At 35.3% G+C, this 72,089-nt stretch overlaps 3 protein-coding genes and 1 long non-coding RNA gene across 7 annotated transcripts; 2 read left to right on the plus strand and 2 right to left on the minus strand.

The window, feature by feature from the left end:
• Positions 1–3,030: 3,030 nt before the first annotated feature.
• LOC104232089 (uncharacterized) lies at positions 3,031–6,656 on the minus strand. 3 transcript variants are annotated; one of them, XR_712247.2, is made up of 5 exons: positions 6,572–6,656; positions 6,019–6,077; positions 5,624–5,731; positions 3,621–3,729; positions 3,031–3,499 (listed from the first exon to the last, which is right to left on the minus strand). It is a non-coding gene; the product is annotated as an uncharacterized lncRNA (long non-coding RNA). The 3 variants fall into 3 exon arrangements; XR_712248.2 differs by having other exon boundaries at positions 6,324–6,578; XR_712249.2 differs by lacking the exon at positions 6,572–6,656 and adding an exon at positions 6,236–6,339.
• A 14,172-nt stretch (positions 6,657–20,828) lies between these two features.
• On the plus strand, positions 20,829–25,227 carry LOC104232088 (uncharacterized). The gene is made up of 2 exons (XM_009785188.2): positions 20,829–21,441; positions 24,505–25,227. The coding sequence occupies exons 1-2, from the start codon at positions 21,006–21,008 to the stop codon at positions 25,047–25,049; spliced, it is 981 nt and encodes a 326-aa protein (XP_009783490.1). The 5' UTR covers positions 20,829–21,005; the 3' UTR covers positions 25,050–25,227.
• A 6,922-nt stretch (positions 25,228–32,149) lies between these two features.
• LOC104232087 (protein trichome birefringence-like 6) lies at positions 32,150–35,009 on the plus strand. Its single transcript, XM_009785186.2, has 5 exons — positions 32,150–32,930; positions 33,093–33,285; positions 33,399–33,589; positions 34,304–34,462; positions 34,541–35,009. Exons 1-5 carry the CDS (start codon positions 32,206–32,208, stop codon positions 34,860–34,862), a joined length of 1,590 nt encoding a protein of 529 aa, XP_009783488.1. The 5' UTR covers positions 32,150–32,205; the 3' UTR covers positions 34,863–35,009.
• A 501-nt stretch (positions 35,010–35,510) lies between these two features.
• LOC104232085 (histone-lysine N-methyltransferase EZA1) lies at positions 35,511–48,714 on the minus strand. 2 transcript variants are annotated; one of them, XM_009785183.2, is made up of 19 exons: positions 48,630–48,714; positions 48,468–48,528; positions 47,756–47,857; positions 46,728–46,999; positions 45,901–46,062; positions 44,783–44,867; positions 44,447–44,602; positions 44,320–44,367; positions 44,173–44,244; positions 43,518–43,635; positions 42,994–43,393; positions 41,327–41,471; positions 39,957–40,177; positions 39,354–39,485; positions 38,616–38,703; positions 38,475–38,522; positions 38,249–38,377; positions 36,053–36,130; positions 35,511–35,983 (listed from the first exon to the last, which is right to left on the minus strand). In XM_009785183.2, exons 1-19 carry the CDS (start codon positions 48,650–48,652, stop codon positions 35,792–35,794), a joined length of 2,532 nt encoding a protein of 843 aa, XP_009783485.1. In that variant the 5' UTR covers positions 48,653–48,714; the 3' UTR covers positions 35,511–35,791. The 2 variants fall into 2 exon arrangements, with proteins under 2 accessions (XP_009783485.1, XP_009783487.1); XM_009785185.2 differs by lacking the exons at positions 47,756–47,857; positions 48,468–48,528; positions 48,630–48,714 and having other exon boundaries at positions 45,901–46,081; positions 46,728–46,861.
• Between the last annotated feature and the right edge of the window lie 23,375 nt (positions 48,715–72,089).

A 72,089-nucleotide genomic window follows, 5' to 3' on the forward strand; every position in this document is an offset into this window, starting at 1 on the left:
TTGGCATATTTTTTCAATAACTTGCATAAGGGATTCACTACCTTCGAAAAGTCTTTGATAAATCTCCGGTAGAACCCCGCATGCCCAAGAAAACTTCTAACTCCCTTGACAGAAGTAGGGGGAGGGAGCCTTGAAATCCCATCAATTTTTGCTTTATCTACCTCTATTCCATGCTTTGAAATTTTATGCCCAAGAACTATGCCCTCCTCAACCTTGAAGTGGCATTTCTCCCAATTAACAACAAGATTGGTTTCTTCACAACGGGCCAACACTCTATCAAGATTTTTCAAACATTTATCAAACGAGTCCCCCACAACACTAAAGTCATCCATGAACACCTCCAAAATATCTTCTACCATATCGGTGAAAATGGCCATCATACACCGTTGAAATGTAGCCGGTGTGTTACACAACCCAAAAGGCATCCTAGAAAAGGCAAAAGTGTCATATGGGCAAGTGAAGGTGGTCTTCTACTGATCTTCTGGAGCAATCAAGATTTGGTTGTACCCAGAATACCCATCCAAAAAATAGTAGAAGGCACGCCCAGCAAGTCGATCTAACATCTGATCAAGAAAAGGTAATGGAAAGTGATCCTTGCAGGTCACTTTATTAAACTTGCGGTAATCCATGCACACCCTCCACCCAGTGACAGTCCTTGTTGGAATCAACTCTTTCTGCAAATTTGTAACCACTGTCATACCACCCTTCTTTGACACATATTGCACCGGCGAAGTCCAAGAGCTATCAGAGATGGGGTACACAACCCCGGCATCCAACCACTTGATCACCTCCTTTTTCACAACTTCTTACATTGCCTCGTTCAACCTCCTTTTGTGTTCCAAGGAGGGCTTTGCATCATCTTCCAGAATAATCTTTTGCATATAGGATGCGGGGCTTATCCCCTGAATATCAGCTAAGGTCCATCCAATTGCCTTCTTCCGCTTTTGAAGCACCTCCAATGTGGTATCAACCTGCATGTTAGTAAGACAAAAGGAAAGAATAACTCGAAAAGTTGAACTAGGACCTAAGAACTCATACCTGAGGTGTGGAGGCAACGACTTCAACTCCAACACCGGAAGTTCCTCGATTGAAGCTTTTGTTGGTGGAGTATTCCTATTCTCAAGGTCCAAAGAGATTTTCCTAGGCTCATACGAGTAAGAGCCCATTCCATGTAAAGCATTCACGCACTCCACTCGGCCTTCATCCTCATTTACATCAAGATTCAATAAAACTGCCTCTAGAGGGTCCTCCACATTGATCATTGCATATCATCAACTATCACTGTCGTAACAAGGTCCACAAAAGAGCACACTTCAGAACTGTTAGGCTGCTTCATTGACTTGCACACATGAAAGACCACTTTCTCATCACCCACACGGAAGGTGATTTTCCCTGCTTCCACATCAACTAAGGCCTTCCTAGTAGCAAGGAAAGGTCTTCCTAATATGATTGGAACCTCATAATCTACCTCACAATCCAAGATCACAAAATCAACTGGCAAGATAAATTTTTCCACCCGGATAAGGACATCATTAATAATACCCAATGGTCTCTTTATAGTTGTATCTGCCATTTGCAATCTCATGGATGTCGGCCTCGGTTACCCAATACCCAAAGTCTTGAAAACTGGGTAGGGCATCAAGTTGATACTCGCCCCCAAATCACATAGAGCTTTAGCAAAGTCTGCACTCCCAATGGTGCAAGGAATTGTGAAAGCACCGGGATCTTCTAGCTTCGGGGCCATTGAGTGCACTATTGCACTAACTTGGTGGGTCATCTTGATAGTTTCACAACCCATGGATCTTTTCTTTGTCACCAAGTCCTTCATGAATTTAGCATAACCCAGCATTTGCTCTAGAGCCTCCACCATAGGCACATTAATGGATAAGCTCTTCATCATGTCAATAAACTTCTTAAACTGATTTTTATTTCTCTGCTTCGTGAGCCTTTGAGGATAAGGTGGAGGTGGCTTTGGAAAAGGAGCCTTGGCTTTAGGCACAACCATTTCCGGCATGTTTATTACGTGTTCCCTAGACAGGTTTACGTCATTCTGAGTCTCCACCTCGGCATCTTGAATATCAATCCTCACTTCCTCATTCACATTCTCATCAATCACATTTTCAACCACCAAAGGAATCTCATCTTCTTGCAACTCAACTTCATCACTCAAAATTTCTTTTTGCTTGGAGGCATTCACATCACTGCCTCGTCCACTTATTGTAGTTACCGCCATAACATGATTTTTCCCACCCTTCGTGTTAACTACCGTATCACTTGGTAGAGCCCCCTTAGGATGAGTATTCAATGATTGTGAGATTTGACCTAATTGAACCTCCAAGTTTCTGATTGAAGTATTGTGGAAAGCCAACTAAGCATTAGAGTTCGCATTCTTTTTCATCATCTATTCAAACATCATTTCAATTCTCCGCATTTCATTGTTGGAAGAACTAGGACCTTGGGATGGAAATGGGGGTGGATTGTTCGGTTGTTGATACGTTGGGGCACTACAAAAAAACAGTGTTTAGCAACGGCTCCAATCCGTCGCTGAATCAATGTTTTCCGTTGCTAGAGTTGTTTAGCCACGGATTCACGACGGATTCAAGTTGGTCCCTAAAATGCTCGTAGCTAGGCTTATAGCGCTAAAAAATAACAAACCGTCGCAGAATTAGCGACAACATATATCCGTAGCAAAGTTTAGTGACGGAAATAACCGTCGCTATATTGCTTGTTTCTGTCGCTGTTTTGACGGCTTTCGTCGCTGCAATACATAACAAAATTCGTCGTTTGTTTTTATAGTGACGAAATCATCCGTCGCTAGTCATGTTATAGCTAATTCTCCCTTCTCTTTGCAACAAAACCTTTTGTCGCCAATTCATTGCAAGATTTAATTTTACACGATAATTTTAGCTACGAAAAGTATCCGTCGCTAATTTATTTTTAATATATTGCTGATTTTTTTTAAAATTATTTTTATTTATTACTTTAAATGTACTCTGTTCAAGCATATTACATAAAAGCTATTAAATACACTTAATAAAAAGTCATTAATATAAATTAACAATATATTCAACAAGGTCCAAAATATATAGCATAATGTATTTAATAGTATCATTAAGTACAAAAAATCTACAAGGACCAACAATAAAGTCCAAACAAAGTAGGCTAACTATGAGAAGCTGGAGAGTTACGGTCATCATCAGAACCAAATGCATGAACCTCATCAGTGTTAGCAGCAGTAGAAGATATAGGAACTGTAGGTGTCACATCTAATGGGCGGTTGGTAAGACCAGTATTTGGCTGCTGCGAGGGTAAGGAAACTAATTTGTGTACCCGATCAACGATTACATGAACTATATGGCCCGTAGTAGCATTTTTCTTGAGATCCAAGATCATATACTCTTCTTTTCTTTTCTCCTCCCGCGGCTTCATAATATGCTTTACACTGATCAATATCAGATTGAGTTTGTGTTTGTTGTTGTACTATCTCCTGATATTTTTCCTGCAGAAGAGCTAATAATTAGCGAAATAAAAAGACTAAATAAAATATAGCATTCAATTTACAAAATGAAAAAAAATATATGAAAGTAAAGTCAATAAAATTATTTAAAAAGTTATCTTACATGTATGATTCAGGATTTCTCATCAACAAAAGATTTTCCATCATTACCATGTGTATGGACGTGCAAATGCAACTCACTTGGTGTTGGATCTCGATCCCTTTTTAACCGCCTATACAAAAGTTATTCAATTAAGAAGATAGGGCAACAAAAGCAAATGCTCAAAACTGATATGCATACTATTGAAACACCAAGAAAGAGCTTGTGGTCTGTAACTTTAGTATCATATTGTGACTAGTTAGAGTAGTATTCTCATTTTGAGAAAAATTTCCAAGTAAATCAGAGGTTCACACATAGGTTAAATCCTCACTTCTATTCGATGTATGAATTGACAACCTTATTCAGGATTTCTAAAGACTATAAACAGAGATACTTATGAAGGTAGCAGGTCAATCTTAATCCTAATCCAAACTCATAACATGATCACTCACCCTTTTAAGTTCACATCTCAGATTCACACTAAGCTTATTAAGAGTTGAGAAGTTCATATAAGCACATTGTAGTACTTAAACAGGGCAAGCAAACATCAATGAGTTTCCCTCAAGTTCATAGGTAATCACATGCACAACACCACCACCAAATTAGCAAGATCAAATCCAAAACACATCCTCATCAAAATAATTCATAATAGATATCAAAGAAAAATAACAGGAGTTAACAAGCAGCTACATATTTCCCACTCTCACAAAGAACTTGAATTATGCTTTGCATAATAAAGAATCACAAGAATGTCTTTTTATCTTGACTCCTAAAATCCTTACATAATCATCAAAATTATCAGCAGCAGATAGCATAAACATATAACAAAAAAACTAAGATTTTTAACTCCACCCCCAACACCAAAATGGAAAATAGCAAAAAGGTAGGAAAAGACAAGAACACCACAAGCAATCTTTTTTAATAAATAACAAGAAAATTACCAAGCACTTAAAAGTCGAAACATGTTAATTAAAATAAACAATTATGTGTGAACACTTACAGTAAGGCCAGAGAAAAGATCTGAAAACAGTGAAGTATAGATATGCAAGAGAAGGTTTATAATCTGGATGAAGTTTCAGTTTTTTGCTTTTTTTTTACTTCTTACTTTTATGTTCAGAGGACACGATTTTCACTCATCTTTGGTCAGAGACAAGAGACCCACCACACAGGGCAAGCACAACATTAATGATGAAGCACATTTTAGGTATATTAATAGCATTATTAATCCAAGAGACAGATAGCACAAATGCAACAAGTACAATTTTTAACCAAACATTAAAGAGGAGTTAATAACATAACTTAAATTAGGCTTATGAGCAAGGTAGCAACTGACAGAAACATATGGAATCACTACAGCCATAGAAACTCACTAAGACTTAGGTTAATCATTTTTTAGAAGGCACTTATCCAGTAGAGTCTATAAGTGTAGCTAAGCAGGCATATGAACATGAAAATTAACAGGAGACTTTATGGTGTTTTAAGGATCCATGGAATTGCAAGACATACTTAAATAGCAAAGAAACTAACAACCAAACTGATAGTCATGATAGCAGACTTGTACAAGAACCTCTAAGTATACAGAACTACCATAGTTCTAACTCCATCAAAGCAAATAGATCAAGTGCATGGTATACATTTACTAAGCAGAAAAATTTCCAAGTAAATAAATGAATTACGCAGCCAATATTTTTACACAGTAAATATTTTATACAATTCTTACATAGGTGGACGAAAATTCTTACACAAAACATCACGAGTTCCAGACACACAAAATTATATGAATTCTTATACAAATATTTTATACAATTACAGCTCGATTCTAACAAAAAGATAAACTCAAATCCAAACTATGCACAAAATTCATATGTTATCTAAGCACCCCCACAATAAAATTCACACAAAGCTCAAAACGTTTTACATAATTACTGCTAAAAAAACAGAAAAAGTAATTTTTTAAACAATTACAACTCCATTTCCAACAAAAAATAAACTCAAATTCAATTTATGCACAAAAATAATAGGGTTACCTCAACTTGTTTTCTGGTAGTTCTTGAATGAATCTGAAGCCTTCACTATAACAAAATTGCTTCTTCGAAATTAAGAATTCTTGTGAAAAATAAGATGAACCATTTGGCCTGTTTGACCAAGATTGAGAAAAAGAATTCTTTTTAAAGGAACCACTGTGTGAGTTTTTAACATTATAACAAGTTTAAAGATGGTAACTACCAAGAAAATTACATGAAGACATGGCTATTTTTGAAGAATTTTTCCGAGGGGGAAAAACAATAACAAAGAGTAGAGAAAATCTGGAATAAAGATGGAGAAACTTTGACAAGAAAACACAAAAATAAAGCACAAGACAGGATGAACATGATTCTCGCCCAGATCTACAATGCATGAATGAAATTACAAAGAAGTTTACCTTATCAAGGACATACAATCCCTAAAATCAACGCACAACTTTGAATTTCAGCTTCATGTCTGTGAGAAAAGACAAACGCGTGAGGAATTAATTGAAGCATCTAATAGAACAAAGGAGAAAGACATTATAGAAAAAGATGGAGAAACTTTGAAAAGAAGTTTTCGAGCTTAAAATAGAAAACTCAGATCTAAAACACGAAACTTTTGGGGAAAATTACTATTCAAAATTTAATTGTAGTGTCAGTTTTTGAGCTTAAAATCGCTACTCAAACACATAATCGATGATTTCTTAAAGAAAAAGCCGACCGCCATTGTCAGACGATGTTTGGGTTGAAACAATCATTGGAGATCTGAAATTATTGGTTAGACTCAATTGAGTGTTGAAACTATTTTTACAAGCTTGATTCCGAAGTTTTGAAATGATTGGAATTGAAATGTGAGGAAACAGGCACGCCAAGATCAAGCAAGCATTTCTAATTTCAACCCAAGAAAAATGACAATGAATAGTTGTAAGATTCACGCCCAATTTTTGGTATTTGAAGAATAAAACTCACATTTGTTGAAAAAAAGTGAAAGTGGGAGTCTGATAGAGAGGAGACGAATTGGGGTATTTGTGCCCTAATGGTTGGAGTCTTTTAACTAGGGTAATTTTATTTTTTGGACAGAAATTTAGCAACGAAAATAGCGACAAACCAAAATTCTATCGCTAAAATAATTAATGAAATTTTATTTTAGAAAATTTACGACAGAATATTTTGTCGCAGTAACTTTCGAATGTATTGATAAGTAAAATAAATTCAATGACGGATTTTTTGTCGTTAAATTCGTCGCTAAGTTTTAATAAATTTTGTTGCCCAACTTTCGTCGCTAATTTTGTAGGTAAAATAAAGGCGCTAATATTTAGCACCAATTTTAGCGACAAATATAAGTTTTTGTCGCTAATCCATCGCTATATTTGATACGAATTATTTTGTAGCTTATTTGGCGACAAACTATAAAATTTGTCGCTAAACCGTCGTTATTTAGCTATGGAATATCTCTTGTCGCTAAATTCCGTCGCTAAACGCTGTTTTTTTTGTAGTGGGGGCCTTTGAAAGCCTTGCCCCCGATTTCCTTGATTGCCATTGTTCCAACCACCCTGATTGTTGTTACCACCCCAGTTGTTGTTGTTGCCATTCCAATAACCTGATTGTTCTGATTGCCCCAATTGGAATTTTGGTTGTTGTTTCCCCAATTATTATTTTCTTGTTGTTGTTGATTGCCCCAATTGCCTTGGGGTCTCCATTATTGTTGGTTGGAAGAATTGCCTTTTTGGCCCTGATAATTGTTCGCATATTGCACTTCTTCATTCTGCCCATCATAACCATCATCTTGGAATCCACCACAATCATTGTCATATTGATCCGAACTCCCTTGGTTCTATTGACCTCTTTGTCTTCTTTTGTTCACAAGCATGTTGACACCCTCCGTAGCATTTACTTGGCGCAGATTTTGAACATGTTGTAACTATGCCTTTGCTAGCTGATTCATTGTTGTTGTCAGCTCTGTTATAGCTTGCCCATGATCATGTAGGTCTTTGTGCAAGTGAGTGACCGTGGGGTTACCCTGTGGCACATTGGCTCTACTTTGCCAAGTGGAAGACGTGTCAGCCATCTCGTCAAGAATGTCACAAGCCTCATCATAAAACAGCTTCATGAAATTACCCCAGCAAGTTGGTTCACTATGCACTGATTTGTTGTGTTAATGCCCCGGTAAAATGTCTGTTGTATCATTTCCTCAGTCATATCATTGTTGGGACATTCCTTTACAATGGTTCTATATCGCTCTCATATCTTATGTAATGGTTCGGTGGGCTCCTGCTTGAAAGCTAAGATCTCATCTCTCAATGCTGCCATGTGCCCCAGCGAGAAAAATTTTGCAATGAATTTATCCGCCAACTCATCCCAAGTAGTGATGGAATGGTTGGGAAGCCGTTCAAGCCAATCCAATACCTTCCCTCTAAGTGAGAAAGGGAATAGTCTCAACCGAAGTGCATCCTTTGACACATTAGTTTGCTTGCTGCCCAACAGGTATCCACGAAACCCTTGAGATGTTTGTAAGCATTCTAATTGGCAGCGCCCGTAAAATACCCTCACTGCTCCAACAATGTCAGCATCACATTTGTAATTTGAAAATTGCCCGCCCTGATCCGGGGTGGGACAATTGCACTTGCATATCCTTGGTTGGGAAGCACTCGAGGAGCCACTCTTGGAGGTGGTGGGGGAGGGTCTTGAATATTATTATTGGTCTGGTGGCCTCTCCTTTGTCCTTGAGGTACAATAGGAACCTCATCACCAACATTGTCATCTACCTCCTCCCCCAACGGAAGATCTCCAAGAGGTGCATTGTTTGCTGACATTTTTGTACCTGAAGTTGTGACACACACAAATTAGTAACACAGAAGGAAAGAAGAACAATACGCAAATCTATTTAGATATATAGCCCAAACCGTTAGCTCCCCGGCAACGGCGCCAAAAAGTGATCGGAGCCAACCCTACACCACTACGAAGTGGTGAGAGCGATCGAAGCAGCTTTTATCCGAGATGGTCGGGATCGAATCCACAAAGAGCTAGAAGTGGGTAGATTCCTATCTAAACTAGAGATGCGTATTGCTCTTAATTACTCTTCCAATCATCTTTTGTTTAGATATTAATTCTAATGTTTATGTTAATGATAAGCTAAATTAAACTAAGAATGATTGCTTGTAGGATTTTCTAATCAGTTAAAAAGGCACTAGGGAAGTGACTTTCTCCTAGGTGAATACTTGACGGGATCTAAAGCCTAAGGCAAAGACGTTATGTTGGGAATTGTGATATAGCCAATGCACAGAATTACTCACTCTATACATCTCGGTAGCTTGAGTGACTTTGCCCTAATTGACTTTCTTAAGACCAATTGGGTGTCAAAATTGTGCTAGCAATATAAGCTCAAGTCGGGTATTACTATCTCTAGGTTTAACCCTTTAATTGAGGCTATCAATCTCTTGATTACGCCCCAATTCCTTATTGGACTGATTTTCCTAGGCTAAAGTTCTCTTTCTCAAGAAGAACCCAAGTCAAATAGGCACAAATTAGTGTTTGCAACCACTAATTCAACATAAAAAATACAAATCAATCCAAATATCAACTACCCATAAACATGTAAGCCTCAAATCAAAAGACCCATCAAATATCCACACTAGGGTTGAGCCACAACCCTAGCTAATGGGTTTAGCTACTCATCATAATGGAAGAAAACAAAGAAATAGATGAAGAAAAACCCATAAGATTTAATTACAAGCTAAGATAAAGAAACTTCAGTGTTAAAGTAGCTACAAATTGCTCAAAATAGTCAAAAACCTCTGTTCACGAGCTCAGCTGAAAGTCAGATTACAAAAGATGACCTAAAATGGGAAAAGAAAGTATTTATACTAGGCCGAATTTTCTGAATAAAAATACCCCTGCGAAGGTAGTGCGGTCCGCATAAAATGCACCGCGGACCGCAATGAGGCTTTTGGATTCCAGTCTTTGCTCTCTGAACTTGGCCACCGTGGGTCGCATAAAATGCACCTTGGCCGGGGTGGCTTCAACTGCGGTCCGCACAAAAAGGACTGCGAACCGCATTGGCATTGATCTCAAAATTCCAAACTCTCTGAACCCCATCTTTGCGGACCGTACAATCTTGATTGCGGCCGCGTTGAGGCCATTGCGGTCCGCACAAAATGCTTTGCGGCCGCATTGCTTGAGTTTCCAAAATATGCTCCTCTCTAAATCTCCTCACTGTGGACTGCACCAAATAGAGTGCGGCCGCAGTGGATCTGTTGCACTGTGCTTGGACTTGTTCTTGGTACTTGTGCATGTTTCACTCTTTTTTGAGCTGGTTTTGACTGATTTTCACCTTTTTTACCAAACCCTGCAAACAAGTACAACATGTAAGCCTTTGGGACTATTTTGTACACATTTTTAATCAAAACTCAAGTAAGAAGGAGTGTAAAATGAACCATAATCCCTAGTTATCATATAGTAATGTTACTTTTGAGAAGGAATCTGGTCAAGATTTAGGGGGCTGTGAGGGTTTGAGAAGTGCCAATAACAGTGTGCCTACAGCTGTTACTACTGATGATAGTTCAAACTCCTCATCTGAATCAAACTCATCTGAATTTAGTAGCAGCACTAATAATATCTCAGATTCAGAGCATGAGGAGCTGTTTGAAACAGAAGAAGCTTATTATGGCAGTGATACACATGAGTATTACAGGGAATTTAGGGCAGAAAAAAGGATTGTAGAGAGAAGGAAGAGGAAAGAACATGTTAAACTAGGTAAGAGAGGGCCAGATATAGGGTATAATGAATATGAATATAGGTAAGAGAGGGCCATTTTGTCACGCCCCAAACACGGGGAGGCGTGGCTGGCACCCGGTGCCGAACTGGCTCGAGCGAACTACTCTATAACTCATTTTTTCCTTCTGCGACTATCATGGGCCAACTTGGCCACAACCCGCAATGTATAACTATAAGTGGGCAACACTATATTACTGAACTATTTTTCTTAAAATATGAATACTATGGGCCATCAAGGCCTCTGACATCCTGTACAAAATGAACCTCTGTCTACAAAGCCTCTAAGATTATTTGACATCAAATGGGACAGGGTACCGGCCTACCCATAAGTATGTAGCAAAACTCTAACATGATGACTCATAGACTCGCCTGCACTCCGAATGAGGTGGAGTCTTACCGATCCTTTGCTGAATGCCAATCTTGTCTACTATGAGGGCTCGTCATACTGATTATCTATACATGTTGATACTGACTCAACTCTCTTAATATAGTAAGTAAAATAGTTGTACGTCCCTATAAGGCTTGGTATATATATAACTGCTCTGTCGTAGTAGGCTCGCTCATAGGCGCTCGGCCATATGAGGCTCTGTATCTCGATCAACTGGGCTCGCTCATAAGCGCTCAGCCACGATAGGCTCGGTATGTATATAATTGCTCTGCCGTAGTAGGCTCGCTCATAGGCGCTCGGCCATACTAGGCTCTGTATCTCGACCAACTGGGCTCGCTCATAAGCGCTCGGCCACAGTAGGCTCGGTAAATATATAACTACTCTACCGTAGTAGGCTCGGTCATAGGCGCTCGACAATACTAGGCTCTGTATCTCGACCAACTGGGCTTGCTCATAAGTGCTCGACCACAGTAGGCTCGATATATATATATATAACTGCTCTGCCATTGTAGGCTCGTTCATAGGCGTTCGGCCATACTAGGCTCTGTATCTCGACCAACTGGGTTCGCTCATAAGCACTCGGCCACGGTAAGCTCGGTCTATATATAACTGCTCTACCATAGTAGGCTCGTTCATAGGCGCTCGACCATACTAGGATCTATATCTCGACCAACTGGGCTCGCTCATAAGTGCTCAGGCACAGTAGGCTCAGTATATAACTTACCATCTTATCAGAGGTTGCCCAATAGGGGCCTGCCCATCGATTATAGCTTGATGGTAATAAAAATACTTTAATACTGTATATATAAACTCTCTGCTCTCTTGACTGAAAGAGGGAAATACCCAATTGAATATGAAGTCCCGATAAGAAGAATATTGTAACTTACAAAACTAGAAAAATATAAGTAACTTGCGAGACAACAAAATATACGTAAATTCCAGGATATGAATTTTTCTTTATGCCTCGTTATCAAACTTGTGTAATGACGAGATCATGCCAAAATGAAGGAAAAGCTTAGCCTTAACATCCCTGAGCCGATTCTCTTGACAATCCCTCTAGCACACATCTTTTGCCAAGAACACATAATACCGGATCGAAATAGGGAAAAATCCTTATATTTCATTCAGCGGCTACATCTAAGATTAGAAGCCTCCATGAGCTCTTTAAATATATTGCTTTTGTTATACTTAAACAACCATATTTAAAAATCATGTAACTTTGCATGTAAAGATGAGATGTTTTACCAATCACAGATTGATCTTCTTCATTTATAATTCAAGATCTTTAAGCTACAACTAAAACCTATTCTTCCTAGCACTATCATGATTTTGTTGACTACGAACAAGTTTTTCCATCTCCAAATTATCGATCCTTAAATCCCATACATAGCAAAGTCCAAGTTCAAGGGAAGTATTCTGTTAAGCATAATGGATAAATCCACTATGTGCAATCTTTTGTCTCTGCGGTGGCGTATCTAACAAGAAAAACACAAATGAAAAGATGTTGGATTCCATCTCCAAATAAATTCTATGTCCCTTCCCTTTCTTTGACATATTGAGTGAACATACAAGAAGATACATATTCTTATTGCTTTGGGATTACTAGTTGAAAAGTCATAGGTTGATGAGTTCTTACCAGTATGAGCTTCTATGGAATACAGTGCATTACGCAATCAGAATATGGTTTTCATAGATAGGACATTGGATTATTCATGCTATAATAATAGCCTCGCTTTTACATTTACTGTCTATGAAATTTGGAACTCTCGAGATTGAAATAAGGCATGAAAGTTTAAAAATTGTATAGATAATACAGCAACAACTTGCCGTTATACCAAACTTGTTGAAGAAAGAATTTGAATCCTGAAAATCCATTCAATTCCGTAAAGATTTTCTTTTGAAGTTGGTATATAAGCAAAAAGTATAGGAAATAACATGAACAGAATGACATATATGACACAAACATGTGTTTGTTACTAATTAAAATAGTAACGTAAGTGTTATGTGTGTAGAAAAGCCAAACATGTGTTTGTTACTTAATATGGTCACCTTTCCATCAAAGTAATGAGTCACTTTAATTAGCATGGGGCTGCCACGTTTTTGGGATTTAATCTTATCCCATTAATTAATTAGGTAATATCCCGCTACCCGGTAATTAACCAATTACCCGCATAATTAAGAGTTGTCTCAAATTACTTAAAATACTATTCAGTTTTAATATACTTTATATAACTTACTATCATGGTCATGTTGTACCATATAAAATTAATACATACATTATTATTTTTATTAAAGCATCCATGTAAAAAAATGCACATATTTTCTCAACTTTTAATTTTCTTGATCCCATATAAAGAGTAAAAATTTTCGTACGCTTAATTCTTAAAATAATAAAAATATAACCTTCTTTTCTTGTGAAAAATCTATCTTTACAATAAAGAAAATCTCATAAACCTTCTCATATTATGCGTATAATTTAAAACATATTCGAAAGTAGTAATATTAATAACTATATAAAATCATATTTTTCAAACCATTTTTTTCTTTACAAAAATACTATATATATATATATATATATATATATATATATATATATATATATGTGTGTGTGTGTGTGTGTGTGTGTGTGTAACGGTATCAAGGTTGTTAAACTTACAGGGTGTAACAATATGTTGTTCAACAAAAAGTTTCTATAGAAAAGTATGTAAATGAACCTACAATGGTGAGAGTTAAGTGCAAAAAAGCATCATATCCTTGGCTTTTAGTTCCTAGTTATGATTCTAGGACTAAGGATTTTGTAGTCAAGAACTACAATCTATTTCACAAATGTGACCCTACTAACAAAAACAAGATATGTAATTCAAAGTTATTGGCCAAAAGGTTCAATGAGAGAATAAAATAACAACCTAACATTAGAAATTCAAGTTTCAGGAGTTGATTAGAAAGAAATTGGGATTGTATATTGGGAGGACAGTTTGTAGGAGGGCAAAAAATATTGTGTTGAATGAGATAATAGGTGATCATAAACTGGAGTATGCCAGAGTATTAGATTATAGGGATGAGTTACTTAGATCTAATCTAGGGAGTATATGTGTAGTGAAGCTTAGTGAAGAAACTTTTGAAGGTGGGAAGAAAATGTTTGTTGGGTTCTATATTTGTTTTGATGCAATGAAAAAGTCATACTTGGCTGGTTGTAGGCCATGCATTGGGTTAGATGGATGTTTTTTAAAAGGGGTATGTAGAGGCCAACTACTTGTAGTAGTTTTCAAATATGGAAATAATCAGATGCTTCCACTTGCTTGGGCTGTTGTTGAGATTGAAAATATGCGCACTTGAAGGTGGTTTGTCAACCTGTTAAAGGATAATCTTCAGCTTGGAGATGGTACAAATCTGACCATTATAACAGACATGTAAAAGGTAAGCACTTATAGTTTATTGTTATTTCCTACTGCTATTTAACTTAAAAATAACTATCATTGTTCATTTTGTAGGGGCTTGAGAATGCTATAACAGATCTATTTCCAAATTTTGAGCATAAGATGTGTGAAAGGCACATCCTAGCTAACTGGTCTAAGAAATGGAGGGGCATAGAGAGAAGGAGCTGCTTCTGGAGGTGTGCAAGGTCTAGCTATGAGTGGGAGTTGAAGAAAATCCGTATGAAATAAAGAAATTGGGTAATAAGATAGTTGATGAACTGTTGTACTACCACATTGAAAGATGGAGCAAGGTGTATTTCAACACATTCTGCAAGTGTGACAATGTTGACAATAATATGGCAGAATGTTTCAATGCTTGAATTTTGGCAGCAAGGCAGAAGACCATAGTGACAATGCTTGAAGAAATAAGGGTGAAGATGATGAACAGAATAGGTCAGCTCAGGCAGTTTGGAAACACTTGAATTACTGATTTTTCACCAATGACCATGAAAGTCTTGGAAGAGAACACAAAAAGGTCAATGAAATTTAACATTTTTTGGAATGGTGAGTTTAGATTTGAAGTGAAGCAAGGATCAGGTGCAAGTGAAGTGAAGCATCTGGTGGACATCAACAGACAAACATGCACCTGCAGAGCTTGGATGTTAAAAGGCATACCATGTGCTCATGCAGTTGTTGCCCTGCATTATAACAATCTGGAGCTTTTGAACTATATTTCTCACTGATATAGTAATGCCACTTACATGAAAACATACAGTTACTTTCTTCAGCCTGTCTTGGGTGTGAATATGTGGCCAGAGTCACAAAACCCAATTGTTATACCACCTCATGTCAAAAAGATGCCAGGCAGGCCAAAGAAGGTTAGAAGAAAAGATCCAGGCGAAAATAAGACAGGAAAATTGCCCAAAAGTAGAGTGAAAATGACATGTAGCAATTGTCATAACAAGGGTCATAACAAGAGGGGGTGTCATAAAGCTGCTAGAAGTAATACTGCTGCTACTTCAGCAAGCTCTGTGCCTACAAGTGTTGGTAGTTCAAAGCCACCAAAGGAAAGTACTAGAAGAGGAAGTAGTAGGCCAAAAGGTTCTAAAGAAAAGGTAAGTTCTTCCTTTTAATGTCTTCTTTCTCTTTTTTAAATAATTACCAAATTCTTACTTTTAATTGGTTTATGTAGGATGTTGGTACTAGCAGTGATGTATGAACACAATGTAACAGGCCAATAATGGTTGGGATGGAAGTTTTCACACTCAAAGTGGATTCAAAATTCAAAGTGTAAGTTCTAACACAACCTCTCATATTTAGGTGAATAACTGGTCTGATTTTCTGTTGGATTTTGGCAGCCTGGAATGTCCTCTACAAACTTTGAGAATGTGAGGTCTTCAACAGAAGTAACTGGAGATATATGCCATCAACCAACATGAGGTGTTAAATAGAAAGGCAAAGCAGCTATGACATCAAGACAACTTCAATAATTGAGAGGCAAGAAACTCATTCAAACAAGGTCTAGGGCTGCTAAGTTGAACCAGGAAAGCACCACTGCAAAACAACCTAATTGATCAAAATACTATTTTGTTGATGACTGTATTGCAATAGACTGCATTATGCTAAAATTTTAAACAGCTAGACTGCAATTCTGTATTATGATAAGGATTTTTAGGTAGCTATAGACTGCATTTCGTATTTTGTTATCTTATGGTGTCTGTTTTGCTGCTGCGACAATGAGAATAAATAGATGTTTTGTTATCTCATTTTGTGACTGTTTATTATGTCTGTTTCTTTTAGGTCAATGAGACCAAATATGTGTTTTAATACAATTTATGCAGCTGCCATATTAAGTCTTTTGTGTGTCTATTGTTTATTGCCAAGTTCTGGGCATACAAAAAAACAAGCAGAGCACACCTACAACACTTCACAATGTAGAAACAACACTTCATTAGAAACAACACTTGATTACATTCCGTTGAAAGGTTCATTATATTCAAATGAAAGGTCCATTGCAAATATACAAAATAAAACCTATAAGCAACAATAGATACATATTGAGATGACAAAATTAGATTCAAAATGGCAACCTCATTACATCTTCTTTCAATAACAAAGGCAGCACATAGCCATGGTTGTATCGAATTTCTCCACTTGACTCATTTCTTCCTCTTCCATGCAAAGCCTTGTCAAATTCAAGCCTTTTGAAGGCATTGCAACAACTACAACAAACAATATCAAAGTCAGATAATTTGTCTTTGCTTTCAAAGATCAGATAATTGGATTTTAGGAGAAATATATAACAATAATAAAAGAAAGAAATTAGGGTTCTTAAGAAGGAGAAAGATTAAACTTTGCTTTCACAGATCAAAACTTCAAAGGGCAATTTGATGCAATTTCGGCAGAATTTAGAAGAAGAAGAAATTATGGTTCTTCAATTGGGTTTGGTAAAATATTGGGGAAGAAGAGATTTTACCGTTGGTTGGGGGTTATATTGCCGTTAAAAATTTAACTTTTTTCTTCTTTTTTTGGGGTGTTTTTAACGATTAAAAGAGAGCAAGGACGCGCTCAATTCGGTTGCCTAAGACGCGCGACTGGCCAGGGCTTAGGAGGGAGTAAATAAGTACAATTGTTTTAACTAGGGGTGTACAAACCAAACCGAAAACCCGCACCAACCCGAAAACCCGAGTCAACCCGGAAAAAAAACCCGACTAGTGGTTTGGTTTGACTTGGTTTGGTATTGAAAAATAAAACTCGACCACAATAGGGTTGGTTTGGTATTAACTAAAAAAAGTCAAACCGAAACCAAACCAACCCAATATTATATGTATACATATTTTATATATTAGATAGATAAAAATATTTATAGAATGTAAGTTATAAATATTTCTTAATTTTTATTATAATGTATGTATATAGCATAATATTTTAAGTTGGTATTATAGCCCATGTAAATGTTTGTTTTTGTTTGGCCCATAAAAGAATAATTGAGCCCAAACCAAAACCTAATCCTAAAGCAGCAATACATTGTCCTAAAGTTGTTCTGAAATACGTAAAGGTAAACAATGGAAATCATCTTTCCTCATCTCCAAAGGCAAAAAACCTACGCTCTTCCTTTGCTCAATCCCTATCATTGGTAAAGCTCTTTTGCTCTCATTTTACAGGTTTTCTTTTAGCTGCATACATATACCTTGCTTTTCCCCAATTAACTAAGATTTTTCTTTTTCCGATTAGCAAGTTTTTTTTTTGTAAATATGTTGTATTCCTCCCTATTGTTGAATTCATTTGTTTATTTTGTTTCCCTTAGATGCTTAACATGAGTAATTGGTTGTTACTTAAAAAGATATTGAAACTTGTTTACTTATATTTTGAATCATTTGGTTAAATAATATGAACTGTGTAAAATTAAGAGAGATGTATTTCTTACATTGTTATGCGATTTTGTCTTATTTTGTTTCTCTTAACAGATTTTTGGCAAATCTGGTGTATTCCTCCCTACTGTTGAATTCATTTGTTTATTTTGTTTCTCTTAGATGATTAACATGAGTAATTGGTTGTTAGTTAAAAAGATATTGAAACTTGTTTACTTATATTTTGAATCATTTGGTTAAATGATATAAACTGTGTAAAATTAAGAGAGATGTATTTCTTACATTGTTATGCGATTTTGTCTTATTCCTCAACGTATGAGCTAGTGTATTTCTTTGCATATGTCATTTGCTGTCACAATGTGAAGGTAAATTCCATGAGTTAAATAGTAACTGGATATGTTCTATTTGTAGGAACTCTTTCTAAGAATGGAAACTACAACTTCTGGAGCAGATGCGGAGGTGGTTGTCAATAATCCTTCGCCAGTGGCAGCTCAAAAACAAAGTGAAGACACTCCTCATCGACGCACTCCTCCTAAGAAGCAAAAAAGAACAACTCCATCAGAAAAATCTAAATCTGGGAATAGTGCCAGAGAGACGTCCGGGATTTGGAATCATTTCTCCAAATTTATTGCTAAAGGAGGTAAATGTAAGGCAAAATGCAATTATTGTCCTAAAACATTTGATGTTGGTAGCAAGAATGGGACTACTACATTATGGTCGCATTTAAATTCTACATGTCACAAATCTCCCTTTAGAGTCATTGATAAAAGACAATCAACATTAAAAACTATCAAGGAAGGGTGGCTAGAAGGTGGTTCGGGTGCTACTGAAAGGATAGTGTATAATGTGGATGACATTAGGAGGGCGATTGCCGAATTTGTAATTCTTGATGAGCAACCTTTTAGAGTTGTTGAAGGAGAAGGATTTAAGAAATTAATGGCTAAAGCCTTACCTAATTTCGAATTACCTTCTCGTGTAACTGTTGCTAGACATTGTTTGAGGATTTATCATGAAGATAAGGAAAAACTTAAAAATCTTATTAAGAACCAACGTGTATGTCTCACTAGTGATACATGGACATCACTACAAAACTTAACTTATATGGTTGTTACTGCACATTGGATAGATGATCAATGGAATCTACAAAAGAAAATTTTGAACTTTTTTCCAACACCGGATCACAAAGGTGAGACTATTGCAAAGGGAATTGAAGCATGTTTATTTGGTTGGGGCATTGAGAACTTGTTTACAGTGACCTTGGATAATGCAAGTGCTAATGATGCTGCCATTAAGTATTTGAAGTTGCGTATTGATGATTGGAAAGGGGCAATACTTGAAAATGAGTTTTTGCATGTTAGATGCAATGCTCATATTTTGAACTTGATTGTAAAAGATGGGTTAGATGAACAAATTGAGCCTATTACTCGTGTAAGAAATGCGGTGAAATATGTTAGGTCTTCTCCTTCGAGGTTTACTTCTTTCAAGTCATTTGTTGAGAAAGCTAAGATAGATACTCATGGTCTTGTAAGTCTTGATGTTGAAACAAGATGGAATTCCACATATACAATGTTAGATACAGCTCTAAAATTTGAAAAAGCCTTTACAAAAATGTATGTGGATGACCATAAGTATCAAAAGTATTGTCGAGAAATAAGTTCTTTAAGAGGAAATCCATCCGCAGACGACTGGAAGAATGTGAAAGCTTTTATCAAGTTTCTTAACATTTTCTATGAGACAACTTTAAAATTTTCAGGCAGTTTATATGTTACTTCCAACTCTTTCTTCCATGAATTTTTCAATCTTCGAAATGCTATTATAAAGTATACCAAAAGCGATGATCTTACTTTGAATGATATGGCATGAAAAATGAAAAGTAAGCTTGAGAAATATTGGGGTAAGTTTGAGGATATGAATATGTTATTGATTGTTGCTGTTGTGTTGGATCCTAGATACAAGATGAAGTATGTGAACTTCATTCTTACTGATGCATTTGGTTGTTTGTTGGGAAGATTGAAGTCTGAAGATGTGGTAAGCATTTTAACTCGCTTGTATAATAACTACAATGATTCTTTTTTTAGGCTTCTAGTGACAATATTGGAGGCGATACTAGTATGAGTGAAGTTGGTGATTTGTTGCAATCAAAGTGGGAGAAACTTTTGAAAGAGGAGGGAAATATTAAAAAAAAAATCTGATCTTGAGATATATTTGATGGATGATGTGGTGAAGATCAAGGATTTTAATATCTTGGCATGGTGAAAAATTTCATCTAGTAAATATCCAATTGTTTCAAAGATTGCAAGGGATGTTCTTTCTATTCCTATTTCTACTGTTGCATCGGAGTCGGCTTTTAGTACAGGTGGTCGAATTCTGGATTCTTATAGGAGTTCTTTATCACCAAAAATAGTGGAAGCACTTATTTGTACTCAACAATGGATACGATCACCTTCCAAGGAATATAAGTTTGAAGACATGTTAGAGGAAGTCCAGAAAATTGAGCAAATTGAAGAAGGTAATAATTTATATTCAATTGTTAATGAGTATAGTTATTTTTTATATTAATTAATATTTAAATATGTTAATTGTTTCTTCTTTTTTTTCCAGAATATGTAGACTCTCCTTTGAGGATTGATTAGAGAGATGACTAACTACAATTTGCTTCATGACTATTTTTGGAAGTGAGGTCATTATGCCTTTACAAGTATTTTGGAAACATGCTCCTCTGGTTGTAATGTCTACTAAGATGCCCAACTTCTTAGAGTTTAATATATTCTCTTTTTGTTTATTTTTTAGGACTCTTGGGTGTAATATCTACTCTTAAAAAGTTGGTGATAATTCTTATGTAGAGTGCAATATAATATGCAGTTTATATTTTTGGTGATAATTTTCTTTCTGCCTACTTCCTAATGGGTGGGAGGTCAATGCTAATAGTTGAGGTCAATGCTAAAAAATAAGAAATTGTTGTTATTGGTAAAATTGTATTTAGGACTATAGAAATATTTGGAGCACAAGTTTATCGGAACGAAAAACCCGAGAAACCCGAGAAAACCCGATATTGAAAAACCCGACTTTTGTTGGTTTGGTTTGATCTATAGATTTAAAAACCCGATACAATTGGTTTGGTTTGGTAATTGCAAAATCCGAACCAACCCGACCTGTGTACACCCCTAGTTTTAACAATAATGGAGTGTTAGGACACCCATAAAATTTAGATAAGTTGAATGGGTATTGAAACAAACACCGCCTATTATGTTGAATTTGGGCATTTAACCCAAAGGCCAAATCACAAGAAGTCCAACCGGCCCCATGTTGAATCTTGGCCTTTCTCTCGTCCCATTTCTCATCAGTATCTCTTTATATTCTTTCCAATAGTCACCTACCTTTGTACGCACACTCACCTTATAAACAACACTCAAAATACCATCTTTTTCTCTTCTCCACAAAAAAACACTCTTAACATGGCTTCTTTCTTCTGTTCAACCAAATTCTTTCTGCTCCTCTTTTTCGTATCAGCAATTCCTACTGCTTTCATAATCCACCTCGAAACTTCCGCCCCCGCAACCCACGTCTATCATTACCACAGCACAGGGTGGTTACGTGAGTGTGCCAAATGGGACGATGTAAACCGCCGGTTTATCGTCAGTTTCTTTGGAGGCGGTTTAGGTGTGATTCCGGTCTATGAGAATTACTCCCCAGGTAATGTGCTGCAGGAAATTCCGGTCGTTAGGGATGTTGACTTGACCGGCAATGCGTCGCTCGGTTTAACTATAGACCGGGAAAGGAACCGGGTTCTGGTTGCTATAGCTGATGTGTTTGGCAATCGCTATAGCGCTTTGGCTGCCTATGATTTGACTTCGTGGAACCGGATTTTTCTCACCAAACTTAGCGGTTCAGGTAGTCCCCCTAATACATTAATTATTTATAGTATTCTATGTCCTTTTCCTAATGAATTACCGCACGCCAAATATAGTCAGATTGAATACTCTGTCCTGTTGTAATTTGGGGCAAATAATGATTTCACCATATTAAGCTCTCTCTTAATATGATAAACCTAATCATTTTGATTAAAGTTGTGATAATAAATATTTTGGAAGTGTCATATATTAGAAAGGAACGAAGAAGTGATCTGTTCAGATGGGACGGCGACTTTTTGTCTGGCAAACATAACGAAGTTTAAAACCTCAAATAAAAATAGAGCTTATGAGAATTAATTAGTATTTAGTATAGTAAAAAAACTTTGTAAGTAATCCATATTTTTGTTTTGACTTGTATCTTTTCTACAATCATTAAGCTCTGTTGGCGACCATTTTGCCTCGAGATTCTTGAGGTAGTTTTTATCCTATGCTTTTGTCACTATTATAAAAGGAAAAGGAATAATGCAATGACCCATCACACGAGGGCGCGAATCTATATATATCACAATTTTTTTTGTTATATTATTCTCCTTGTGTAACGAAGTGTAGATTGGAGAAATACTTTTTATAAAATATTTATATATTAGAAATATTTTAAAAAGTACTACACTATACATTTGAATATAATTAAAACATATTATAGTGGAAGAAATATACCCCTCCGTTTCAATTTATGTGAACTCATTTGACTGCGTACAGAGTTTAAGAAAATAGAGAAGACTTTTAAACTTGTGTTGTAAAATAAGGCACATATATTTTGTGTGGCTATAAATCATTGCATAAAGGTAAATTGTTTCCAAATAAGGAAATGGGTCATTCTTTTTGACACAGACTAAAAATGAAATAGGTTCACATAAATTAAAACGGAGGGAGTATTTGACTTCTTAAATACTTTCTCTGTTTCAATTTAGATGAGGTAGTTTGACTTGACATGAAATTTAAAAAAGAAAAGAAGACTTTTGAAACATGTGGTCCTAAAAGCTTAAGGGGTTAAAGCTTTGTGTGACCTTGATATTTGTGTGGTTATGAAAGGTTCTCATTAAGAGTAAAATGGATAAAATGAATAGTTTAAAGTTGAATTATTTCCATTTGTAGAAATGTGTTATTATTTTTTGAACAGACTAATAAGAAAAGTGTGTCATTTAAACTGAAACAGATAGAGTAATAATTATACATTTATACTATAAAAAATTAGCTCAAATTTAGTAGTTTTGTATTGTTGGAAATAAAATTATTGTCGAAAATCCTTTTTGGAAATTGGTTATTAGCCCAATTGTTGTACTATCCGGTGAATAATAAGCAGCAAACATTTGAAAATATTGATGTGTATTTGGGTTATGTAAAGACCATTTTCTTTGCTAATTAAGACACAATAAACCACTTTTATTTCTTCCTTTACCAATATTTTCTTCTAAATGTGGGTAAGAAAGCACTTGTGGCCTAATTCATTGATGTGTTTTCAGTTGTTACTCCACTTTGTTCGGCTAAGAAAGGCACAAGAGTTATTCGTTAATTATATCTTAAATTTTCGGTGCTTATTATTCACATCAATATTTTCAAATGTTTGCTGCTTATTATTCACCGCATAGTACAACAATTGGGCTAATAACCAATTTCCAAATAGGATTTTCGACAAATAATTTTATTTCCAACAATACAAAACTACTAAGAAAGCACTTGTGGCCTAATTCATTGATGTGTTTTCAGTTGTTACTCCACTTTGTTCGGCTAAGAAAGGCACAAGAGTTATTCGTTAATTATATCTTAAATTTTCGGTGGGCAGGAAAGCACTTTAAGACTTGGTACTTCTATTTCCAAAAGTTATTTTACCACAAGTCAAGCCTGCCCATGTGGGACGGTATTTTTTACCGTAAATTATTTCTCTTGTTCGAAATATTAGTCGTTTAGGAAAAATAATACTATATATTTGTTCCGATATTTGATTTTTAGAATAATAAGTAACATTTGTTGCTATTTTTTTCTCCAAATTCACTCTTAATATTTTAATCTTTGCTCTAAAAGCTTAAAAAGTGGGCCTTTCTTTACATAAAGTAAAGGAACAAGTAGTCAGTACCATTCATTCTTCATGGCATGAAATCTCTTGTAAGATTTCTTTCTTCAATTGCATTGTGGAACTTCTTTCTAGTTGTACGGCTGATGGCCCCTCATTATTTGAAAGTTCAATTGTTAAAGAAACATTTAGTATATTTTTTGGGATGTCCTCGAAGGTACAAAAACAAGAAGCTTATTTAACAATATGTTTTGTATTCGAGAGCTTTGATTGTGTTATATTATGCCCTTGAAAGTCCACCTTATTAAAATTCTAGTAATATCATTTCAGGAAAAAATATCTTCAAACGTACTGCAGCTTTGTGTTTGCATGTGACAAACCAGAGAATATGCCCTGTTGAGACAGCGAGTAGTGTTGGAGTTCTAACATAGTTTGTATCACTCAATGACCTGTAGTGATTTGTGTATTCTTATCTGTTTTTGTATAGCTCTGCGAGTTTCATTTTGGCCAACTATTCAGCCTCAAACATAAGCAGATGTTTTAGATTTTAAAATCGTAAGATGACTAGATATCACTTGGAAGTGAGCTAGGACAATAATAAATGGTTGACAAAAAACTAACTAGGCACTGAAAGCTGGGATATCTGTGCAATTGTTAGTCAAAATGATTGTTTCCACATGTCCAGTTGTTAGTGTTCTAGCACTTCATTTAGTTTCAAGATATGCTCATGGAACATGATTTCTTATAGAGGTAAATTTAAGATTTAGTCTGTGTACACACTAGCCTTCCCAGACTTCACATGTGAGAATTCACTGGGTTTGTTGTTGTTGTACTGTCACCAAGTACAACATGAGTGTACTTTATTATATGTGTATGTCTATTTTAATTTTTTGCATATGTATACATAGTTCGAGCCGAAAGCAGTTGGTTCAGTTGAACTCACAATACTCATCCTAGGTCCGCCTTTAATTTGAGTTTTCTTTTATACTTGCTTGATTATAACTGTACTAATGCTATACTAAAAACCTGCAGAGGATGAGAAAGCATTTGCGGATGATGTGGTGGTCGATACTGAGGGAAATGCATACATTACAGATGCCAAAGCAAATAAGATATGGAAGGTGGGCGTGAATGGAGAACTTAAATATACGATCAAGAACCCAATATTTACTCCTAAAGAGTGGTACAATAAGCTAGTTGGACTAAACGGAATAGTTTATCATCCAAATGGATACTTACTGGTGGCTCATACATTTTCGGGCAATTTGTACAAGATTGAAATAGCAAAGGGTGATGAAGTAAAGCTAGTGAAGATAAATGGTGGATCATTGAAATTTGGTGATGGCATGGAACTGTTGTCTTTGACCAAGCTAGTCGTTGCTGGAAATCCGACGAGGTTAGTTGAGAGTTCTGATGATTGGGAGAGTTGTAGTATTATAGGGAAGGCCAAAGGTGCTATTCATCGTTTAACTACAGCAGCTACTGTGAAGGAAGGGACTGTTTATCTTAACCATATGATTGGTTTGGGATATCCTAGGAAAAAACATGTTCTTGTTGAGGCTGTTTTTTCTGCTTAATTTTACCACCCACAAACTTAAGAGACAGGGTTCCATCTTTCCTTTCTAGTTTTCGTGTGAGAGTAAATTTTATACTAGGTAATTTCCAGCTACTGATTTATGTACCTCAGGCAAGAAATATCAATCTTATTTTGTAGAATACACCGTATTTATTTTATTACGCATCACTTAGTTGCAACGTTCAAATGTCTCACATGAAATCTTCCTATTCTTTATTAGATGTCTTATTATTCCGCAAGTGTTGTTGCTTTAATACCTAAAGCAAAACAAGAAAAGGGTGTCTCACTCTTTTTCCTATCCTTTTCTTCATTGAATAACGCGCCTTTTCTTTTTAAATCTGTTTCATAAGTTGTTTGGTCATAAATTCCAATTTTAAGTGTGTGATTTTGCAACGGCTTATATTCTGTTTGTGCCCGCAGGATATGGTAGATGATATGCAAAAACAAAATAAGATATAGTAAAAGTAAAGTGACACCACTTAATAAATTGGTTCTTAGTAGTATTTGTGTTAATTTTTGCCAATACATTGAACAAACTAGTAGAAAAGACACTCCTATGATGGTTAAGTAATAAGAATTATTGTATCTATATGTAAACTCCGTTACTCAATTTTTGAATGCGTTGGCTTGCTGCTACTATCACCGTCTACGTATAAATTGTGACACCGCTTATGAAAATTTTTGCGTACGCCCCTGATTGCTCCTATTCACAGTAAATAATCAATATTTCATCTTATAAAAAAAATAAACCAGCTACTCAATTTCTCTTTCTTTATTACCCCTCTATCTCCATCTAATAATACACATAACGTTAATAAAAATGAAATTAATCTATTTTCACAACTTTTTTTTTAGTACTAATAGGATTTTTATATTACTTACTAAGTAGGAAAAAAAAATCCCATTAGTACTAAAAAAAAGGTTGTGAAAATAACGGCTATCATTCCATGCAATGCTAAACCTTACAAATGTTTGGGGCACAATAGTCAATCTTTTCTTCATCACGAAGATAACCATAACTCAATTCTTTACTACTTCTTTTAAAGAAGAAAAAATATATGAAACATTTTCACTAACATTTATACTTTATAGTAACTAGTATTAGTACCTGCGCGATGCGCGGATACACATCATGTTAAATTGTGATGTTAGTTATTTGAATCATGTGCAAATAATCTTAAAATATAAACCTCTCAGATAAAAATTATATAACATTAGATATTAATTATGAAGTAGGATATGAAATTATTGTTCAAATCTCGTAGTGCACAACCTATTTTGTTTTTTTATTTGTAGCAACCTAACTACTTGATTTTAGTACTTGCACTTCGTTTTGTTGTCAATATCAAAGAATACTAAACTTATCATGTTGCGATCTGTCTTGTTTAAGCAAATTAGATCATATTATTTTAACAGACTTCTCTTACTATCACTTTGTTTTTATTTAAAAGTTAAATATGTCTTATTCATCACATAATTTTTACGCAAATTCTTTTTTATTTTATTTTTTTCTTATAGTTATTATATTATTTATTATTTAATATTATTTTACTATCATATAATTTTTTATTAAAGTCTTTTAATTAATATCTTGCTTATTATTCTTTTAATAGTCTTTAATAAATATAAATGTTTAATTCTTGAAATTTGGTATATTTTTATGCATTCAAATTTTTTTAAATCATTTAAATTTATTGTAATATTTTTAAATATAATTTAATTTTTTAATTTATTTATTTTTAAATTAATTTAATGTATAAGTAACCTCACACTATCTCTATTTTTTTAATACATTTTCTTCCCTACTATAAATTTTAATTATTTTTATATTAATATTTTACTTTTAACCAGAATAACATCATATTTTATTTTAAATTGTAAAATTGAATTAGTCTAAAATATTAATACATATATTTGATGATTATGTTACAAATATATTGAGTTCTCTTATAATTATTTTTGTATTAGATGCAGTTAAATTTTCTTTTTTTTTTTTAGCTTTAAGATACAAATTTAATTTTTAATTTCATTAGTAAAATTACCTATATTATAAAGTTATTTATATTTTTAAAATTTATTTTAATCATAGAAAAATAATTTCTTAATTGTTTGAACATATTATATATATGTATTAATATGTTTATTGTCATTTTATTTCTTTACATAATATTTTAAAAAATAAAAACTTATGAAATAAAAAAAATCTCATCTCAAATTCAAATAATTCTTATCATTCTATTTTCTAAATTGGACCGCATTTTTAAAATATTATACTATATATTCAAACTTAAACTAACTGCACTCAATTCAGATATTAATCATAGAAAAATATTTTCTTTGTTGTTTGAACACATTATATGTTAATGTTGTAGTAATATTTTCATTATCATTTTATTTCTTACGTAAATTTTCTTTCTTTTTTAGATTTAATACAAATTTAATCTTTAATTTTTATTAGTAAAATTACCTATATTAGAAATTTATTTTCTATTTTAATATTTTTTTCATAAATAAGACTTCAATTTCGTGATATTATCCATAGTTTGGACATTCTAATCGTAGTTTTAACAAATTTCAAATTTCAAATTCAAATAGCCTTTCCCTTTCTTTTCTAATAGTAATTTTTAATAATTTTGCTAATTTTTAATCTAATATATAGTCTTAATACGTTTTATGTGGCTTTTCATTAACTTGTAACTTTTTTTAATATCATTATAAACTATTATTCTTTAATATAATATAGATAAATATATAATTTTCTAATCATAAAATAAATATTTATTTTGTTTTAAAAATATTGCTCGAAAATTTTAAATTATTTAAATTTTAATAAGAATTTAAGCATTGTATATTTAATTTATTTTATTTTCTAAACTTATGATTTATAAATATCTCATATTATCTCTAATTTATTTCTATTATTCAATATTTTTAGGTGTTGATTTTATCTATTAAACTTGAGTTACATGGACTTATCCATATTATAAATTTTCTTATCATAATATAAAAAACTTTCTCATCTCAAATTTAAATAAGTTTTACCCTTCTTCTCTATGATAAAAAATCTGAATTTTTATTTTTTCTCTATTTATTATTTATTTTGATATTATATTATTCAATACCTGATATTATTACACTGTCATGTGGATTTTTATTAGCTTGTTTGAATTTAATATCTATTTCTACCACATTCATTCTAATATAATATAGATAAAAATTAAAAAACTTTCTCAAATTCAAATAAGTTTTATTATTCTATTTTCTATATTTGACTACATTTTCAAAAAATTATGTTATACTTTCAAACTTAAACTTACTGCACTCAATTCAAATATTAATAAAAAAATATATTTTCTTAATTGTTTGAACACATTATATCTGAATGTTGTAGTAATATTTACGTATAAAATATTCGTCTACCCGATTTATCAATATTAAAATGGCTTTATTATTCTTATTTTTAAAATATTTTTACTGATTATTTAAGTTTTTTATTACTTTATAAATAATTTATATACTTTATGTAAGATCTTATTTTGCTGCTTGAATTTATTTAATTTTTAAACTCAATATATCTTTAATAATTTAAGTAAACTTTAATTTTATTTTATATTTTAACTCACTCCAATGTATAAATAGTCATAGGTTATCTCAATTACGTCTTTTTAATTTTTTATTTTTTCCGATTAGAATTTTTAATTAATTTTTACCTCCATATCTCTAGCTAAATATAAAAAAAATCTATGGGTGAATCAATATCAATATAAATATAAATATACATATAAATATAAATTTAAATGTAGATATATAGATTAAATTTGTCTAAGATCTATTTAGATTAAGTATAAGATTCATTAAACTACTTCCATTAATTATGTTTCCATTTATAATTCAAATTTTTAATGTTGCCTTAAAATTGCTAAGTGGCTTCTTTTTAGCTTGCCACTTGGCTTAACCACATGCTTCACTACTCTCCTTTTAATATAACTAGTATTAGTACCCGCATGATACGCGGATAATTAAAAAGAACGATCTACACCATAAAGTTTAATATGTTAGTGTTAATACCATCTTTACAACCAAACATTAAAAACATTTTAAGACTCCAGTAAAACTTTCATTCCATATCCTAATAAATGTTCCATAAAAAATAATGATACTATACAATTTGTTTGATATGAATGTTCTACAAAAAATAATGATGCTATACAATTTGCTTGATATGTAGCACGTGCCTAAGGGAACATTTTTGTAGCAAATGCTCATTACATATTGCAGTGCATTTTTCAGAAGTTGTCCTCAGTATTGAGGTTTATCACTACAAAAAAATATGAGTAAAAACTCAAGAATTTCTGGTAAACCCCTGTCACTAACATTTTGGAAAATTGAAAACCTAATTATGCGTAAGACACCTTACATTTCCTAATGCTTGTATTGAAAGTACGAAAATCCCAATAGTTGCATGAATTCGATCTCCCTAAAATAAAAAATTTGAAAAGAAATTTAAGTTAGTAAGGCGCATAAGTTGAAGAAAATACATCACAACTCGAAAAAAATAACATGTAAAAGAGTATGTACCTTTTCATCTTGAATAATTAATTCAATTAAATTAGAATTTTCTAGTTTCTCGCGATCTGGAATGTGTCATAATCTAACAACACGGCCCTTTAAATTCCAACTCATTTTGGACATTAATATTTCGCTCATATAGTTATAGTTTGGAGCTATACTTTGCAGAAGTTTGTGTGGAAGCTAAACTCTAAGTAATGTAGAGAAGCCAAACATAAGCAAAAGTTGTTTAAATAAAGATTCCTAAGGAAAGACAATCTAGTAAATCAATTTTTAAGTATATGAAATCTTAATTTTTAAAAAGGTATGTGTAAATTAATTTGTATGAGTGAGTGCGCAAAAAAATGATATGGATCTTCATTTTTTAGCTTTTGGCTTATTTTAATTTTCAACATTTTTTTTATGGTTAATTAAAATTTGTTAACCACCAAGCCTTAATTTTTCTTGTCTTTTTCCTTTGTCCTCTTGTTCATTTTTCAATATTATTTCCTTTAGTATAATATAGATGTAAGATACAAAATGTTTATTTAATTATTTCTCTCTTAAAAAAGAATACCTACAATAACTGAATTATACACAAAATTTAATTAAAAATATCTATAATAATGTATATTGTTCGTAAATAAGGTCAGATACAAAGCTTGTACTAAATATAGAATTATTATTTCAACTTAAAATTAATGTGTAAGATACAAAACGAAATTTTAATTGATTCTTTCTAAAAAAAGAATACCTACCATAACTGAATTATACACAAAATTTAATTAAAGATACCTATAATTATAGTATATTGGTCTGCTTAATGAAAATTGTGTCTTTTTTTGTGTGTACGACCAAAAGATTCTACTTTGGTCATTAAAAAGAGAACATTTTAGTTTAATTAATTCTTTCTTAAATTTTTCAGTCTATTTTTAGCATAATATAGACGTAAGACAAAATATTTATTTAATTAATTCTTTCTTGAAAAAGAATACGCACCATATTTGAATTATACACAAAATTTAATTAAAGATACTTATAGTAATGTATATGATACCTATATTAATATATATTGTTTGCAAATAAGGTTAGATACAAAGCTTGTACTAAATATAGATTTATTATTTCAACTTAAAATTAATGTGTAAGATCCAAAATAAAATTATAATTGATTCTTTCTCGAAAAAGGATGCCTACCATAAAAGAAATCCTTAATAGTATTAGAAATCGATGATCCTGTAATTTTGTATGGCAAGTGTGAGTAATCATATATTGTCATGTCACAATAATCTTTTTCTTTTACTTATTTTTGGACTTTGGTCCATAACACGTTTTTGGAAATAATTTTTTCTTTCCATTTTTATGTCAGCAGAGTATTTCATACATTTTTCTCTTACCCACATTAACTCAAATTATTAATTTCATATTTCAACAGAATATTTGTCATATGTAATATTACTCCAAATATGGTTATATATATTCACGGACAACTCTATTTCATATTTCATTCCCACCAAAAAAATTAATTATTAATTAGATACAAAAGAACATCAAATAATAATTTTTTGACGGAAACCATGAACTTATATATAATATAATCTAGATATGGTAATACATGTTCATGGATAGCTCGATTTCATCTTTCTTTCCCAACAGATTTTTTATCCAATTAATAATTAGATACAAAAGAATATCGAATAATATTTTTTTCAATGTTATACAAATAGAATCCAACAAATAGATTTCATAAAAGTGCCAAGTGGCTTTTTCTCAATACGCCACTTGGCTTAACTTCATGCTTCATTACTCTCCTTTTAATATAATATAGATAGATTGAGTAAGATCTTATTTTGCTGCTTGACTTTATTTAATTTTTATACTCAATAAATTTTTAATATCATAAATAAATTTTAATTTTATTTTATATTTTAACATACTCCAAAATATAAATAGTCATAGATTATCTCAATTTACGTATTTCTGTATTTTTTATTTTTTTCTATTATAGTTTTTTAATGTTTAATTAATTTTTCACTTCCATATTTCTAGCTAATATAGAAAAAAAGCTATGAGTGGATCAATATATAGATATAAATATAGATATACATATAGATACAAATATACATGTATAGATTAGATTTGTCTAAGATCTATTTAGATTATGTATAAAATTCATTAAACTACTTTCATTAATTATATTTTTATTTATAATTTTTAATAATTAATGTTATCTTAAAATTGCCAAGTGACTTCATTTTAGCTTGCCACTTGGCTTAATCACATGCTTCACTACTCTTCTTTTAATATAATATAGATATAGATTACGATTGATAACTACTCCGCCAGAATCTGAGCATACGTTTGATTACAACTACTCTCTCTTGTCAATAATTTATCATTTTGTACAGCATACTTACTATACATTTCTTATCTTCATTAGCTGTTGTATATTATTATTAATAATTATTCCCAAAACGCCTTTGCATGTCAGCATGTGCTTCTCTATGTGCATTACCATATCTTAACCACTCTTCTTGACTTCTATAGTGTTTTAGAAGAAAGCCCTTACACCAAACACACACACACACAGTGTCTCTTAGAGAAATCTTATGGAGAAGCAGAGGAGTTTCTCTATCAAGCCCACAAGGCTATGGCTTTTCTCTTTCACCGTCTCCTTTTCTTTAATAATTCTCATCTTCTTTTCCATTTGGGTCCTCAACCTTCCACTATCTACTCGTCAAGACCCCCATCTTCACTTCAACACTACTACTTCTTCAGTCCCTTTGGATCTCAAACCAAACTTCAAGATTCAAACTTTGAGTTCTTTTCACAGAAATTACTCAGCAACCCAAATCGAGAACTCAATTTTGGTGGGCACACATTTCAGTAGAGTTGAAAATGAGTCCCAAATTTCTAACATTTCAGCACCTGAAGGAATTTTGGAAAAGGAAAGTGAGCCTAAATCAGTGGCATATGTCATAAATAGTAACTCTACTGTGAAAAATTCAACCTTTTTTGGTAACCGCTCGACGAAATCTGAAACTGTTTCCGAGGTTCTTCAAATAGATAGTGCAAAGCAACAGCAAAATGTCTCTTTTCCTATATTCAAGAAACTAGAAAGAGAAGCTTCTAGTGATATTGTGCTTAAGGTGGTGAATAATAAGAAAGTATGTGACATCACAAAAGGGAAGTGGGTATTTGATGAGAGCTACCCTTTGTACACAAATGCCTCATGTCCCTACATTGATGAAGGTTTTAGTTGTGAATCTAATGGAAGATTGGATAAGCATTATATGAAATGGAGGTGGCAACCTCAAGATTGTGACATTCTAAGGTAGGTAAAACAATAACAACTTTACTCTTTTGTCCCTTTCCCTTATCCGTTGCTGAAATTGTACGCTTTCATTGTCTGGTCAAGATGTAGACTTGGCTAGTAATGTGTAATAAGAAAGCTTGACAAATAAGTAATTCTTAGCTTGTAACTTTTGTTCTATAGGTTCAATTCTACCCAAATGCTGGAACTAATTAGAGGCAAAAGGTTAGTTTTTGTTGGTGATTCCATTAACAGAAACCAATGGGAGTCAATGTTGTGTTTATTAATGGGAGCAGTCAAAGATCCAAGAAAGGTTTATGAGACTCGTGGTCGGAGAATAACCAAAGAGAAGGGGAATTATTGTTTCAAATTTGTGGTAATCAGTCCAAACTTCTTTTTAATTTTTTCTATTTTTACTTATGGATAGCTTTAATATGCAGAATTTCTTTTTTTTTTGCCAGCTTGAAATTTTTGGTGTCAATTTTGCAGGACTACCAATGTACTGTTGAGTACTATGTAACTCATTTTTTGGTTCATGAGGGCAAGGCAAGAATAGGCAGCAGGCGGGTGCAAACCCTGCGAATTGATACGATTGATAAAAGTTCATCAAGATGGAGAGGGGCTGATGTTCTGGTGTTTAATACTGCTCATTGGTGGAGTCACCATAAAACTAAAGCAGGGTAAGCCTTTCGGAAACTATATTCCTGGGGACTAATTTAAAGTTACTTCCAGTTTAACATCTTAGAGATACTTATAGTAGGATGAGAATCTGTTCTTTAAGGAGTTCTTGTTGAAGTTCTTAGTTTAATAGTCTATATAAAGATCTGTTTTAGACTACTGCACTTTGAGACTAACTAACAGGTTATTACCAATGGTTAATTGGATAAGCCAAGTCCAACTTGTTTGGAATTGGGACTAACTAGCAGGTTATTACTGATGGTTAATTGGAGAAAGCCTGTATTGGATGGAGATGAGGTTAAAAGGAGCGAGATAGTGAGTGAGAATTCATATAGCCGAGTCCAACTTCTTTGGGATTGGGACTAACTAGCAGGTTATTACTGGTGGTTAATTGGAGAAGTCTATTGAGATGAGCTTAAAAGGTGCGAGATAGTCACTGGGGATTTATATAGCTGAGTCGAACTAGTCTGGGATCGAAGTGTAGTTGTTGTTATTGTTTAATTGGATAAGCTAATATCGATGTAAAATGTAATTATAATGTGATAGAATACAGAACGAACTTAGCAATACCAGTTAATGAGCTAGATTGTTTCTTGGTCAATCCTTTCAATTTTTGCTATTAAGCTAGAAAACAAGTTACTTGTTATTCTTGTATATGATGGATGCTGTGTTGTATTCTTCTAAATCCTCGTTTCTAACCGGTAGTGTCACAACAGGAAAAATTACTACCAGGAGAGGAATCAAGTTCATCCCCGTCTTGATGTTTCAACAGCTTTCGAAAAGGCCCTCACGACTTGGGCATCATGGGTAGATAGACATGTCAATCCAACCAAAACACAAGTTTTCTTCCGAAGCTCTGCTCCTTCTCATTTCAGGTATGCCTTAATTTGCTTTGAACTAAATATTGGCTTCACATCTTGTATTGCTAATCATCCTCTTCTTAAATTTGATAGCGGGGGTCAGTGGAACACTGGTGGACATTGCAGAGAAGCTTCTCAACCTCTTCCTGAGACTTACAATGGCGAATACCCAGAGAAGAACATGTTAGTGGAACAAATCATAGGGAAGATGAAGACTCCAGTTACCTTTTTGAATATAACTGGTTTGTCAGATTATAGGATTGATGCTCATCCCTCTATATATGGAAGAAAACCGGGTAGCTGTTCGCGTGTTCAAGATTGTAGCCATTGGTGTCTTCCTGGGGTTCCAGATACGTGGAACGAAATATTGTATACGCATTTAGAAAGTAAAAGAAGAAAGAGTTTGACTAACTGAAATTTCCTTCTCAAATTTGTAAATTCTTTCATTTGTTCAACCTGTTTGCCAGGTTGCATATAACTGTGAAGTTCGGGTTTATCTTTGAAAAAAGGACACTTGTATAACCGCTCTCAAAATAATAGCCGAAAAATATATATTTTTTGTATATATATATACATTTCTGTATGTTATATATAAAAAATATACAAAGTTTATACACTTTTGCGGCTATGGGATATAAATAGTTTTGACCGCGGACTAAAAAGTGATCTTTTCCCTTTATATTTTGTTTTGTTTCTCTCCCTCTCCTACATAGGCACAAAATGACCGGTGAAAGGATAGCCGGACCCGTTGAAAGCCGGCAGTTATTAATGGCTCGGAAAGAAAGGTCTTCTTCCCTAAGAGAGGCTGCTTAAGGTGAATCATCGTAAAAACATAGGCACGGTTAGTTGACATGTCCCTGTTTTCTAGTTTCCCTTTCCTAATCATCCCTGTAACAGAGAGTTTCCTTCTTTAGAAAGGTAATATATTCGCTACTTCATGCATTTCAATTTTGGTTATTAATATATAAGCAAGGTAGGGGTAGATGCCAAACCCCTAACTTCATTTAGTCTTGTCTTGAGCTTTGACCACCCGAACTAATTATAAGAGGGTTTCTGAACAAGATTGGTTCTGAATAGTTCCACAAAAAAGAAAAACTAAATTAACCACATAACCTATGTTATTACACGACACATAGAAGTGCCCAACCCAAACAATTTATTTTACCTGTTCCTGTGACTATATATATTACATGTTTCTTTCTATATTTTCCACTTATTCATAGCTGGAGCCTTTCTCCACTTGTATATGTCTTATTAGCATAAGAATTAATATAACGGAAACCCCCAGAAAAAGAAAAGAAATAAAGAAAAATTGTTACAATCGTCTATGGTCAAAGCACTGTCTCAATGAGATTGGTGTTTCTTTGCTCGACCTTGAGGCGCTGGTGAATCATCTCTCTTTGTGCCCTCAGGTTTCCTAGCCCATATTGGTGCTTGATCAGGACCATAACGATAATCATAGAAAAGCTCATCACTAGCTTCAATACGTTCCTTCGCAAATATGCCAACTCGATGATCACCAGCAACCAGCATTACCTAAAAAGGTATCAAAATCAGCAAAGTCAAGTATTTTATTGAGCTCTAATACACTAGGAATATATGTACCTTTGCATAACAGTTTGGGTTTGATGAGTGATTGGCGAATTTTAGCTTGTCTCCCTTCCGATAGGCATCAAGGACATACTGCAATAAAGATAGGAGAGCAGGAGATGACTGTTTAGTAAAGCTCAAAAATTGAACAAGTTAGCTTAAGATGTTATAACCTGCTTTTCTCCGAAACGTCAATAGGACTTCTAGATTACAAGAAGGAGAACACTCCAAAAACAGTACAATAATGGAGACTTAATTTGTTGAAAGGACTTGTCTAGTTTTTGAGCTCCAGCCCAGGGTTCACTCAAAAGGAATGTTTATTAGTTAGTTGCCATATATTTTTGTCTTTGATCGTTTCCTGATTGATTAAACCAGGCATACAAGTAGAAGAGTCCAAAATACTTGAATGACAAGTAAATCCAGAGGAAATGACAGGTTAGTAATTGGATATTTTGCAATTGAAAATTGTAATGCACCAAATTCATGACTGAAAATGAGTAACAACAACTTAGAACCAGAATTTCTAGACTGTGGAAATAAGAGCATATACCTGCTAGGGCTTTTTAGGATAAACTGTTGATGATTTGCTTCAATTACTGTTGCATTTTTTAGCATAATAAATTAGCTTAGTTTTAGGATAAATCTACTTTTTTGAATTTAAATTTTTGTTAGATTTTTTAGGTTTGTTGAGATATTTTGGGTTTTTTAAATTCTTCTTACGCAGATTTTTCTGCAGATTATGTTCTCAAGTTGCCTATTTAAAGCCCTCTATGTTTAATAAAAAAGATAAGACATTTTCAATCAATACTTTGAATCTTTTTGCTGCCCCATCTTTTAAAAAACCCAACAGCGGTATCAAGAGCGTCATTAGTCTTACGGGATCTGTGAGTTCTTCCAAAGAACCATTTTCAAATCATTTTTAACTAATATCAGTTTTTAAAACCAATTTTCAAACATGGCAAGCAGCAGTCTTTCTTTGAATGACCCACAAACTTTCACTAGTGAAAACTATCAGATTTGGTTAGTGAAAATGAAATCATATCTTGAAGCCTATGATTTATAGGAAGTTGTAATGGAAGATAGACCATTACAACCACTCCCTGCAAATCCTACACTTGCCCAAATTAAAAACCATTCAGAAGAGAACCAAAAAATATAAAGCTAAAACTGTGATTCAAAATTCAATTGTAGATTCAATCTTTTCTAAAATCATTGAATGTGAGATAGCAAAAGAAGCTTGGGAATAACTTAAAAAGGAGTACCAAGGAAGTGATCGAGTCAGACAAATGCAGATTTTAAATTTAAAAAGGATTTCGAATCTCTTAGAATGCAAGAAGACGAGATTATCACTAGGTATTCTGATAGGATTTCTTCTATTGTTAATAGAATCAGGTTGCTTGGCAAGGATTTCAAAGATAATAGAATAGTTGAAAAAATTCTTGTGACGGTTCCAGAGAGATTTGAGTCCAAAATTTCTTCTCTAGAGGAGTCTAAAGATCTCTCTGCCATCTCTGTTACAGAATTAATAAGTGCTCTTCAAGCACAAGAAAAAAGAAGAGCATTTAGACAAGAAATGGTTACTCAAGTTGCTTTTTATGCACAAAATAAAAAAAAATAAAAAAAGGTCAATTATCCTCTTTGCAAATATTGCAAAAAGAAACACACCTAGAAAAATTTTGTTGGAGGAGGCATGATGCAATATGTGGTATTTGCAAACAAACAGGTCATGTTACAAAAGTGTGTAAGTTCAAAGATGCTCAACACTATCCTCAAGCACAAATAGTTTTAGAGCAACTGAAGCAAAGGAGAGTGTAGATGATTTGATTCAGTTACTGTTGCATTTTTTTAGCATAAGTGGGCTTAGTTTTAGGATAAATTTACTTTTTTGAATTTAAATTTTTGTTAGTTTTTTTAGGTTTGTTGAGATATTTTGGGTTTTTAAAATTCTTTCTTATGCAGATTTTTTCTGCAGATTATGTTCTCAAGTTGGCTATTTAAAGCCCTCTATGTTTAATAAAAAAGATGACACATTTTCAATCAATACTTTAAATCTTTTTGTTGCCCCATCTTTTAAAAATCCCAGCAGAAACTTACTCTCAGCTCTATATACTTATGTATTAGTTAGCTCGTCCGCTTTCATATTGCTACCCCGATTCAGATTTCGCAATATAAGGGAATACCAGATTCTCTCAAAGAATTAGCAGAGCTCACCTGATCGTTCAAGTCGAAAAGGAATGACGAATTTGCACGATCATATATTTTCCCCCGTCTATCTGCTTCTCGATGAGAAATTAATTCACCAGTATATTCTCCGAGGTAATCATTTTTGTTAACAGGATTCTAGGTACGAAAAGAAAAAAAGACTATACAAATTAGTTTATTAACACTTTATAATAGTAGCTTATAATGCAAGTGTATCACACAGGATTTCGGCTACCTTCAGAAAGGCTCCCCATCCAGCAATTTCAGATTTTGAAAGCAGAATCTGTTGGAATGAGGCAAGACAGATTGAGAAAAGGAGAAAATGAAAAACAAAGTTTCATAATAGAAGTGACTGAAATCCCTAAAATGGCCTGACCCTTTGCTGCTGCCTTAGGAGGAGCCTCATGTTACCACATTGACCTTCTCCTCGTCGAGGAGGTTCACCCAATGACCCATCACCACAGCTGCAAAGTGCGTACCAATATTTCACGAAGAAATACATGAGTGAATTCAGAGGCTACAGTTTAGCTTTCAACTACATAACTATTTGGAACCAACATGAAAACAAGCACTTCAGCCTTGTGATGCTTCTCTAACTACAAATAGCCTAAAACTTCACAACACGAAAAAAGAAAGTCTATTAAAGATGCTCAAGAGATTGGAGGAATTATAGTTCTTGGCCCCTTAGCATAACAGGCCATAAAGATGAAACATCCATAAAGTTTTTCATAAGGTGATCGGTCAAATAATTCACAAGAGAACCTAGTTTTGGATGAATTGATCACTGGTGGTGTCACAACAATTCCTAGACGTCAATGTTCGTGATAGTAAATATTAAAAAAATTCAACCAAGGGAGTTGTCAAAAAGGTTTTGCTAGTAGAAGTATCACCATGTACTAGAGACACTTCCGGAAACTAAAACCACAATGAATAGGTTCGAGGTTTTATCTACTTACACGTATAGGTTTGAGTAGTGTTTTATCTACTTTCATCTACAATTTCCAAAATCTTGATTATCCATCGCAATATCAAACTGATTAGTGTAAATCATCAGCTTTTATGATGAGCCACTAAAGGTATCTATAATGACGTGTGTTAAGCCCATTATTATTACCTAACCCAACAATTGCGGCAAACATCTGGATCACATTCACGTCCAGCAGCAAAACATGGACATTGTCTGCTTCTGCATTGACTCTTCGCACAGTGGCATCCACGGAAACGATTTTTACAGCTTTTTGAGCAACTGAAATGGAAGAAGAGATATGAGAGATAATAAGTTCCTGAAATAATATTGTAAAGTGAACAAACACTGAGCAAGCATTAAGTTAAAAGACTGTTCCAATAACGAACGAAGTCAAGGATATCAAGCTGCAGTCTTCCACACAACAAATAATACAATTGAGGACATAACTGTTCTAGTTTATCAAGTCCTATCCAACTTCACTGAAGTTCAACTTAGAATAGATGCGACAAAAAATTGATGCACTGCACCCACTTTCAACTGTAGCAGCATGAATTATTCATTAGTAACATCAAGCAGAACCACCATGCATCCAAGAGGGGAGGATGCAAGAGCGCAAGTTTTACAGGAGGGTATAAAGTTAATTAAAAGAAAGAAAGAAAAAAAAGAGAAAAAGAGGTAGACTAGAGAAGCATCTGACTTAACAGGTCAAAGTCAAAATCCTTGTTTGATAAATTCAAAAGCTTAACATACCCACAGTACTTTTCGCAGCAAGTACCATTCTGTAAACAAGGACAATTCTTTCCACAAACAGGATGGCATCCACATGGATTATATTGTATACAGGATTGATTCTTTCCATCTGCAATTCGTCTCCACATTGAGGGATGCCCAGCAGACTTTGAGGAATATTTGAGCTTCCGTGTTCTTCCTCTTCTACGAAGAAAACGTGATTTTGTTGGCATATCTGGCTCCTGAATATCCAAATACATCAAATTAGATGGATATATACCATGAAGGAAGTGACTCAAACTCAACTTAGGAGGGTTGAATGCTAACAAAAGTAAAATAAGCTGCTTGAGCCGTTTCAATTCCAGCAGCACCCCTATACAGAAGTATGTTCTCATTTATAGCATGAGAAATTCAAGAGAAATAATATTCTCATATATGCATCAATTTTCAAAGAAGAAAATCCTAGTTTCTCAACTTCATAAATGAACTTGTGCATCATTCTGTGCTTCAAAAATGAACTAGAAGTAATGATACTTCCTTCTGCACATGAAAATATCTTACTCTGGCTAGAGAAATGCCATTTTTTTTTACAGCAGCTACCCCATTCTTATAAAATATTAAAAGAGAGTACAGAATGTTAGAAAGTAGAACTGCCTGCTGCTGCAGATGTTTATAACAGTCGACAAGGTTTGATAAACACCAAAAGATCCATGCCACCTTTTTTCCCCCTCATTACAAGGCCGATAGCCTGGAACAGTCTGTTCAGACTACTTTGTCCAAATTATTGACTGGAATTACAAGTCTGTCCTCTGGTCAAGTACTTTACCTCTAAATATATTTGAACAAAAATAAGTAGATTATACTTGTTGTACTCCTGTCTTCTTGTTGCTAAGATGATACAGTGCTAGACTATACTACAGTACATGAATTAGTTTTTTAGATAATATAAATAATTAAGTAGATTATGAAGTGTGATTAAAGAGTGGCTGTATTATATTTATCGCACTAAAATATGGATATGGACTTCAAAGCAACGTAATATATGGTTTTGCAATTGGATTAACTTTTTAAAATTATCCTTGGATTTAAATTCATCATGTTGTAGGGAAAACTTTTTCCATTTTAGGATTTAAAGAAAAGACTAACAATCCAGTTAACAATATCCACTTCTCCTTGGATTGGAAAATATCAGCACACAGAGTGTTCTTAAGAATACACACACACAGTCCCAAACACCCAATTATTAAATAGAGAAATGCTGTGTCTCCAAACCTGTGTACCACAAGAACTTCTGAGTCTTTTCAAGTCTAAGGAATATGAAAATTCATGTATTACCATCTTTGGACCAAAGCATCAAGAAAATAGTTAGGCACGACGAAAAGAGCACAAACCATGTAATCCATGTCGGTTTTCCCATTATCCTCTGAAAACAAGCTAGCAGAGCCTCCATGTCGCGCTGGTGCTCCGTCATCCATGTAAGAGGATACCTCCAAACAAGATTTCAAGCCAGGAAGTAAGTTCCTAGCAATGAGGCAACTGCAATGCATGAAATATTATTAGAGCTGGCATGTTGACATGACCATATGATTTGAGTATACACTTGACCAAAGATAATCCAAAAAGAATCTGTTACCAACACGTAATCCACTCCATGTACTTAAGAAGCATGGTCAAAGAGGGGGGAAGGAAGAGGGGGGGGGGGCTAGAATATGGTTTGCATAAAAAGTATGGCAGATTTCTCAACATAGAGGGACTAATGTGCTAAAACATGGTGTAGGTGCTTCCTTTTCTCGTAACATGGCAAAAAAGTACTCTTTTGAAAAGATGTCTGAAAGCCTATCAAAAAGATGATGTCCCCTACTTCCACTTTTCTGATTGACTGACTTATTGATACTGAGGAAATTTCAGCAACTAATCTTGGCATAGAAAGAATCGACAACAACTTTGACTAGCTAACATATGGTCTTTATAGAATGGAATATCATAATTAAAGTGACAGCTAAATAAATCTCCTCGAGTTCAACTCTGCCTCATTTCTCACAATAATACAAGTGAAAAGACTTCAAAAACCATCTAATCACTTGGTCACCTTCAAATTGTTTATTGCCCGAGAGATATCAACAGTAAAAAAAAGGGCAGCCCGGTGCACTAAGCTCCCGCTATGCGCGGGGTCCCAGAAAGATATCAATAGTACTTATGTAAAATATAATTCAACATAGCATGATGTTCCCAGAAAATGTAGTACAGCTAAAGCCATTTCCTGTACCTAGCCCACTGACCAACTCATTTTTTTCCCCTGAACTTTCACCTATCCTCAATTGCCCATGGTTTCTCACAAGGACGTGCGCTTTTGAATCCCAAAGCTTAATCAGCACCATAATGGTGGCTCCCAAAAATGGTGCCAGGGATGGTACAAGAGTAGTCACTTGGAACATGATATGTGTTGCCTGTAGAACTATATGAAAGGCCTCCATTGGAAATTATTACAAGCAACTATAAAATGTGAAGAAAAATGAGGATTTGTTATTTGGAAGCCCCAGGAAAGGATTGCTTGAAATGGGTGGGAGACACAAAAACAAGAGCAACGCCTACACACATGGAAATCCTTTTATTGAGCACAACGAATGTGGAGCTTTGGATCTTAAGACAAATTTCCCAGATGCCGGCTTGCAACACTAGTGTCTGTAGCCAGAAGAGATGGGCAGACAGTTTTTATTTTGTGTCTGACATATCCTTTGCATGTGGAGGAAATAGATTGCATGGGGTTGTAAAGTTTTAAGGATATGTTACTACTGACCTGAGTACTCCCAAATTTACCAAGTGACATGTGAAGACTCAGAAAGACTCCTTTTGTTTTTACCATCTAACCTCTCACTCTTCGGTCTGCGGGCAACAAGAAACAGCTACCTTACCAGATGATATTGACATGGAAAGCAAAATCCTAGTGTAATTCACTTGGACATGAATTTCTTACTACTGATGACATCATCCTATTCTAATGTAAAATAATTGTAATTCTTTTATTGAGAAAGAACCAAAATTAACTAAAATGACATACCTGTTTCTCCCAAAAATCTCTATCCCCTTCGAGTACAGTTCTTTCTCTAGGGGTCTCCATTCAGGTATATTTTTCGAGTAGGATGCTTGCTTCACAGTTTCCATTTTAGTGTCTTCTCCTTCATTCCTGACATTGTCCCCAGCCTTATGCAAAGAAGCACCATTATTATTGCCAGACTGATCTGGTGCTTGTGATTGTGGTACATGATCTTTGGCGATAATAGACGTCTCATTGCTGTCATATCCATCTTCTGCTGCCACAATAACAGCAGTAGGGAGTGATAATTTCCTTCTCTTACAAGACGAATCTTGTTGGTCATCTGAAACCAGATCTGACTTCTCTAAAGTTGCATATATAGAATCTGATGCGCCGTGCGTCATTTTGCTATCAGTGTGCTCCTCTGTTGTGACAATGAGACATGCACAAGGGGAACCATCAGCAGGTAACTTCAAATGTTATAGTCAAGACAAGAAAAGATCAGCAAAAGTGATCGGTCAGCAAAAGTGTGTAAATCTCATTGTCACCTCGATCTCCAGCTCTTTTAGTGGCCACAGTAGTACCTCCCACTTCTGAAGTGGTCTTTTCGGACCGTTGCGGTGGATATGCAGTTGAATATTTAATCTGGTTTGTCACACCTTTTACCTATAAGAGCAAAATGAATTTGTCCCAAATAAAAAGGTGAAAGTGAGTGAAAAAGTAATAGGGGTAAAAGGGGGAAGAGCAAGGTAGCAAATGAGAATGACAGTCTGTAGTAGTGGCAAGTGATACGAAATGAACTGATTATGGTAATAGCAAGGAAAAAAATCAAAATCAAAATGGATGTTAAAGGCCTATAAAAGATGTATGTTTAAGAGCACTAACTCCGCAGAGAGTAAAAAAAGTAGCAAAATCACTTGGCATTCTACAATCAGCTCAAAAGCTAGCAAACCAGCTAATACAAAAGTTATATGGTAAGAGCAGAGATGCTGGGGTACTTATCGAAAATGCAGAGATGCCGAGGTACTTATCGAAAAAGCAAAGCTGCTTAGTTGAATAAGTTTAGGAACTAAAACCATAAATATTCCGAAGTACCTCAAGAACAAAAGTTATCTTAAAAAAATCCAAGTCAATGACACGTTAAGGGGTATTCCGAACTTAAAAAAGTATGACCTCTTCGCTTTTATAAATATTTAAAAATACCTTAAGATAACACTGGTCGCTGCAAGGTTTTCCATCATCTTCAGAATCAGATGAATAGGGCTGCTTTTCACTCTGCCAAATGAAAGACTCTTTCAGATTTTCATATACAAATTCAATAGAAAAAGCTGGACAAGCAATTATACTTACAGCATCAATAAAAATTTGTGAACAACCATGCAGACGGCAGTCAAACACCTGTTTTAGTACAGGGAACCAAATAAAAACACATTTAGCTTCTGTATCAGCTAAAAAAGAACAAATTTCAATCACATACCAGACAGCGGCGACAGAAAAGGTTATCAAAAGAATCTAAAGCAGCAGTAAGGCTTTTGTCCAGAAATATGTTCCCTCCAAGTCCACTTTTCCCAGAATCTTTGAAGCTTTTGCTGTCTGTATTTTGATGTTTTTCCACAAGCAGATTACAGTGCTCCTAATAAACGAACAAACAAACACAAACAAGATTATATACAAAATGGTTTCACAGATTGCCACTAACAAGATAACCATGAAATATCCAGCTACATGGTGTGAGCACATCAAACACGCATAAACATGGTAACCAAAACATGTAACAAGTTCATCACCCAATTACAGCACCAACTCAGTTTACCAGGATTTCAGAAGAGGTGCCTCCAACATAATGGGTTAAGATGTCCACAACTTCTTCGCTAAGCCCAAACTCCTGAGAAGCCATCCTACACAAATCCCAAAAATTGAATTTAAGATGGCCCTTGGAGACACCAAAAAGGAGTAAGCTGACAAACACTGCAAAATGGATTTTTCTGTCTGAAATCTGCAGGCTGCAGCTATACCCTTTCTGTTCGGGGAGCTAGCATGAGTGCTAGCAACTCCCTCCAGCTGGCTAAATGTAGGACTTCTAGTTCAACTGAGGGTGCCCAGCAGCCTACATAAACATTAACTATTCTATCCAAGGAAAAGAAGCAGGGCAATAAGACCAGGCTACTGCAGTACTGGGGATAGGACAGGATGAGAAATCATCCGTCAATCTAACTACTTAGAACAGTAAAATCATACTTCCTCCATGCCAAAAAGAGAGATTGGATTGGAGTATGAGAGTCAAAGCATCTAATTTTTGGTGTGAATCTAAACATTGATTTTTATTGAAATAAAAACCAGATATTTAGAGCTACTAAAAGAGATACAGATCACAATGTTTTCTTATTGAAGTATTTTTAAAATGTCTGAGAAATTAGTAGTAGAAAATGTCCTGATAGTAATAATAATAATGTTGTTAAAAATGGGATAGCGGGAGTATTTTTCTTTACCCATATGAGCTATGAGTCTCTGATCATCCCTTCCTTAACAGAGCTAAAAATCAAGGAAATATATGGACAAAGAAACAGAACAAGAACAGAGATGCAAGGAAAAATTGTGCTGTGCATCTGTATTATCTAGGAAAAGCAACAAGATAACTCTTCAAATTCTAGCCAGAGGAAATTTGAAATTAAAAAGAAAATGGGAAAGAGGATCCGTGGATAAACTCCCAGTTGCAGAATTCTTGTACAAACCTTCCCTATGTAAGCACTAAGCAGTAAGTGAACAACACTGGTGGAGAAAAATAAATTACATCAATTCCAACTCTTCAGATCAGCCTATAGTCAGTTTTTCTCTTTGACACTGAAGCAAAAATCTGCTAAAATAAATGAAAAACGGCAAAGTGCGAATGTTTTATGAAGCTATAGTACTTATTGTATTATCTGAACTCACCACAGAATTTTGTCCTCCCCCTCGGAGAAATCACGTTTCTCTTCCTCTGGTTCTGCAATATCTTCCTCGCTGTCACTGCAGATTAGCGCCTCGCTACCATGCTGGTCATAATATATCCGCCTTCTCCCAGCTACCGATTGGTCTTCAGCCATTCTTTGATTTCTGTGCTTTTTGAAGAAGACTTGAGAACAAAGAGCAAATAAAATCCTCATTTTGAATAAGAAGAAAGTATAATCATAGCCACAGGCAAGTCTAAAGCTGCAACTATTGGCCTTAACAAAAGAACTCAACAAAAAACAATGGAAAAAGCATGACGAACAAGATTAGCTTCAATGCATGACAATGGATGAATGATACTACTGAAAAATAGTTTCCCTCCCAATTTTCTCCAACCTATTAAATTGTGGAGCTGCTTTAAGTCATCAGAGTGAAACTGCATCTGTTGATGGTAAATTATCACCAAAATAGATGCTAAACGAAAAAAAAATCCATGACAAAGGTCAAGGGTTCTATCTCAAGCTTGTTGTGGACAAAAGAAGAAAAAAAGAAAAAGATGCAAATTTAATTAAGCCTTATACTGGCGGAACAGTAGATTTCAGGTTCACGATATACAAAAGGCTATCTAATGTAGCTGATACCTTAAAAAATCTATCATCTTTATCCAGCTTCCTCTTTCTGTTCCACATAAGTAATACTTCCTTTGTCCCAATTGATGTGATGTGAGAGTCAAACAAATGTTATTTTTTTAGAATTCTTTTCCTAAGTGTCCTCTTCTATGTACTTGTTTCTACAGTATTGGACTTGATATAACTATGATTATCACATACCTGTCTAAAAAGATCCAAGTGGTATATGGTGGAATCTTCTCAACAATGGGAAGCTTGGCAGTTGTTGAAGATACAACTTCCTCTCCATTAGCGTAGTCCCTGTCTCCTGATCCTTGAAGAAGTCCACCAACTTTACAGCGGGGATTTGCTATTCTTAAAGAAAGCATTTTGCCAGTCCCAGAGTTATTCATAGTATCCCTCCTTGACGTAGCCAATAAAAGAAGCTCAGAAACATGATTTTCTAGCTTCCTTTTGTTTTCTTCATGTTTGTCCTACACAGAAACAAGCATGGTCAGACAATCTTTTGTCCTTCTTTCTTTTAATTATGGTGTGGGAATTCCAAAGGGAAATTCATATGGCATAGTACAGCACAGTCGCGCAATGAGAACAAGGAAAATTGATGTTTCCTTTTATTGGGTCACATAACCTTCTCCGTGTTCTTCATTTCAAGTACAGTTACTTTATTGATGTTTTGTTTCTCAAGTACCAAATATTAGGCCCTTTGTATACCAAAGCCATCTTTTGACCATCCTATACAACCCTTTTTCCATCCTAACTGAGATATATTTGATGCATCAAATTCCAGAAACAATTCGTTATCTGACTCGATTCTAGGAGTATGAATCGATCATCCTCTTTAAGCACAACGAACCAGCCTTTATGTAATTTCCCTCATACATATGCATACATATATATGTGTGTGTATATATACACATCAACAAACTGACAGCGCGTACGTTCAATTTTCCACTTTAAATTTTTGAAATTTCCACTCAAAAGTTTTCCAATTGGTAATTACAAAATAGAAATTCGTCACTAATTTCTTTGATCAAAGAAGAATCAAATAACAAAGATCTTCAGAAAAGAAAAATCCATTTGAGTGCAAACACTATTAAACAAAAAGAGAAAGAGATGAAAAGTATCGGCGAAACGCACAAGCCGATTCGTATTCTTGCTATGATATCAGCAGAAATACAGTTTGAATACACAATAGTCTAGAAAATAGAAGAATGCAATAGAACACGTACCCTAACTGAAAGAACTCTGTCTGCCTGAATTTGCCTTTTCAGCTGATTGAGTCTGTACGTCAGAGACGGCGAAGAATCTCTTTCATGTTCTCCATAGGACATCTGTCAATTTAGAAAGATAAAGGTTTCATCTATTGCCTGATTATATAGCCAAAAAGAAACACAAACAAGTACTCATCTAAAATTGATTGAATAAAGAAAAGTTCAGACCTCATGAAATTACCTATGGTAGAGCCCAAATTATTTGATCACATCAAAATAACAAAAAGGGGTGCAAAAGAGAAAAAAACAAAACAAAAATAAATTCATAGCCCATGATTTCACTCAACAAGGTGAGGGCAATAGATCATTAGCTAGAAAAAAAGTAGTTTTCAAATTCAATTGTAAAATTAGAGCAAATAGACATAGTAAAGCACACTACTTTATAAAAGACCAACAAACAAGAACGCATGATTTTTTTTTACTATGTCCTTACTCTTTCCCCTGTTTTCTCATCAATTGGAGAAGGAAAATTTCCAAGAAAAAAAACATGTTTTTTCTTCAACAAATTTTATAGTTTTTCGAGAATTTCAAATACCCCACAAAAAAAGATCTATCAACAAGATGATCGGAGCAGAAGGGAGTGCAAAAAGTAGACTTATTTGGTGAATTGGCAAGAACTTAATTAACTTATAACCAATTCAAAATCAAAAGGGACATAAAAGGGACTGACAGTGGGGGTGGCGTCAGATTCAGCGGAAACGGAGGTGGAGGAGATCATGAAGAAGTGCTGTCTGTAGATATTTCAGAAACAACGTTAACATTAGGAAAGAGGAAGTATTATTTGAAGAAGAATTAAGGAAGAGTAGAGTAGCCAAGGGAGAGGAGACTTTACGTGGAGACTGCTGACTGTGACATGAAACCCGAAGATAATACTCCCGACTACTAGCCGGGAAGATAAACCTTGGGTAAGAAAATAGAGTAACTTGATGAACGGTAAAAACATATCTTGGCAAGAAGCTCAAAATTAGCTTTATTTAGGGTCCGGTAAGCCATCGGATAATTGAAATTGGTGTAATTATTAATTGTAATTATGATAATTTATTTGTTTGTTAAAATATAATTTATCTATATTATTATAAAAATACGAATAATAATGTTGGTGGACAAAAATATCCCTCAAATATTTCCTATTTAAAGCAATTCAATGAAGGATATAATTGTAATATTGGATAGAAACTACTCAAAGTAAAACCTTTTCCTGTTGGGACTTAATTCCTATATTTAAGCAGCGAATAATACAAATTTTCCTTAAATAATGAGTAATTAAAGCTCGCTTTCAATGAGTAGTTCGGATACCTACTTCTAAAAATTTAAATGGTCTTATTTTAATTGATTTACCATAAATGTTTATCGTTTGATAATTATTATTAAAATTGTTTAGAAGTTTCATTTTGTGAGACTAAAATTGACAATGCAAAATAAAAAAATTATTATAAAAGCATGAATACAATGTCGGTTTACAAAAATAAACTTATAATATTAAGCATAATAACTCATAATAAAAAGACATAACCGTAATTCTATATATTAATCTTATAATCTAATTAGTTTTAGGACATAATACTACACGTTAGGAATACTACATGATTACCTTTAGGAATCCTATTAGTATAATTACTTTCGGGCTATTTAATTCATGTAAAATTAAAAAAGCAAATATCTTTAGTCATGTAATTCTATTACTTTCACAAAAATTTCTATTACTAATTTAATTTAAAAATGTATTATAATGTCCTATTACTAATTTAATTTGAGAATGTATTATATTGTCCAAATTCATTTGAAAAAGGAGAGCTTGTATTATTATAAAAGCATAAATACGATATTAATATACCAAAATAGCCCTAAATTATCAAACAGAAGAACTCATAGGAAGAGGACATAACTGCAATAACCTATTTTTTGGACTACAATACCTTCTACACTAATTTTCAATAATTAAAATTTTAAAATTAATAAAATTTTGTCTATTAAAAATATGTGAAAGTTTAATAAAATAAATTTCATAAGAATCCTCTGTATTGGCAATACATTATCACTCCATAATGTCAATACCAAGAAAAAATAAAAGTAATATTAAGGGACTGCATAAAGAGTTGAAATTGAGAAAAAATAATACCCTCATGATAATATATTTATATTTTATTTGAACTATTTTCCTACTAAATAATATTTTTTAATTAATTTTTCGTGTAATATTGAAAAATACCCAATTATTAAACAACAACTAAGAAAATATTTAAGAATATATAAATGCGTGAAAAATAAAACAAAAATGGTTGGTAAGAGTTAATGCCACTAATGATTCTACAAACATAAAGATATAAAAGTAAAATGTCATATCAATCTTTTACTCTTTGAAAATAAAATTTATGGTGAATAAAATTATAATTAAGATTAAATATTTAAAACAAGAGATGAACTATATTAAGATCTGAACCAACATATAATAAATTATTTTTTATGTTAAAACTAAATAATTAAATCTTTTAATTAATTATTTAGCAAGAGAATCCAATTCAATTATTTTTTAAATTCATCATATGAGTAAAAATCTTATTCAAGTTAAAAATAAATCTTAGATTACGTAAATTTATTCCATAAAAAGAGTATTAGAACATAATGTAAAAAGATTAGTATATTATTAAGAATCAAAATACCATACAAGTGACTGAGGAAGCGCAATCAAAGCTAAATCCCAAACTAGAACAAGCTTTCAAGACTATATTATAAAGAGTCGACTTTGCCATAATGGGATTATTCTTTATAGATGCCTCCGGCAAATCGAAATAATATTTCTATATCATACATTACTTACAAATATCATATCAAGAGGCATGACACTATTAGTAATATCATTAAGTGGTGTACCAATAACGATTTTATTGTGACACCACCCACTTTAGATTTGATATACCTCTTCAAACAACTTAAATAACCATCACAAATATATCAAATTAGAGTAATAATGCTAAATTTATAAGGAAGGCGAAATTGATAATATGGGATGAAGTACTTATGGCTAAGTGTCAAACGATCAAAATAATTGCCCGGAGTTCTAGAGATATATTGAGTATTAATAAACCGTTTGGTGGAAAATTAATGGTTTGGGATGTGATTTATGTCAAGTACTACCAGTAGTTCCAAAATCGAGAAAAGCAAAGACTATAAAAGCTAAATTGTCAAAGTTATACTTCTGGTCTCAAACAAAAAATATTCAACTAACAAGAAATATAAAGCAGGGACAAACAATATACAATGTCTTTTTGCTTCGTGTCAGAAACGAAGAAGAGCATCCAATAAAAGATGATTTGGTTCTTTCTAAACACTTGATTATCAATCCCAATGGTAATAGTAGTGCATTTAATAAGAGAAATATTTCTATTATTAGATTAAAACACAATTTGTGCAAATCTCATGATATAATTAAAAAGATATCTTAGCTATCAGAAATGAATGGTGATCAACTAAATAAAAGGTTAGTTGCAAAATTTTATAGTAAAAATAAAATATTTTCCTGTTTTTGACTCAGTAAAAAATGATACCAATAATTACTACCAAGAAAAATACTTAAGAATTTTAATACCAAATGGCATTCTACCATATATGTTTGTTGTCAAGTTTATTATTTCTTACATATGTTAGTGTCACCGTTTATATAATAGACTAAGTTAAAATTGATCTTCTATTGTATATAAGTTGATTTTGAAGAAAAATATGATCGCCATGCTAACTTAGATACGCCAAATAGCTTATGTAATAGGACATAGATGCTATATTGAAGTTTTGACAATAACGTCATACATGCAAAAATTATGATACTGGTCAATGTGATTCTAAGTATATTCTTATCCATGAATTCAACTTCCGTCTTCCGAAACTATGGAATATTCTTTTAAATTTATGTGAAAATAATTTATAATATGTTTATGCTTTGCAAATATAATAAATAAAGCACAAGGACAAACATCCTAAATATTAGACTATATTTACCGCAATATATTTTCTTACATGAACAGTTATATATTGCACTTTCATGATAGATATCAAGATCGACAACAAGAGTTTCTGGTTAAGGCAGAGCAACAAAATTATTAGGAGGAAACATACATAAAAAAATATTGCCCACAAAGAAGTGTTCGTTAATTTTCCAACTAACATGACAAATTTGATCCTTTGTGTAAGTTTTGATAATGTTCTTTTACTTTAAATTCATGTATTATGCTAATGTAATAATGATTTTCGGTATTTAAATCATCATGTGCTATTATTAATGTGCAACGCGTTCATAGATGCTAGTTATAATATAATTACAAGTGTATTGTTTAGTTACACAAAGTGAAATTACACGATTATATTAAATTTTAAATATAAAGTTAATTATCAAAAATTAAAAGTTAAGATTAACAAATATATGTCTTTATTAATAATATTAAATTTGACATTTAAGATACATATTGTTTCTTGAAAATATATTAATTACTAATCATATATTTCTAACTAATATTGTAAAAATAATTGATATATATATATATATCAATTATTAACACCCTCGCGGAAGATGATAAAAACTTAAAGTATATATTTTTAAGAACATTATGGACTGTGTCGCGCCCCCTTTTTCCTTGTGGAGTCCGGGTTTCGATATTTTGGGACAACTCCTTTTCTTTTGGGAATTGGGTAAGAGATTTGAAGAGTCGTCACCTAACGGATTAAGGTGCGTTAGGGCACCTAGAACAATTAACTCATGAAACTAGTTCACATCACCAGAGATTGGGTAAGGGCTCGAAATTACCTTGAGAGAAAGGTGTTAGGCACCCGTCGAGGTCCACAACGATGGGTCCCGGCCAAACTCAATTTAAGTAAATTAGTCTTTAGGGAAATAAAGCAGTTTAAACAAATTAAGATTATTTTAAAACGGGAATTAAAGGGATCCTAAGTTTATTAGCCTATAGGGTCACTTCCATGCAATACTCGATAACCTTCCCCAAATTGAAGTGTTACGCGTAGCATTAGCGCACATGTCATCATCTCCTTTACAACCCAATTACCCTCCTCTTTTCAATTATTACCTAAGCGTTCTAATAACATCCAGTACGTACCTTATGCGTTCACTACCCATCCCTTACCTCTGGCCCTGGGAGTGTTTAGGACCTCTATTTAAGGTGGTTCTAGACTCACCTATGTTGTTTAAAAAGAGAAAGCTAAGCGACAAACAAAAGTCAAGTAGGATTGTCACATAAGGAGCAATTAAGTGGGCTCATGTTAACCTCTACAAATAGACAAACAAATACACAATGTTCAAATAAGCAATTTTAAATGATTTTAGGATCCTATAGACAGGATATCTAAATGAGCATAAACAGAATATACATCAGTTTTATTAAAGCAAGCAGACGAGTACCTATCTGTTTGCCTACTGATTTTGTTAATACTCTGAATCCGGGCATATTTCAAACAAGCAATCACAGTTTTTAGACCTAGAATTTTAATTAACCTACAGGCTTGCCTAAGTGATAGTCAGGCTTGCCTAAGTGATAGTCGTGCCATTGTTTGTGATTTTCTACCATCTTCCTTACTATCCTTTTGATGTTCTTGTTAACAGCTTTCACAACTTCATTCATCTGAGGCTTGTATGTTGTAGAGTTTTTGTGCTTGATTTTGAAGTTTTTACACATGACCTTCATTAGGTCACTGTTGATATAGGCGGAATTATCAGTGATAATGGACTCGGGAACTCCGAATCGGCAAATAATACGGTCCTTGACAAAATCCGTGACAACTTTCTTGGTTACAGCTTTGTAAGATGCGGCCTCTACCCATTTTATGAAATAGTCGATGGCCACTAAAATGAACCGGTGCCCGTTTGAAGCAGTGGGCTCGATCGGACCGATGACATTCATTCCCCAGGCAGCAAAAGGCCAAGGTGAACTTGTTGCATTGAGCTCGTTTGGTAGTACCTTTATCATGTCTGCATGCACCTGGCACTGGTGGCATTTCTGTACGTACCGGATGCAATCCGTTTCCATGATCATCCAAAAGTATCCAGCCCTGAGAATTTTCTTCGCTAAGATAAAGCCATTAATATGGCCCACAAGTTCCCGTATGTACCTCCTCGAGCAGTCTAGGAACCTCATTTGCATTGACACACCTTAACAACCCCAGATTGGGAGTTCTTCTATACAGTGTCCCTCCGCTTTGGAAGAAGTGATTGGATAGCCTCCGTAGAGTGCGTTTCTGAGTATGGTTTGCCTACTCCAGATATTCTCCTCTCGCCAAATATTCTTTAATGTCACGGAACCAAGGTTTTCCATCCGTTTCCTCTTCAACATGAGCACAGTAAGCCGATTGATTGTGAATTTTCACCATAATCAGATCGATGAAATTCTTGTCTGGATGTTGTATCATTGATGATAAGGTGGCCAATGCGTCTGTGAACTCATTTTGAATTCTATCTCCGTGAATCTTTTCATTAACTCCTGCACATGATACAAGTATGGCAGTATCTTGGTGTTCTTCATAGCCCATTCTCCTTGAACCTAATGTACCAGAAGAGTCGAATCAGCGATTACCAGCAGCTCTTGTATATTCATATTGATGTCCAGATTGAGACCCATGATGCAAGCCTCGTATTTTTCCATGTTGTTGGTGCATGGAAACTTAAGCTTTGCAGATACCAGGTAATGTTGGCCTGTTTATGATACCAAAATTGCTCCAATGCCCACTCCTTTGAAGTTTGCAGCTCTATCGAAGAACATTCTCCAACCATCGTAGGCTTCAACAATGTCTTCTCCTATGAACGATACTTCTTCATCGGGAAATACATTTTTAAGGGTTCGTATTCTCCTCCCATAGGATCTTCAGCAAGGTGGTCTACCAATGCTTGTCCTTTGATCTCCTTCTGAGTTACATAGACGATATCGAACTCACTTAACAATATTTGCCACTTGGCTAACTTATCGGTTGGCATGGGCTTATGAAAGATATACTTCAGAGGGTCCATCCTAGATATAAGGTATGTGGTATAGGCATAGAAGTAATGCCTCAATTTTTGAGCTGTCCAGGTCAAAGCACAGCAAGTGCGTTCCAGCAGAGAGTATCATGCTTCGTAAGGTGTGAACTTCTTACTCAAGTAGTATATGGCTTGCTCCTTTCTTCCTGACTCATCATGTTGTCCCAAAACACATCCAAAAACCCCATCTAATATAGATAGATAGAGTAGCAAAGGTCTCCTAGGTTCTGGAGGGACTAAGACTGATGGTGTAGACAGGTATTCCTTGATTTTGTCGAAAGCCTTCTGACAATCTTTGGTCCAACTTGTTCCAGCATCTTTCCTTAACATTTTGAAGATGGGTTCACATATAACTGTGGACTGTGCTATGAAGCGGCTGATGTAGTTGAGACGTCCTAGGAAGCTCATCACGTCCTTTTTGCTCTTTGGTGGTGGTAACTCCTGGATAGCCTTAACTTTGGACGGGTCCAACTCGATTCCTCGGTGGCTGACAATGAATCCCAATAGCTTTCCTACGGGAACCCCGAATGCACATTTTGCGGGGTTCAATTTTAGATTGTATCTCCTTAGACTGTCAAAGAACTTTCTCAAATCCGCTATGTGATCTGCGGCCCTCTTGGACTAGATGATGACATCATCAACATATACCTCTATTTTCTTGTGTATCATATCATGGAAGATGGTTGTCATGGCTCGCATGTAAGTAGCCCCAGCATTTTTTACACCGAATGGCATCATCTTGTAGCAGTATACTCCGCACGATGTGATAAAGGCTGTTTTCTCTGCGTCTTCTTCATCCATCTAGATCTGGTGATAACCCACGAAACAATCTACAAAGGATTGGAGTTCATGCTTGGTGCAATTGTCGATTAGAATGTGTATTTTGGCAGTGGAAAGTCGTCCTTGGGACTTGCTCTGTTTAAATCTCGATAGTCAACACATACTCTAACTTTCCCATCTTTCTTCGGGACTGGTACAATGTCGCTAACCAAGTTGGGTACTCAACTACCCTGAGGACTTTGGCTTTGATCTACTTATTGACTTCTTTCTTAATTTTTAGGCTTATATCTGGTTTGAACTTTCTGAGTTTCTACTTTACCGGTGGACACATTGGATTGATAGGCAACTTGTGAGCCACTATGATTGTGCTTAGACCGGTCAAGTCATAATATGACCATGCAAAGATATCCTCATATTCTTTTAAGAAATGAATATACTACTCCTTCTCTGACGGTGATAAGTGAATGCTTATGCGAGTCTCCTTGACGGTTTCGGCGTCTCCCAAATTGATTGCTTCAGTCTTGTCCAGGTTGGACTTAGGCTTATTCTCAAAGTTATCAACCTCTCTGACAATTTCCTCAGGTATTTCATCTTTTTCCTCCGAGTCACTATCCTTATGTTGCGTTGTCTCATTACATGTCACAGTCATCGGTTCATCAGGAAAAGTAATAATAACATTGTAGAAAGAAAAGTGTGAAAGATAATAATGAATAATAATAGCAATCCATTGATTAAAAATTGAAAATATCCAAAACAAGTAGGGCTCGATGAACCGGGCAATTATTTGAAACAAAATGCGTCTTTAACAAAATTACTGAAAACATCTGAAATGCCTAGCATGATTATAGAAATAAATTTAGGCTAAATGCCAAGCTACCTAGTGACTCGGCGGGCCCGGGATGGTGTGGCATTCCAATTCCTGAGAACGGCTCCTTTCTCCACAGTCCGAATGGTGAGGCCTTCTTCTTCTTCCTCCTCCTCCTCAATTATTGCACTACAATCCATATCCTCGTCCTCTAGGAACAAATTACTCAACCCAGCTAAAGCTTCTTCTTCTGCAGTTCCCCATATTGTATCAGCTTGGTAAAAAGTTTGACCCAAATGTGGCACTTATTGCTCGAGAGGGTAATAAATACCACGCTATGAAGGTGATCAATCATCATATTTTTTCCATGTATACTGATATCTGAGCCCGAAAGTTATACCATGTCGTTTCAGCTGTATTGGTTTAGTAATGCCTTAGAGATTCTTCCCAAGCCCTTTGTCGGGTTCATGCCCAGACCATGCCAGTATGCTTTCTATTTTGTTACTCCACCATTTGTCTTTCTCAACTGCATTGACATGTTCAATGTGGTGATAAGTTTCCCCTCCTAGCCTTCTCCTGTTCTCGATAACCGGGATGGTTCTACTGGTGTAAATAGGATTACTTCCATCTCCGTGAATGATCACCTCCTGATGGTTTCATTTGAACTTCACGACCTTGTGTAGTGTGGAAGCCCCAGCCCCAGCGGCATGTATCCAAGGTTGACCCAACAGAAGATTGCATGTAGCTGATATATCAAACACTTGGAATTCAACATCAAACCAAGTTGGCCCCATCTGCAGGTAAAGATTAATCTCCCCAATTATGGCCCTTTGAGACCCATCAAAAGCTTTTACGTTCATACTTACTGCCCGTATCTCATGAAAACCTTTGCCCAATCTTTTCAGAGTAGTCAACGGGAAAATGTTGAGGCTTAAACCTCCATCTATTAGGACCCTGGCAATGAATTTGTCTTCAAACTGTACTGTGATGTGCAATGCCCAGTTGTGACTTAACCCTTCGGGAGGTAATTCATCTTCGTGGAAAATGATCTTATGACTCTCTAGCACTTGCCCCACCATGCTGGCCATTTCTTCGCAGGTGATATTGTTGGGCACATAAGCTTCATTTAACACTTTCATCAAAGCATTCTTGTGCGCCACCAAATTTTGCAATAGTGATAAGATGGATATCTGGGCGGGGGTCTTGTTCAAATGATCAACGACGAAGTATTCCCTCGCATGTACTTTCCTCCAAAGATCATCCGGCCCAGTTTCAATGACATGTTGCTTAGTAGCAGCCTTCTTGCTCGATCCTCCCAAATATTCGGGTGTATAGATCCTTCCTGTTCTAGTCATTCCTTGTGCAGCATCAGATTCTTCCATTTTTGCTTTTCCTTTTCGCTTGGATTCCGCAACTTAATCCCAAGGTATAGCCTTGCAATTGAAAGGAGGTGTGGTTGATCCCGTGACTGTGAAAGGCGTGGCCACTTCTACCTCAAACAGAACAGGTGTGGCGGAAGGTGGTGCTACCTCTACTTCAAATAGAACCAATGCGTTTACCTCAACTTCGACTGACAATTGTATTTGTACCACAATTGGAGTGAGTGTGACTGCGGGTTTAAAGTCATCGCCTTCCCGAATATGCCTGATCGACCCCTGAAGATCCCATTCTTCATCTGTCTCTATCACATGTACCCCACCACCCCTATGATCTTGGAAGGGATTGTTGCGGACGTTGGGTGTAGATTCCTTTGCCTGTATGACCTTGTTGTCAATCAATGTCTGGATTTTATCTTTCAATGTTCGGTACTCGTCAATGGTGTGCCCCTTCATATTCTAGTAATTTGGACGAGTTAGAGGTGCATGATAGTAGGATGGCTGGGTATTATAAGTGTGATAGGCGGAGGCGGTGGCGGGTTGAGAATATCTGGGAGATGAGGGTTGGTATGTGGGTGGAGGTGTTTGGTATGTGGGTGGAGGTATTTGGTATGTGAGCGGAGATTTTGGGCTTTGAGCCACCATTACTACCTCCACTTCTCTTTTCTTTGATATGCCGCCTGATTGTAATGCTTTGTTCGTGGCCTGTAGTGCCTCGAAATTTGGCACCATCCCGCTTTTGATACCTTCTTCAATCCTTTCTCCAAGTTTGATGATATCAGAGAACTTGTGATTCTCAATGACCTAACCTTTCATAATACTATGAGTCATGTGCCCTGATAAAGAGCTTGTTCATTTGTTCTTCTTCTAGTGCTGGTCTGATCTTGGCTGCTTCTGACCTGCACCGAGTAGCATACTCGCAGAAAGTCTCAGTTGGCTTCTTCTTCAAATTTTTGATGTAGAAGACATCAGGTGCATTTTCCATATTGAACCTGAACCGGTCTATAAATTCTGATGTCATGCTCACCTAATTGGCCCACTTCTTAGGGTTCTGACTTATGTACTAGGACAGGGCATCTCCGGTAAGACTTCTCATGAGGAGCTTCATTCGGATCCTTTCATCTTTTCCGACCCCACGAGCTTGTCACAGTAAGTTCTCAAATGAACCTTGGGATCACCTATTCCGTCAAACATTTCGAACTTAGGAGTTTTGTAACCCTCTAGCAGTTCCACATCTGGTTGTATGCACAGATCCTCATAATTCAGACCTTCTATCCCTTTACCTCATTTGACACCCTAAACTCGACTTGTTAGTTTCTTGAGTTCCTCGGCCATGTTCTTGATGGGCAGGTCCTTCTCAGCGGATTCTGGTGTATAAGAGATTGGTTGAGTGGAGTGAGGTATGGTTTACACGTATATGAGGTTGTTTTGGTGAGTGCCAGGGATTTGGGTGTAGTGGTGTCGTTGGTTGAGTTTTGAGGATCTGGATTGTGGTGTGTTCTGAGGAGTGTGATAAGTAGTGATTTGTGGGTACTGGATTGGTTGATGATGGTGTTGTGGTGGAGTTGGTATTGGTAAAGTATTAGGATTTTGAGGTGGAGTTGCATACTGATGTGGTGCGGGAGGATTTTGTGGATGCTGGTTTGCCGTATTGGGTTTTTAGTATTTTGTTGGTTGATGTCAGGGATGTTCAGGATGAGGGAGAGGTTTGCTAAGTTGCGAACCTGCTCAAGTTCTCCCTATAACTCCAGTATCTTTTGTTCCAACTGCAAAACAAAGTCATTTGATGCCGGAGTACTCTGACCATTTGAAGTTTTCGCATTCTCAACATTTTCCTTTCGCATACCACTTAAGTCATGCATCTTAGCTTTCCTTTTGCTTCTCGTATTACTTGGAGGAGGAGGAGGAGGAGGTGGAGGGCCTTTAGATCTAATGTGATATGATGATGATGCCAGTATGTGCGAACCAACCTTAGGGGATAGGAATAATAAAGAATAAAGAAAAACAAAAGGTAAACAAGTCAGTAAGTGTTATTTAAACACATATTGCAGGAATGTAAATTCGTATACTAATTTGGGAGCCTCATTGTACCCGAGGTAGGCCTAGCGACAAATAGATTTGGAGAAATTCAGTGCCAATAATTGCCTCATATCATTAATGTAAAAAATAGACGACCCAAAACGACACTAAATAAGATAAGTCACTAATGGCACTTGCCCTTATTACATTTGAAAAGCAAGTAAACCTAATCTATTTGGTCCCAGAAGGAGCTTCAGGGTGGATGCTCTTGTCGATCAGATCCCCCAGTTTGCACAGGTTCAATAGTAAGAATGCCCTTGCCAAATGTCCTCCTTCGTTTCCCTCAGCGTTCCGGCAATCGGTGACTCTCTTCTTCATTCTTCCTTCCAATTCCATCAGACTATACTCCAGATATTCCAGCCTTTCGCTAGATTTAACAGCCCTCTCTTTCCATTCATTGATCATTTCCATGTCGACTTTATATTGCTCCATATGCTCGGCTTCAGACTCGCAAACTCTTTTGCGCAATTTGTTATACTTCACCTTTGCTTCGGCAACTTCGTCTATGACCCTGTTTCCTGGACCAACCTTTGGCTCAAATATTCCTGATATGTTATCATCCAACCATGAGGGGTAGAAGTACGCATGACCGACATGATATTGATCCGGCTCGATGATATCCTTTTCCACAATAATCTTCAAGTGCCACATGTGTTGTGCTTCATTTTTGTATGGAATGGCGTCACCTTGGAAATCAGCTATGAAGTGACTCATTTTAGCAACTCGTGGTATGACCTGTCTCCTGCCTGCCTATCTCATAACCCTGAGGGGAGAATAAGGGTATATGCCCCTTAACCCAATCAATACCAAGTAGGGAACATCTCTGGATCTGATGATGAACTCATCGGTAGGGAACTATTCGAACATCTATTGAACCTTGTCCTCGGTCAAATTGTTGAAAAACTGTACCCATCCTACAACACATGTCTGGGATATAGGTCATTCTCTTGGGATGATGGAATGCTATGTGATCATTCCATGGCCTTCGCGAAAATTCCTGACGATATTGACCCTTTTTGGAGATGTTCTAGTAGCCAAACTTGCAGCAGCAAATTGCAACCGTCGAAGTATCTGAACCTCTTATGACAGCGCTCCAAGGCCCGGTATATATCTGCAATGATCATAGGGACAATGGTATATGTATGCCCCTGGATCCCGTCCATCAAAGTTTTGGCCACCATGGCCAGCCTGGTATGGATTCTATCCCCTTGTATTGGGAACACTAGCATACCCAAGAAACATACGATGAACATAAAGACCATGCGGTGAATCCAACCTAAGGAGGTAATAGAGAATTCATCATCGAAAATATGATAAGACCTGATGTGACCGTATTGTTCATAGAGCAAGTCAAAATGTATGTAGGAGTTTTTCAGGCACTCCAAGTCATCATTCTTCTTCAACCCCATCATCTTAAGAAATCCCCTAGCGGTGCAATTTTCAGGTACCAATAGACCAGGGCTATCCCAAGGCAACCCAACAAATCCCCCTATTTCTTCCAAGATAAGGGTCATTTCTATATTTTCAAAGCGGAACACAACCCTTTCTTTGTCCTAGAACATGGTGGCAGCCTCGATCAACATTTTGTTTGGCTGCAGGTCCAATAAAGAAGGCATAAGACCCTTTTCACATGATTTTGGTCACTTGACGGAAGATCCCTCCACCAATCTAGCAAAAGTGATGGTATGTTACCGACCATGCCGAACCTGGGGACTTCGTGCTTCAATTTTTCTGCAAAACAAAATATTGTTAGGCCATTTCTCTCTCCAAGTTTGTCTATTATACAACAATGATTAGCACATTGGCACTTATTTCTCCAAAATTAATGCACACAATCGTGGTTGTGTCCGTTAGGATTATGGAAAACCCGATGGACTTTTGGGTGAGGCTTGTCTTAAAGGGTTATTATGTGGACAACATATTAACCCGGCTAGGTTTGACCATGATGCATGTACAATAAATTCGAGTAAGGTTGCTATAGAGATCTAGACTAGGACCCTAAAGCGGACAACTTGAGGGGACCGTCGACTGCACCGTTGATCAACTAGTTTTACCGCAAATACGTCTTTCCACATTTAGTGGGTGATATATATTGGAAGAGCACAAACACTCATCAAACGTTGCTATAGGATTGATTACGCACGAGTGGAATATGATGTTGAGCATGATTTATGCAACAATAAATAGCATGTTGTCAAATATTTTCACGTTTAAAAATGATAAATGCGGTATTTAAATAATTGAAAGACAATTACAAAAAAGAAAACAAGGAGACAAGTCAATTTCAGGAAATAAAGGAAATCGTAAATGCTTGAGAAATAAGCAATTAAATCCAAGTAAAGGGAAAAGGGAAAGGGTGCACATGTATTAACAGAAAAGAGCATGCTTAAGACTAATTCAAAAAAACAAGTTCGTTATGGTAAGAGCCTAAAATATCCCCAGCAGAGTCGCCATGCCGTCGTGCCCCTTTTTTCCTCGTGGAGTCTAGGTTTCGACATTCATTGGGAACAACTCATTTCATTTTGGGAATTTGGTATGAGATTTGAAGAGTCGTGACCTAACGGATTTAAGGTGCGTTAGGGCACCTAAAGCAAGTAACTCATAAAAATCGGTTTGCATTACCAGAGATTGGGTAAGGGCTTGAAATAACCTTGAGAGGAAGGTGTTAGGCACCCCTCGAGGTCCACAACGGTGGGTCCCGGCCGAACTCAAATTATGTCAACTAGTCTTATAAACAGATAAAGCAAATTTAGACAAATGGACATTATATTTAAACAAGGAGTAAAGAGGGGTCCTAGGTTTTTAGCCTACAGGATCACTTCTGTACAATGCTTGGTAATCGTCCCCAAGTTGGGGTGCTACACATAACATTAGCGCACATGTCATCATATCCTCTACTACCCGATTACCCTCCCATTTGTGGTTATATAAGCGATTCTAATTAAATGTACTATATGCGTACATTACCCATCCCTTTCTTATGGCCCTGAAGGTGTTTAGGACCTCTAATTAAGGCAGTTCTAGACTCTCCTAAGGTGTTTAAAAGGAGAAAATTTAAACGACAAGCAAAAACAAATAGGACATTCACATAAAGGGGCAATTAAAGGCTAATTTTTACCTCCTCATACAAGCAAACAATAGCACGTCTCAAACAGAAAGATTTCAGATATTTCAAAGGATCCTAAAGCAGGATATCTAGGTGAGCGCAAAGCAAAACATATGCAATGTTTATTAAAGCGGGGCAGCAAGTACCTAATCAGTTTACCTACTGATTTTATTACTTCTTGAATCTGGGCAGTTTCAGGCAGCAAGAAATAACCATTTTGAACCTACCAGATTTGCCTAAATGATGAACGGACGAGATTTATAGACTAGATGTCTAAACTATGAACTGACTGCTGATTTTAGAGGCTGATTTTATCTTAAACCCTGTAGGCATGATTTCTAAGTGCTGAAATATACTGAAATCCTATTAGCATGAATTCTAATTGCAGAAATTAATTTAAAACTTATAGGCATGATATGTAAAAATGCAGGATTGATTTTAGCATCTATAGGCATGGTATCTAAATGCACATAATCAGACAAACGTCATAATAACTTATAAGCATGGTTTTTAAGTGTAAGAACTGATTAAACCCTGTTTACAAGGAAATTACTATTACAAACCAATCATAAATGAATTATAGAAATAAATGATACTATACTATAGAGAGCCTGAATAGGCCCAAAGTAAACCTGGGAAAAATCAGGCCTTCAAATAGTCCAAACTAGAATATCCTATAGTGTCCAAGAGAGGGTATCCTAATGTGTCAAAGTTTCCAAGGGCCTCAGGGACCCCGAGCAATGGTCACACAAAGATCCTCCTTATAGAGCAACAGATTTGTGCAGTGTGGAATGGCTAGCCCTAGTGTGTTAGAGTTCAGAGAAGTCTCATGAATTCACATTGCCCAGGGTCAGCAGAAGGAGTTTCAGCCTTGAACTCAATCAACAACAGACAAGATCCATTGATTCAACAAAGGTTTCTTATGGTCTTGGTCCATTAACTAATACTAGGTGAACATACAACCTTGTACCAATCATAGGGTAGCATGTTGGATCAAACAATACATAAAGTCAAGCAAGTTGAGGGCGTAGATACCATGATTTAATCAGGGGTTTATTATGGATGAACATCTATAACAAGACAACAATCATAGGTCTAATGACATAGAGGCAGACACATAGATATGTTGTAAGCAGGACATCACATAAGTTTAGTGAACAGAAATATGCAAGCTGACATGCTGAAAACATGACCCTCTAGGTTTAAACATATGCGAGTAAGCATGCTGATTAAAGCATTAGCATATATCACATAAGTCTTAGAAATAGGCATACTAGTACCAAGGAAACATACTGATTCAAACAACATGAAAATAGAATGCTAGGAATAGGAAAACACACAAGTCTTGGAAACAAACAATGTAGACATATTCAAGGCAGGGAAAAACTACATAGGTCTTAGTTAAGAGCAGGCATGCTAACATCAGGGAAACATACCGATTCAATGACATGAAAGTGGGCATGTTGAGAACAAGAAGCATACTGATTTAGTAACATGCAAGTGATCAGGTTGAGCAGGAAGTACATAAACTAAATCATACAGATGTCTGAATAATAATAAAGTGAGGCATACCAGTTAGGAATTTGTAGTAAGAGAGTGAAGTAAATAGGATCTAAGATCTAGCCTTGGCTTTCAGCCGGCTAGATAGTGCAATAAACAAATAGTAGTAGAGAGCAAGAGTTTTTAGAGGTGTTTTTCCTTAGGTCTATGTGTGTGTGTGTGTGTTTGAATAGAGTCATGTATTTATAGGAGTCGAGTAGTGTAAAGTAAATAAGGCAAGGTGGTTCAACATTGCAAATAAGGCAAGGAAAACAATCAATCAAGCCTGATAGGGCAGAAAATCAAGGAGTTATACCCAAAAATAACTCGGATTGAGTTTCAAATAAGGAAAGAAGTGAGTATGACAGCCAATTAGTGCCAGAACACCATAAATCAAGCAATTAACCCCACAAATAAGGTGACATAAGTAATTATAGACCAATCTGGGGTCAAACAACCCCTAATTGAAGCTTAATAGGCAAGGAATGTCAATTAAGAATCTCAGAATTAAGGAAAGCAGACAAAATACGGTAAATCATCTCAGCAAAACATGAAACCTTAGACTATTCAAAAAATAACGGGCAAAATGTTGAAGTGAACAAGGAACAATCAAACAACTAAGACTGGAACCTAGTCATTAAAGAAAGATTAATCAAACACATAAGGAATTTCAGAAAAGCCATTTGCAAAAACAGACGAAGTGGAACCTTAATTTTGAAAAACATTTAGAGTCGATTAACAGCAGGGAAATCAGAAAACTTTTAAAGAAAACTGTTATGAAAACTCGAAACCGCTTCAGATAGACAGAGATCTAACCAGCAAATAACAATGAAGCAAAGAACACTGATGTAACAAAGTGCTAAAATCGATTAACAATAAAGAAACAAGAGATCTTTAAAGAAAAATCACTGACAAACTCAGAATCACTCCAGATCTACAAAGATCTGGACAGATTCATGTCTAAAAGATTAGGTTTTTGAGGAAAAGGGGTGGGGGTAAAGAGAATCTGGTTTTGAACCAAAGATTCGAATAATAAAACTCAAGATAATAACACTCACAAATGGAGGTGACCATATACAGACTCTTAAAGAGTCTTGAACATGATCTGGGCTAGATCTCTTTGAGATCTGTTTCATGAGATAGAAAAATCGAACAACCAGAAGAAGTAGGAGACCAGTAGAGGTCTGAAACAGCCATGGAATCCCATGGAACAGGTAACAATCGAAGGGATTAGAGATATGTTTAGGTGGCGGTGATTAGGGTTAGGGTTGGTCTCAAACAGAACTGGAGAAGAAGGGATTCAATGGCGGCTGGTGTGTGAAGAATGATTAGGATTAGGGTTCATTTGGAATAAAAAAGGAATGAATGAATGGTTGGTGGCCGCTGATCTCTATGATCAACGGCCAAGATTAGAGGGGTTTGGGGCTGGGTAGAAGTCTTTAGGATGGGCTAGGTAGATTTGGTCCTGGTTTTTAATTGAATTGGATTGGGAGGGGGGGGTTCCGATTTTGGGTATAATTTGGGGCTATTTGTTAAATACACAATTTACTAAATAAAAATAAATTTTAAAGATAGATAATTAAATGGTAAAAAATAAGTTTCATGCATGAAGGTGATTTAAAATAATTACTTAATATTATAAAAATAAAAAAAGTCATTTTCTGTGTAGATAAGGTAGTTATGCATATGTAGGGGCTATTTTTGCAAAATATGCAATTATAGTCTCAAAAATGCAAATGTAATTATAAAAATATAATTAAAATATTTGAATACTCATATGAACATAAAGGATGAATTTAGATGATTAAATCATCATAAAATAATATGAGGGATAGTTTTGAACATTTATGTAATTAAAAATACAGAAATAAATGGATTTAGGGCCTTTAAAAATTGTAAAAATATATTGTAAAAATACTTGTGCATGTTTGTAAATGCATGTACAGTATCTTAGAAAGTGTATATGCACATTTTAAAATATATGAGGGAAAAATTAGGTATCAACAGGTTGCTCATCGGGTTACCTGCAAATAAGGATGCACTGCAAGCATATATCTCTGCATAAATTTAAACATGATGCAAATTCCCTTCAGACCATGAGAATTGTCTTTGGACGGTTGAGGATGAAGTCCTTAGACCATGATGTCCCGGGCCATGAATTGTGCGGTAAGGGATTCGTAGGCCATAAAATGATGTTCTCGGGCCATGAAAATAGTGCCTCCGAACCAGCCTTTGAATAATGATACGCAAGTTTGAGAGATCCTTAGGCCATGGCATGGTGTCTTCAGGCTATGAGGATGATGCCTTCGGACTATGACGTCTTTGGACAAGTTGGCTATACATCAGCCCATGAAGTGCAGAGACATGGTACCAAAGGTGATAACAAGACAAAGCTTTGTCTTGTGCAGAGTTGGGGGCAGAGCTTAGCCCCGAGAGAAGAAGATAATGCAAAGTTTAGAATAGAGAAACACTTATGCAGAGAGAGACAAAGCTTAGTCTCACGAGAAGGCAGTGCTTAGCCTTATGAAAATATGGAGGCAGGGCTTTAGCCTCATGCAAGAAAGGGAGACAATGCTTAGTCTCGTGCAAAGAGAAGGCAATGCTTAGCCTTATACAAATATGGAAGCAGGGCTTAGCCTCATGTGAGATTTAAGACGGGGCTTAGTCTCATGCAAAGAGAAGGCAATGCTTAGCCTTATGCAAATATAGAGGCAGGGCTTAGTCTCATACAAGATTTGAGACAGGGCTTAGTCTTATGCAAAGATAAGGCAATGCTTAGCCTTATGCAAATGTGGAGGCAAGGCTTAGCCTCATGCAAGAAAGGGGGACAATGCTTAGTCTCATGCAAATATAGAGGCAGGGCTTAGCCTCATGCAAGGGTTGGGACATGGCTTAGTCTCATGTAAAGAGAAATCAATGCTTAGCATCATGCAGATATGGAGGCAGGGCTTAGCCTCATACAAGGATCGAGACAGGGTTTAGTCTCATGCAAAGAGAAGGCAATGCTTAGCCTTATGCAAATATGGAGACATGACTTAGCCTCATGCAAGATTTGAGACAGGGCTTAGTCTCATTCAAAGAGAAGGCAATGCTTAGCCTTATGCAAATGTGGAGGCAGGGCTTAGCCTCATGCAAGATTTGAGACAGGGCTTAGTCTCATACAAAGAGAAGGCAATGCTTAGCCTTATGCAAATATGGAGGTAGGACTTAGCCTCATGCAAGATTTGAGACATGGCTTAGTCTCATGCAAAGAGAAGACAATACTTAGCTTTGTGCAAATGTGAAGGCAGGGCTTAGCCTCATGCAAGATTTGAGGCAGGGCTTAGTCTCATGCAAAGAGAAGGCAATGCTTAGCCTTATGCAAATGTGGAGGCAGGGCTTAGCGTCATGCAAGGATCGAGACAGGGCTTAGTCTCATGCAAAGAGAAGGCAATGCTTAACTTTATGCAATGAACAAGTAGCAAATAGGAGTAGAATATTTCTTAGCTGAAGATATATTTGCGTCTGGTGGCCTGATTGATAGTGATTTTGATATGTGTATATTTGCGAATACTCCTGTTATGTTCACTGTGCTTACATCCAAAGAAAATTTGTGAGTTTTGCAGGGGAGGTTGGTTTGTGCCTTTGTCTGCTTGCTTTGCTCTGGAGGCCCTGTTCGAGTCATCCTGGGTAACACCTGGCTGCCATAGAAATAAAGTTTCGAAAAATATGCACTCGTTGTTAAAATAGAGTTATTTAGAAGCATGGTGGTATATAATATCAAGTAAATTATATGAACTAATGACTGTAACACTTTTAGAGACATTGCAGATTCCTTGTGCTAGAATTTTGAGGGCCCTCCTCAAAATTCTCTGCCCCAGTTTGATCCTTCGGCCGTTCTACGTGCAACGAAGTTTGTTGGATCTGCTCCAGAATTTTGAGAATCCTTCTCAAAATTCTACCGCAGTTACTTAACCAATTTCTGACTGTCTGGCATATGATGGCATCGGCTGGACTTGTTCCGGAATTTTGAGGGTCCTCCTCAAAATTCTGCCCCAGTTTTTGGTTCTGGGGAAATGAAAATTTTATTAAGATATGATCGAACCCACAGTCAAGCGTAGTTCAGTTACATTAGATGAATGAATGCAAACAATCTAAGCATAATATCTCTTGACTACATCTGATTTGATAGGTTTTGGCCAAACTTATCCGTCTATTTCTGCGAGTGTGAGTGCTCCTCCTATTAGCACCCGGTGAACCATGTAAGGACCTTGCCAGTTGGGTGAGAATTTCCCTTTGGCTTCATCCTGATGCGGGAAGATCTGCTTCAGCACCAACTGCCCTGGTGCAAATTGTCTTGGTCTGACCCTTTTGTTGAAAGCTCTGGACATTCTATTATGATAAAGCTGACTGTGACATACTGCATTCATTCTTTTTCCGTTTATGAGGGTTAGTTGCTCATAGCGGCTCCTGATCCATTATGCATCACTGAGTTCGGCTTCTTGTATGATCCTTAAAGAAGAAATTTCTACCTCGGCTGGAATGACAGCTTCGGTACCATAAACCAGTAAATAGGGAGTTGCCCTAGTTGATGTGCGGACCATAGTGCGGTACCCCAATAGGGCAAAGAGTAACTTCTCGTGCCATTGTTTGTGATTTTCTACCATCTTCCTTAGTATGTTCTTGATGTTCTCGTTGGCAGCTTCCACAACTCAATTCACTTGAGGCCTGCATGCTGTAGAGTTTTTGTGCTTTATTTTGAAGGTTTCACATATGGCTTTCATCAAGTCACTGTTGAGATTGGCGGCATTATTAGTGATAATGAACCCGGGTACCCCGAATCGGCAAACAATACGATTTTTGAAGAAATTTGCGATTACTTTCTTGGTTAGAGTTTTGTAAGATGCAGCCTTTACCCATTTTGTGAAATAGTCGATCGCCACTAAAATGAACCGGTGCCCGTTAGGAGCAGTGGGCTCGATTGAACTGATGATTGTTGATACCCAATTCTTCCTTATATATTTTGTACATATATATACTTTCAAAATAGCATATGCATTTTTAAGCATTTTTATAATTTTTTCTATAATTTTTAAAGGCCCCAAATTGATTTATTTCTTCCCTTTTTATTTATAAAAGTTCCAATAATTATCCTTCAAATTATTTTTATGGTGATTTAGTCATCTAAATTCTTTATTTATGCCAAAATATTATTTAAATATTTTAGTGCATTTTTTTATAATTGCATTTACATTTTTAGGCTAAATTGCATATCTTTGCAATAATAGCCCTACTAATGCATAATTACATTATCGATGCATAAAATGATCTTTTATATTTTTAAAATGTTAAACAACTATTTTAAATCATTTTAGTATATGAAAATATTTTTAGAAATCATTTATTATTTTTATAAATTTTATAGGATTAAAAGTGGCTATTTAAAACCTAGCATATTTTTATTTCAATTTCAGCCCAATCTAACCCAATTACCAAACCAATTTTCAATTAAATTACCCAGCCCAAATCCCAGCTACCCGACCCGGCCCCAATCTCATCTAATCTCGGCCGTTGATCACTATGATCAATGGCCACCATCAATCCTTTCCATTTTTAGTCCCAAACGACCCCCAAAACCTATCATTCTCACCTACTCGCCGCCCTGAAACCCTTTCTCTGCTCTCAAACGCTCTCAACCTAACCCTAGTCTGATCTCACTGACCCTCATCTATGGCTATCTCCGGTGGTTTCTCACCACCCCCAAGCCTCCAATGGCCTCTCTCACGTTATTCTTGCCATCTCCAGGGCCCTCAAGGGACCAGGGCTAGTGACTTGCAACTATGGTTCCTCCCTCGCCTATTTCAGGCCATTCCAGTGTAATTTCAAGTAAGATTGTCCTATATTGACTACGATCTATGGGTTTCTCAGTATGTTTCTTCATCTTTATGCCGTTCTCTTCGAAACCCTAATTTCTTTTCTAAACCTCTTAGATCTATACATATCTGAGGTGATTTGGGTTTGTTTTATGTGAGTTTTACAATAACCTTAAGATTCTTTACAAGAATCGTATGATTTTTAAGTGATTTTCACTTTTCTTAAACTAGGGTTTCCGGAATTTCTTTTACAAATTGTTTGACGACTTTTTGTGTTTAATCTTCTGCTTCTCATGTACTTTGACTGATTCTGCTATAACCATTAGCCCATTTGTACTGAAAGCCCTAATTTTTGATGTTCTTCGTCTGGGTTCTGAGTACTAGCATATCGACTGGTTTTTGCTTTGGGTTTTTGTGATTTCTCGTGACTTTCTTGCCCTAATATGCTTCTACTGAATTTCTTAGTTTGACCTTTCACCGATTCTATGTGCTTGCATTCATCTTGACTATTCATATCAAGACCTTTATCTTTCTTATGGAATCAGTGTTGTTTAATCTTTTGTTTTGTTAAAGTTATATGTTGATTCCTGACTATTCATGTTTTACCTTATTTTATATGTTAAACATGCTGACTCTTTATGACTTTCCCTTTGATTATTCTGAATTCCTTATTTCTTGATTTGATTTGAAAACTTTCCCTTAAACTTTCGATTCTTACCTTTCTACTCGATTTGATTGAATTGCTTGCCTTAATTAATTTTTCCTTGCCTTGTCTTCATTATTGCTTGATTCTTACTGTTATTTTCTTAATTAGAACTCTATGTATCTACCCCTAATTACTTATTCTGTACCTAGGTCCTTTGAACTCTTTCCTTATTTGGTACATGTTCTTTACCGTTTGAAATGACTCCCTTAATTAAGGGAAGACTTGGACTGATTTTACTTTAATTGATTCCGAGATTCTCCAATTACTGAACAATTTGATTCTTACCTTATTTACCTAGCTTTCGAACTACTATATATGCTTTCTTCTACTCTCATTACACACAACATTAGTTCAAAAATCACTATTCTTTACACTCCAAAGTTCTCTTTCTCTTCTGCTACTTGTGATACTCACTGATCTAGCTGGCAGAAAGCCAAGGCTAGATATTGGAACTTTATTTGCTTTATATTTTGCACCCTTTTCTTCAACTGGTATGTCTCTAGTTAAGTTTTGAACCAAACCCTATGTGTTTCATTCCTGCACTAGTTCATCAGTTATGTATTCCTGTTTACTTCTTTTCTCAACATGTCTAAATTCTGTCTTGATCAATGCATGCTCTATATTCTGAACTCTTTCCTGCTTACTTCTTCACTTAGCATGTCCAAACTGTGTGTTCAATCCTGTTCAAGACATACCAACTATTATCTATATCTTAACTACTGAGTCTCTGAGATCCTAAGTGTTGTATGCAGTTTGTGATTATATGTTTCCTCTATCCCTATCCATGTACCCTAATGTGATTCTTATGTGCCACAATCCCTTTATCCCCATGTGAAGATATGTTTGTTAAGTGTTCTTTTCTGAATCTGGGTGTCTCTTATGACTAATTGATTGTTTGCTACTTGGTACTTTTCTCAAACGGTCTTTTACCACTAAGTTATTTCCTGTTTTTTTCTGAAAAACTTTTTCTACTTATGAAGTCACTCTGTACTATTTTCAAAAATAAAACTATGTCAAGCACTCTCACTTTACTCTTA

Source organism: Nicotiana sylvestris, chromosome 9 (assembly GCF_000393655.2).
Source record: "Nicotiana sylvestris chromosome 9, ASM39365v2, whole genome shotgun sequence".
NCBI lineage: Eukaryota > Viridiplantae > Streptophyta > Magnoliopsida > Solanales > Solanaceae > Nicotiana > Nicotiana sylvestris.

Excerpts from the sequence above, each read along its gene's own strand:
- LOC104232088 (XM_009785188.2), top strand. The coding sequence starts at position 21,006 with ATGGCTTCTTTCTTCTGTTCAACCAAATTCTTTCTGCTCCTCTTTTTC. Across the intron at positions 21,442-24,504 it reads CACCAAACTTAGCGGTTCAG|AGGATGAGAAAGCATTTGCG; the intron begins GTAGTCCCCCTA and ends AAAAACCTGCAG.
- LOC104232087 (XM_009785186.2), top strand. The coding sequence starts at position 32,206 with ATGGAGAAGCAGAGGAGTTTCTCTATCAAGCCCACAAGGCTATGGCTT. Across the intron at positions 32,931-33,092 it reads CAAGATTGTGACATTCTAAG|GTTCAATTCTACCCAAATGC; the intron begins GTAGGTAAAACA and ends TTTGTTCTATAG. Across the intron at positions 34,463-34,540 it reads TCTGCTCCTTCTCATTTCAG|CGGGGGTCAGTGGAACACTG; the intron begins GTATGCCTTAAT and ends TAAATTTGATAG.
- LOC104232085 (XM_009785183.2), bottom strand. The coding sequence starts at position 48,652 with ATGTCACAGTCAGCAGTCTCCAC. Across the intron at positions 48,529-48,629 it reads TCACAGTCAGCAGTCTCCAC|ACAGCACTTCTTCATGATCT; the intron begins GTAAAGTCTCCT and ends AAATATCTACAG. Across the intron at positions 41,472-42,993 it reads GAGATTTTTGGGAGAAACAG|TTGCCTCATTGCTAGGAACT; the intron begins GTATGTCATTTT and ends CATGCATTGCAG.